The following is a 72,089-nucleotide window of genomic DNA, read 5'->3' as shown; positions in this document are numbered from 1 at the left end:
CCATGTGTTTGGTCGATGCCTCACTGCTAAACCTTTCTCCCACTTGAAAGAATATGCACTTGAGGGAAAGCACTATTACAAAAAGACTTTATAGGTTCTTTATTTCAGAATCCATCCTCTCTCAGAATGTCTAACTCAAATCATGAGTCAAATTCGGCGGTATTTTGTACCACTGCCCTATTTTACTTTGCATTGAAGCAAAATATGATAAGCCTCTGACCCCTTTTAAATTGAATAGTTCATGGTTAAAACAAGCATAATTTATAAACCTAGTGAAGGACTCTTGGACACATCTTTTAGATGATGAGAACACTCCCTATATGTTACAATTTTCAAACAACATAAATAATTTAAAAGCTAAGATAAATAGGTGGAGTAAATTCTTTAAATAAAAGATAAAGGCTTCTCTAATTCATATTGAATCACAAATTTCTAATATTTTTCAATCAAATGTTTCATGAGTTTTTTATGCGAAGGCCTTGGAGACATTGCAATCTCTTGAATCTTCTAAAATGGATTTGCTTTCACGAAAGGAGGAATTATGGAGACAAAAGAGTAGGGAAATATGGTTGAAGGAGGATGACAATAATATGAAGTTTTTCTGCCAATTCACAAACTTTTGAAGGAATACCAATTCAATTTGGGAAATCGAAGATGGAAATGGAAATAGTGTTAGATTATTTAAAGAAAAATCCGAAGTAGGGGTTCATTTCTTTAATTCCCTATTATCGAGTCATTTTGAATACCCAATCCTTGAAATGTTAGAATCTCTACACTTGCTCCCTAGAGCTATTTCTAAGTATATGAATGTTGATTTGGAATCAAAATTTACTAAATCAGAATTCTTAAGCACTCTCTCATCCATTCAAAAGGGGAAAATCTTTGGTCTAGAAAGTTTCACTTGCTGGAAAAGTAACTAGGTTCAGTATTCATAATTATTTATCTAATTGTATCAATTTTTATTTTATGTAAAAGAAGATTTTTTTTATTTAAGCATGGGTTCATGCTCAAGTCTAGGTCAGGCATGGTATTCATGCTTCTAGGTTTTTATTAAGTCAAAAGATTAATTTTGAGTCAAACTCCATTAGGACTCTTTGTAAGAAAAAGGAAAATAATAATTTTATTTAAAAAGAGTCAAATAGTCCTCCATAGTACCAAGTCAACCCTCTTGTTGGCCAAGTCGGCCTACTGAACAATCATGACCCTCCATAGTGATGAACAACTACATATTGGCATGAATCCTCCACAGAAAAAAGTTCTTTCAATTTTGTGATCATATGCAAGATTCTGAGGCAATGATATGTGAATTCCAAAGGAAAGGATATGTGAGTTTATGTGGGAGAATAAGGCAGAAGTTTGAAGGATGAGTTGCAGACCTATAGTTGTAGGATTGAAGGACGAGTTGCATACCTATAGTTGTAGGATTGAAGGACAAGATGCAGACCTGTAGTTGTAATATTGAAGGACAAGTTACAAACTTGTAGTTGTAGGATTGAAGGACGAGTTGTAGACCTATTGTTGCAGGATTGAAATCTTGACTTGAAGCAGATTGACCATCTTTGAATTGGTAAATGTTGACTTGATTGAAGAATTTTTTTGGAAGGGTTGGCTTGGTGCTTGGAATAGGTCTAGGTCTTTGGGTCTTGGAAGTCTCATTTTGATCTGATTCTATAAGAAGGAGATTGTCCAGGTCTTCCCCAAGTTGTGGGTTTTTTTCCTTAACGTGGAGCCTATATCTTGTGTCTATTGTCTCTTGTGATATTCATGTTTAGATTTTGATAATTACTTAATGAAAGAGAACACAAATAATTTAATAAGAAGCCAAAAAAGTTCAGAAATAATTGTCAATGAATAAAAACATTTTCAGAATAAATCGCATCAGAAGAATTAGGTCGACGCGTTTCGAACCAACCTATGTGGTTCATCATCAGGACAAGATGAAGAATTAGATCATAGTTGTAGGTTAAATAAGGAGATGGGCTTTCTAACAGCTAAAGGGAAACGGCTATAAAAACAACTATATTTGGTTGGGTGAGGAAAACCTAGAAAAAATGAAAAACCATTTTTAGTTAGTTAGACTGGAAATTTTTTATTACTATTTTTATTTATTTATTATTATTATTATTTTATTTATTTTTAATATAAGTAGACTAAGTTTCAAATAATAGATATTATTTTAATGGAATTTAAACTAATGGTCAAAGGGTAAAATAATAATTGCTAATAGGTATATTATCAATTAGATAGATTTTAACTAATCTAAAAACTAACATAGTGGTAAAATAAACATTTTTTATGATTTATATTTTATTATTATTTATTTATTTAATAAATCAACATTATTTAATATTTATATTTTATTATTATTTATTTATTTAATAAATAAACATCCTTTAATATTTATATTTTATTATTATTTATTTATTTAATTTATAAACATTCTTTAATAAATAAATGTATTAAAACCATAAAAATAATAAATATAAATATATTTAAATAAAACAAAAATTATATATATATATATATATATATATATATATATATACACGGAATACGAAAGAAATACCTTAGCCTAAGGAGAAGGAGACCAAAAAAGCAGAAAGGGGAACGAGAAGAGAGAGATAGAAAAGGAATCAGACAAGACAGGGAAATAATCTAGGAGGAAAGGTCAGGAACCCAACAACTACTAATCTTCCATCCATCATCCCTATTAAGATTACTAGGCCTCTTCTCACTTTCTATGGCTTCCCTAAATTTACGGTGATGGAAATGAGAAACCTTTGCAATGACCTTAGCCTTCTCAATGCAAATATGATGTTTTGTCTTCTTTGCGTGCTCTCTTAAGGCTGAAGAGTGAGTTCTATTGTGCTTAATATCAGTAGCATGCTCCTTAATCTTTTGATTAATGAACCTCCCCGTTTCACCAATGTAAGATGTTCCACAAGAACATGGGATGATATAAACACCTTTCATATCTTTCGGGTCCACTGGGTCTTTTACCGACTTTAAGGAACTCCTAATGGTGTTAAGGGGTCTAAAGGTTGAGGGAATATTATGCTTCTTAAGGATTCTTGCAATCCTGTCAGTCGTCCCTTGGATGAAGGGGAGGTGAACTCCAGCGATAAGATCGCCAGGGTATTTTTTAACTTTGGGACTCTTGTCAGCTTTGAGAAAAGCCTTAAGACCCTGTTGCCTACTATAACCATTATTGGCAAAAACCTTCAGGAGATGGGATTTCTCCGTGTGAAAATGGTCCCCATCAGAAACCTTCTTAGCATGAGTAGCTAAAGTGCAGAGAATGCCTAACTTCTGAGCAGGGAAATGATGGGAACTGGCATGAAGATACTGCTCAGTATGAGTCTTCTTCCGAAAAACATGATGGGAGAACGAGCCATCGTCTTTCTTAGAAATGAGGATGTCAACAAAAGGCAGGCATCCATTAACTTCCTTCTCCATGGTGAACTTTATGGATTTAGATTTATTATTAATATGCTCAAAGAAGAGATCTAACTTATCCTAACTGTGTTACCAAATGGAGTAGGTGTCGTCTACAAATCTTTTCCAAAGCTTAGGTTTAAAAATAGCTGAGGCTAAAGCTCTGGATTCAAAGTCTTCCATAAATAGGTTAGCAACAATGGGGGACAGGGGGGACCCCATGGCCACACCACATGTTTGTTCATAGAACTCACCTTCGAAACAGAAAAAAGTCGAAGTGAGGTAGATCTCAACTAATTTGGCAGTGTCGGGATCAGTGAGGCGAAAGATGACATCCATGGCTTCCTTGATAGGGATGTTGGTGTATAGGGAGACTACATCAAAGCTAACCAGACTATCTCCGGGTTCAAATTTCATATCCCTTAACTCCTTGACAAATGATGAGGAGTCTTTGAAAAAAGACTCTGTGTGGCCAACAAGGGGTTTAAGCTTCAAGGCTAAATATATAGCTAGAAGGTATGTTGGCCCACCTATGGTGTTGAAAATGGGTCTAAGGGGGACTCCCTCCTTATGGATTTTTGGAAGTCCATAGATCCTAGGAGAGATGGGGATACTCTCAATAAGCTTGTGGCTAAAAGAACCAACCGAGCTACTGGATTTTATGGCAAGAGCAACTGCTCTAGAAATCCTTTTCAAAGGATTTTTGCCAAGTTTTATGTAACAACCACTATTCTCTAGGTGATCCAACATCTTCATACAATAATCAACCTTGTCAAGGATAACGACAGCCCCACCTTTATCAGCCTTCAAGACAACAATGTCTTGGTTCTGGTTCAAAGACTTGAGGGCACAAACTCTTCCCTGCTGATGTTATTCTTAGGAGGTTTAGCTTTCCTAAGAATAACAACGCAGTCTTGCCTGATAATTTCTTTAGCATTATCTGGTAAGTCTCTTATCCCAAATCCAATATCGCACATAATATCATTTACCAGAATTATTATTATTATTATTATTATTATTATTATTACTATTACTATTACTATTATTACTATTACTATTACTATTACTATTACTATTATTACTATTACTATTACTATTATTATTATTATTATTATTATTATTATTATTATATTCTTCAAAATTATTATTAGTAAGACTAATCCTATTATTCTTATTCATATTCTCATTGTTATCTACTTTTGTATTATACTTATTACTCTTATCATTATTATTAATAAGAGGCATCTGGCAGGAGTGAGAGCCTGCTCCCGATTACGGACCACCAGCAGGGTTATGCCAGGTGGCGTGGTTTTCCTATTTAACAGTGATGAGTCAAACCTAGCATTTGCGGATAGCAGCCAGAGATGGCTGTCCTCACTGTTGGTTTGACACCTGAGTTGATAGGTTTTACCACCTTCGGAAAAAAATTATTAAAATTAACTACTACTATATTATTATTAGTATTCATTAATCTATTATTGTTATCATTAATAACTTCTATATTGTTATAATTATTAATGTTAACTACTTCAGTATTATTATTATTAATAACTATTCTATTATTTTTGTTATTTTTATCTACTGCTAAATTATTAATATTATTACTATTATCATTCTTATTATATTATTATTATTAACTACTATGTTATTATTAATGTTATGAGTATTAACTATATTATTATTGTTATTAACGTATTTAGTACTGTTATCAAAAGAAATCAAAGATCGATTAAGAGGATTAGGAGAGCCTATTAAGGCGGGAACGGTGATAGGCAGGGCTAGAGGTAAATCGCTATCCAGACAAGGGGAAATAGAAGAACCGATATCAAGTAAAGGGTTGACCGGATCAGGAGGAGCAGATTGGTAGGAACACTAGAAGGAGGGGTTTAAGAATTCAGATTCAAGATTCAGTGAAGATACTGTCAAGGTGAAGGGATCACTGAGGACAAAATTCAGTGAGGGGCCTCCATTGCGAGAAGAGAGATCTCGGGGATGGGAGTAAGTAACTGAGGCAACGCATGAGGGGAGGGGAATAACTGTTGCACAGGTCTGGGGAGCCGAATCATGATGAGACTGAAGAATAGGAGGGGAATGAGGGTCTGAATGTGAAAGGGATGAGCGGTCAAGCTTAATTTGTAAACTAAGAGCAGAATTAGATTGGACCAGATTATGAGGGGAACATCTTACATTGGTAAAATGGGGAGGTCCATTAATCAAAGGATTAAGGAGCACGCTACTGATATTAAGCACAATAGAACTTGCTCTTCGGCCTTAGTAGAGCACGCAGAGAAAACAAAACATCATATTTGCATTGAGGAGGCTAAGGTCATTGAGAAAGTTTCTCATTTCCATCACCGTAAATTTAGGGAAGCCATAGAAATTGAGAAGAGGCCTAGTAATCTTAATAGGGATGATGGATGGAAGATTATTAGTTGTTTGGTTCCTGTCCTTTCCTCCTAGATTCTTTCCTTGTCTTGTCTGATTCCTTGCCTATTTCTCTCTTCTCGTTCCCCTTTCTGCTTTTTTGGTCTCCTTCTCCTTAGGTTAAGGTATTTCTCTCGTAATCCGTATATATATATATATATAATTATAATTTTTGTTTTATTTAAATATATTTAATTTTATTATTTTTATTGTTTTAATACATTTATTTATTTATTAAAGAATGTTTATAAATTAAATAAATAATAAAATATTAATATTAAAGAATGTTTATTTATTAAATAAATAAATAATAATAAAATGTTTATTTTACCACTATGTTAGTTTTTAGATTAGTTAAAATCTATCTAATTGATAATATACCTATTAGCAATTATTATTTTACCCTTTGACCATTGTTGAAAAATGGCAACAAGAAATTGCAAAAAATAGCACTGCTAAAAATAACAGTTTGGGCATTAGTGCTGGATTGGGAAACAAGGAATAAAAAATGGAAGTGCTAAAAATAGAAGTTCTATTTTTAGCAGTTCAAGTTGGATTCCTATTTTTAGACAGTCCCTGGTCTAAAATAGGAAGTAAAATTCGAATTTGATCTTACAAGCAGTTTGAATATTAATTAATTAATTCTCCATGAGTTAATTAGATAAGGAAAATCAAACTTGAAGTCTTTGTGAGAACATGCAATAATTTCTCCACTGATGGGGGAATGTGTCCTTGATTTGCTCCACTGATTGAGGAATTAAGGATGAGTTCTATATTGAGAGGATCAGTTGACTTAGTTTAACTTAGTCAAGTTCAATTAGATTAATTTAACAAGTTGTTAAATTAATGAGATATAGTTTGTTGATGTTTGCATGCATGTGACAACTATTATTTTCAGATAACTGAGTATTCTCTCATGGATAACTGATGCATGGCAGTTCAGACAGAGACCCAGTTGAGATACGATGAGGGAAATTGTACTATCAGATGTTAGGATCTTCCTTGTGAATATTCCTTGCATGCAGAAGGAATATTATTCCTTATGGATTGCGTAGTTGGACCTTGAGGTTACAGCAGGTATGATGTGGCCAATTCACACATGTTATGACATTGGACCCCAATCAAAACTGCGCAAGGAAATAGGAGCTTGGAGGACTTGGGCAGCCTATATATACAGGCCTAGGTAGTCAATGAGCTACATCATCAGAGTACAGAGGGAGCAGGATAGCTTTTGAGCTGATTCTTTTTGTATGTTGTTGAGGATTTCCACTTGATTGATAATACAGAGTTGGGGTTTTAGGCTGGTGCTTTCCCCAGGTTATATCTTCTGTGTTATGGCTGATTACTTTTCATTCTCAGTTATATCTATGCATTGCTCATGTTCAATTAAGTTTCTGCAAATTTTATGGTAGATGTGGATCTATTATTATGCTTTAGTACATTGCATATATCAGTTGGATCTACAGGTGAAATTTCTACATGATATCAGTGAGCTAGCTGATTTGTAGAGAAAATTCTACAACCATTAGTTTAAATTCCATTAAAATAATATCTATTATTTGACTCTTATTTTACTTATATATATATATATATATATATATATATATATATATATATATATATATATATATATATATATATATATATATATATATATATATAGATATAGATATATATATAAATATATAGTAATAAAAAATTTCCAATCTAACTAACTAAAAATGGTTTCTCATTTTTTCTAGGTTTTCCTTGCTCAATCAAATATAGTCGTTTTTATAGTCGTTTTCGTTTAGTTGTTAGAAGGCCCATATCCCTATTTAACCTATAACTATGATCTGATTCTTCATCTTGTCCTGATGATGAACCACATATGTTGGTTCGAAATGCGTCAACCTAATTCTTCTGATGTGATTTCTTCCGAAAATGTTTTTATTCAGAATATGGATCACAAAAGCTTAAATAAGTAATTATCAAGTCAAGGAGAATCAACATTAATCTACATCCACTTTTATTTTCGAACATGGTATCAGAACTAAGGTTGGTGAAGGAGGTCAAAGATCATAGGTTGTTGGCATTCCAAGAAGGATATGAAGTTTAATACAAGTTTGAATGTGGGTTAACATAAAATTCTTTGTTCATAAAGTTCTAGGCATAACAAAAAATCTAGGTATCATTTGAAATGAAGATGAGTTTATTTGAGACACAATCTAAATTATCCTTTGCCTATCTGAGGCCTAGAAATCTAAGAATCCAAGTATGATACTTTACAAAATTTCTTCTTATGTGAATTGCATGACTGTGTTACAAGTCACCTCCTCTAAGTTACAACTGAAATATGAAGTACTAGACCAATATATTCCTCTGATCTATGTAGGTACCGCTCATTCCAAGGACATTCTGAAGCACATCTGAAACATCGTGACAATCTCAACACTTATTTCTGAAGTTGTCATTGATTGGAATCAAGTCTTCGAATAGTAACCAAGATCTAATCAATGAAGAGTCGAACCTTTGTATTAATATATATCTAAGAGCGAAGATTAACGATAATATTATAGTAACATATCTCCATGAGAAGGTTGAATTGGAGGCCAAGATGGGCTGCTAAGGAGTCATTCTCATGAAGGAATTAGTCTTACAATGAATCGTCCAAGTGCAATAAAAAACATAAGTAACATCTTTGATCTAGCCACAGTCCGTTAGTACTCTAGCCGAAATTGAGAAAGGTTTGTCTTTTGGGTTGAAGGCTAAGTTTGAAAAAGTTGCAGACCCTTGAAGACTAGCCGAGCTAGAGAGAATGTCAAGTTTTATGTCTTTTCTTATGTTTTGATCTAGGACGTGAAGGAGCTATTAAACAAATTTGGAAGAAGTATTTATGGCCACATTTGTATGACAAAATTCTCTGTACATAAGCCTTATGGAAGCCGAGTAGGCCTAGTAGGGCTATAAGAAGAAACTAATCATTCGAGCAACTTGACCAACTTGCATAAGGAATAATACTTTTGTTTTGGCCACATTAATTTGGGGCTTAGAAAAGAGAAGGAAGTGATATGTTTTAGGGCTCATTTCTCATGACAGTCTAGGCTAAGTAGAAGGGAGTATTTATGTGCATTATTTGTAAGGGTTTTCTTTAGGTCGAGAAGATTTGTAACCTAAGGAGAAAGGTTTGAGCCCCTGTAGTGTCATTTGGGAGGGATGAAAAGGACTAAACAAGTGGCTATAGTAGTCTATAAGGACAACATATGGTAGATACTTATAAAGGGAAGGATATTGCAGGTTTTTGAAGGATTTTTTTATCACAGTTGGAGGGATAACGTGGATTGTAGGTGTGCCCTAACCAATGAGAATTTTTTTTAGAGGAATGCACAAAAGTTTACAAGGTATGTTATTCTTCTATTATCGTTAGGTGTTGGGTCAAAAGCTTGGGACCTGTTTGGATTGTTTGGTTGCGTATATTAAGGTTGTTCATAAGGGTTTCAAATAACAAGTATAAAAACCCTAGAAATTGTGACTTGGTATGATAAAATCATTATTGTGGGATTCCAAGTGTGCCATAGTTATTTTTATTTTATGTAACAAGTAATTGTTGAGTGGGTTGTCCTAGTAAGCCCTATGTATTATCATCTTGGTGGATCAAGAAGAATGTTTTAAGGGCAATTTATGTAAGCCCTAGGTTTGACACTCTTGTAGAACCCAAGCAATAATACGAGGGTTGAGTGTGGAAACCCTAAAGATAGTGAAGCAAGAAACATTCAATATGGTCTTAATGATAGAAGTCTTGGAGCTATTGAAAATTCGTTTGATTGGTGCCCTAATGAATTACAACAATAAGACAGTTAGAGGGCTAAAGAGGACTGATAAGAAAGTTTTTTTGAAGACCCTATGAATAATGTATTTTAAGTAGCATAAGTATTGATGGAGGGAAGAATTGCAAGCCCTATCTTCTGTGATTTGGAGTAGCATATCAGAGATAAGAGGGAAGCTAGTTGAAGCCCTATGAGTTCAAAATCTTGGAGGAACAGGATAATAGCTAGAGGGTATAATTATTTATGACCATGGTGTTATTTTAACTGATAGAGGTTGATTGAAAAGGTCATCCAAGTTGTAATGAACAATGGATTGGCTTAAACTTGTGATAACCTTTGGAGGAACTGTGTGATCGATTATCTTCAAAGAAGGAAGCAGTGTAGGAAGTAGTGTTGCACATAGTTCAAGATGTTGTAGAAGAAGAACTCAAGTACATGATAATGATCTATCAAGAGGTAGAGTTGGAGCCCTTGATGTTGCAAGGTAAGCAATCTTAAGTGGTAAGAGGGAAGCGACAATTACAAGTAGTTGATGCAAGAGAAGTATGAGTACTTCTGACGCAAGCTAAGACTTGTTGATAAATTATCCCTAGATGTGAGCGAGTGAGCATGGATTTCTCCTCTCAGGTTGAGACAGAGTATGGTTGGACACTAGTTCTCCTTGTGTCATGTACTAGGCCAAGATTAACAGTCGTAAATCTAGTGAATGCATCACATATAGGGAGAATGATTATTTGAATTAGCATGATTCTCCTTGTTTCAGGTACTGTGACGATTAGGATTGATATCTTAAGTCAAGTACATGGACAAGGATAAGAAGAAACATGGATTGGATAATAATCTTGGACATACATTCTTGAGTCATGTAGTGTGTTGGATTAAGATCGACATCCTAAGTCACGTGGACTTGGATAAGAATGGTCTGATGGACAAACATTTCCTTGAGGAAATGGTCCGGTGGTAGATATACTTTGAGTATCCTAGGTGGAGTATGTATCATGATGAGGCAGTGTGGTGTCCAATGGAATGCCTCCCAACATTATGCTCAGATCTTGTGAGAGATAGAGTGTACCTGTCAAGTCCTTGGTAATGCGACAATGCTAACTATGATGATATTTTGATTCTTATCAATTTGGATCCCTTCTTATGAGAATATTTCAACTTGAGATGGACCTGTTGAGTCATTATGAATACCTCCCTAGTTAAGAGGGAGTGTTGGAAAAGTAACTAGGTTTAGTCTTCATAATTATTTATGTACTTGTATCAATTTGTATTTTATGTAAAAGAAGAAAAATAATTTTATTTAAGCATGGGTTTCATGCTCAAGTCTAGGTCAAGCATGTTCTTCATGCTTCTAGGTTTTTTTTAAGTCAAAAGATTAATTTTGAGTCAAATTCCATTGGGACTCTTTGTAAGAAAAAGGAAATTTTTTTTTTTTTATTTAAAAGACTCAAATAGTCCTCCATAAGACTAATTCGGCCCTCCTATTAGTCAAGTCGTTTTGTTGAACAATCGTGACCCTTCATAGTGACAAACAACTATATATAGCATGAATCCTCCACATAAAACGTTTGTTTGGTTTTGTGATCATATGTGAGTTTTTGAGGCAGTGATATGTGAGTTTCTATGGGAGAATAAGGTAGAAGTTTGAAGGATGAGTTGCAAACTTGTAGTTGTAGGATTGAAAGACGAGTTGCAAACCTGTAGTTGCCAGATTGAAGGACGAGTTACAAACCTATACATGCAGGATTGAAGAATGAGTTGCAGACCTATAGCTACAGGATTGAAGGACGATTTGCAGATCTATACTTGCAGGGTTGAAATCTTGACTTGAAAAAAATTGACCATATTTGACTTGGTAAATGTTGACTTGATTGAAAAAAGTTTTTGGAAGGGATGACTTGGTGCTTGGAAGAGTTCTAGGTATTTAAGTCTTAGAGGTCTCATTTTGATTTGATTCTATAAGAAGGAGATTGTTCAGGTTTTCCCCAAGTTGTGGGGTTTTCCCCTGGCGTGGAGCCTATATCTTGTGTCTATTGTCTCTTGTGATCTTCATGTTTAAATTTTAATAATTGCTTTATGAAAGAGAACACAAATAATTTAATAAGAAGCCAACAAAGTTCACAAGTAATTATCAAGTCAAGGAGAATCAACATTAATCTACATCCACTTTGATTTTCCAACATCACTATGGAATTTTATTTGGGGTTTTATGAATCTTTAGAGGATGGTATTCTTGAGGTGGCAAAAGAATCTCAACAGAGAGGGGTTGTGCATGGATCTCTAAGTTCCACCTTCACTTGTCTCATCCCAAAAAATATGTATGCTCACTCATTCAATGATTTCCACTTGATATCTAGTTGTAGTGTGATCTACAAATTGATCACAAAGAGCATCTGAATGAGATTAGAGCCCTTATTAAGTATTACTATATCTGACGAGAAATTCGACTTTCTCTATAACATGAAGATTCACGACATTATGGCATTGGTGAAAGAAACTCTACATTCGGTTAAGTCACATAATATCCTACCTTTAACCTTGAAGAAATATCTTTCCAAACCATATGATCAGGTAACATGAACTTTACTAAGGATATGCCTAATTCAGTTGGGCACGAGCTTAAAAATGTTAAATTGGATGATGCCTTGTATCTCTACAGTTAATATTTTAGCGTTGATTAACAGTCACCCATCGTGATTCTTCAAAGTCTCCCAAGGTTTGAGGTAGGGTTGTCCAATATTTCCTTTTCTTTTTGTTTTGGTGGCTGAAATTCTTAACAAACATATTTAGATTTTTTTTTTGTGAGGCGACCTTAATGGAGTAAAGATCTCTATTCAGACTAATATTTCTCATCTATTATTTGTTGATGATATCTTGTTATTTCTTATGGTATCTATCTCAAATCTTAATTCCATAAACTCCATCTTGGCAAGATTTAAAGTAGTTACAAGTATGAAAATTAATAACAATTAGTCCATTATTTCTCACTACAACATATCAGTTTTGGCTAAGGACTATCTAGATGTAGCTTTCCCCTTCCAATCCAAATACATTCAAAAAGGATTAAAATACATAGGCTTCTTTATTAAGCCAAATGCCTATAAGGTTTTGGATTGGTTATGGTTGGTGAAAAAGGTGGAAACTAGAATCTTAGATTGGGAGAAAAGACCCCTCTAGAGGAGGTTGAATAATTTTAGTAAAATTATTTTTGGAAAGAACTCCAGTCTATTGGTACTCCATTCCTATCATTCCCAAAGGTATCCTAAATAAAATTGAAAAAGTAAGATTTAGATTTCTATGGCAGGCAATAGATCTTCAAATGGAATTCCTCTAGTGCGATGGTCAACTATAGAAAATCCAAAGCTTCTAGGTGGATGGGGATTAAAATGTAACTATTTTTTTAGTCAATCTCTGGTAGCAGAGGTTTTATCAAGTATCCTTAATAATAAATCTTTTTGAGGGGAAAGGAATGAAAGAAAAGTATATTGTAGAGTTCTGAGTATGAGTTTTGGAGCACCACATAGAAGGGTCAATATGAAGGAAGGTCAACCAAGGGTCAATGCACAAGAAGGTCGATCAAGGGTCAACACATGGGAAGGTGGAAAATAAGGGAAGTCATTAGGCTTATTTTGTAGGGTTTTTTCTATAGTAATATTTACCACCCATAGTGAACTTGGGTTTTTGGGTCGGCTTGCGCCTAAATGTAAAAACTATAAATAGCCTAAGGTCGTGAAGGGAAAGTAGCACTTAGGAGATTTTGACTAGGACTTAATTGAGTAATTCATAGTATGCTTCTGAGATATGATCTCACATTATAATTTTGATCTTTTAGGCTAGTGAGCCGCGACAACTGGGATTGTAATGAAGACTTTGTAGTTCTAATAGAAGGATCTATTTTGGGTTATGTTTTGTTTTTACGCATTATGTGATTGTTTGTTTTATCTGTTATGATTTTGTTAAATGTTTGTCAATGATGGATTTATTGTGTAGAATAAGGGTATACCTCAATCTATTTTTATGAATAACATAAGTGACGATATGTTACAATATTGATAGTGTAGTATCCATGTCTCTATCACTGCAAAAATGTTATGAAACCAGCCCACAAAAAGATAGAAAAGATATATCAACGCCTTAGAATTCAGCCTCTTCGAGGGGGAAACCTCCTTTACATTACACAAATGAAAAATTCTTGGATGATACAAATGACTAAACCTCCATTCTATATATAGGAGTCTAAGGGGTCACAATATAATCAAGCCGACATAACAGTAATAACATGTTAAAATTGGCAACCACGGCAAAACTTCATGTGGGTCATCTTATTCATGGCTGATAATATTTTTATTAGATTCCTCTCGTCGAGAGGTGTAGGATTGATATAAAGATCATCCAATTCCGATAAGTATTCATGGAGATATGAATTTATTTTGATTATGGAATTATTATCAAGCCGACCTACAACTCATGTAGGCTGAGAAGCCCAACAGTCGCATCTATTCACCCACCAACGTTGTGTATAAATATAAGAGGACTTTTCATCATTTGGACTCACTCATCTCATCACATCTCTCTCTCTCTACTGCGCAGATATGAGTCTCTTCTCTACTGCGCTGAAATGGGTCTCTCTCTCTCACACATGTGAAGCCGGAAGCTGTTGAATTTGAAGCTACAACTGCAGAAGTAAAGATTGACTTGCGTGGCCTAAAAGATCTCCTCTTTGGAACTGCGCTGTAGGTTCATGTGAACCTCCTTTGAAAGCCGCAACTTTTGTTGGTGGAATGAAGTCAATCCGACGAACGGTTTGCAAGATATCGACTGCCCTAGTTTGAAGCCGGAAACTGCTGAAACTGAAGCTGCAACTGCAGAAGTAAAGATTGACTTGCGTGGCCTAGAAGATCTCCTCATCTGAACTGCGCTATAGGTTCATCTGAACCTCCTTTGGAAGCCGAAACTTTTGGTGGTGGAATGAAGTCAATCCGACTGTCGGTTTGTGAGATATGGTCTGCCCTAGTTTGATAATGAAGCTGCTAATGCTGATGCTACTGATCTAGGGTTTGCTACTGCTGATATGAATCAGATTTATTGTACTATTTCTCTCTACTGAATTATTGAAGATAAAAGAAGATTTGATCAAAGGGTTTCCCCACACATTGTGGGGTTTGTCCCTGGCTAGCCGCCACATCTTGTGTCTCTTGTCTTGGCTTGTTTTCTGTCGATCGTTTAATGTTCTATCTGCACTTTACTTTATGTATATGTGATTGCTAATCGGTGGAATATAATAAGAAAAAGAAGTAAACTGTTATAAGCATAGAACATACCATAACTTAACATGGTATCAGAGCTGAGGTGAAGACAAAGCCCGAGCAAGAGCAAGAGCAATCATTGAAGAGAAGATTGGCAAGGCTATCCTAAAAGAACTATGGGGTCCTCAACACTCTTTCCTGTCGAAGACAAGCTCCGTGAGAAAGTTGACTATCACAGATGGAAGATGTCTATCGATCTAACCCTTGAAGATCAAGGAGTGCTGGACCATGTAAGAGGCAATATTGTTGAGCCTTCATCAAATGCATCTGCTGCTGCCTGGAACAAATGGAAAAATGGAGAAGTCAAAACAAAGACGATCATCCGGGACTCTATCGACAAGCGCTTGGTGGCCTACATCTCTGATCTAGACACCTCCAAGGAAATCTACGATAGACTGGTGAGTTTATTTAAAGTTAATGATGCAAATCAAGTTTTGTTTCTTAGAAATAAGTTGAGGGAAATCAAGAAGGGTAAAGATGAAAGTATGCAAGCATACTTCTTAAGAATCACCGAGATCAAGAACGATCTCCTATCTATTAGGGAAACCATTATTGACAGAGAAATGGCACTCACAACTCTTGGAGGATTACCATCTGAATGGTATGTGTTCAGGACTACTCTTCTGAACAATAATGTAATTCCTAGTTTCGAGGAATTAATGGCTAGATGCATTCAAGAACAAACAAGGGTAGAAGAGCAGGAAATGCCCTTGCCTAAAGGTCCTCCTGCTACTTTTTCTTCTCATGCTAAGAAAAGAAATAATTCTGGGTCTAAATCAAAAGGAAAGGCTGGACCTAAGGGTGGAAGAAAAGGATGATGTTACATCTGCGATAAAGCAGGTCACTATGCAAGGGAGTGCCCTGATAGAAAGGACTCACACCGGGACAATGATCAAAATCCCTCTGATGGCAAATCAAAGGAATGACAAATTCAACAGCAAAGGTAAGAGGAGAGCTGGGGATCGAAGAAGAGAACAACCATTCAAGAAGGCTAGAAAGTCCAGGATGTATTAAATGCACCTGACCTCAAAAAGAACCTAGTGTCCATCTCGGCAATGGAAGACAAAGGCTACAAGGTAACCTTCAGCAATGGCAAGGTATGTATACGGAAAAATAATGTTAAAGATGCCTTTACTCTTGGGTTTAGTGTTGATTCATTATATCAGGTCGATGGATTTCCGCTAGTTGTCATGTCTTGTGACACAACTCTTCAGTCCGAACTTTGGCATCGGAGGTTTGCCCACCTTCATTATAAAGATCTACTTGATATAAGACAGATGGTAACAGGGATGCCCGAATTCCAAGTAGAGAAAGAAGGTGTATGTCCGGGATGTGCTGAAGGAAAGCTCAAAAGGGGACCATTCCCCTCAAGCCAAAGCAAGACCTCCGATATATTACAGTTGGTTCACTTAGGCACATCTGAGGCTAGCATTAAGAGGGAGACTACTACACCACGTACTCCTGAGCAGAATGGTGTGGCGGGAAGGAAGAACTGCACGATTATGGAATGATCAAAGACTTCTGAAGTTTGTATGGGCTGAAACTACAAACACTGTCATATATGTAAAAAATCGATGCCCTCATCAAGCATTGGGTTCCTAAACTCCTGAAGAAATGTTCACCACCGGTCAAAGGGAAGTCGTGATTAGTCATGATGTCACCTTTGACAAAGATATGGCTCTCAGCAAGGTGGACAATCTGCTGACTTTGAGTAGCTCTCAAGAAGCCAACACTAGGGAACCGAAAGAAAAGGATGATGAATCAATGCCTGATGTAGAAGAACCTATGGATCCGATTGATCCTCATCCACATGAGCCTTCCTCTTCTAGGAAGAGGCCTTCATGGCTTAGGGGGATACTTGATGATGCTGAAGGACATGCTGCACCCTGAGGGACCTTCCATCAAAGAAAGAAACTTAACAGGTATCAGGGATACCTGACCATCATGAGCACGATCATACAAAATGAACCTTCATCATTCTCAGATGTCATCAAGCATTAACTATGGAAGGATGCTATGACCATATAATATGAGTCTATTACAGAGAATGATGTCTGGGAAGTAGTTCCCAGACCCTGGACAAGAAAATTGTTACTTCAAAATGGCTTTACAAGATAAAGCATGCAGCAAATGGAAGTATGGAAAAGTATAAGGTTCATTTTGTTTCTCGTGGTTTATCCCAGAAGGGAGGTATAGACTATGATATTTGCACCTGTTGCCAGACATACGACCATCCGCTTGATCATAGCCCTTGTGGCTTCACAAGGATGGAACCTACATCAGATGGATGTTAAGACGCATTCTTGCATGGTTCTATCAAAGAAGAGGTCTATGTGGAGCAACCTGAAGGATTTGAGATTTATGATTGAAAATCTCATGTATGCAGGTTGAAGAAGGCTCTCTATGGGCTGAAGCAAGCACCCCGAGCATGGTATGAGAGGATCGATAGCTACTTGATGAAGCTGGGATTCACTAGGAGTGAAGCTGATCCTAACCTTTAATTTAAGCCTATGACTACCTCGAGGATCTTAACTTTTAGAAGTTATATGGTAGTGGTGTCGGACCAGACTTGGGAAATGCCTTTGAGTTTCAAAAACTCATTCGCATTGATGTTCTTGGTGAACCTCCGTCCGAACATATGTTTTGCAGTTAGCATTGTGAGCTCATATTTGGTTGAGCCTCACTGGATTGATGCCAAGAATCTTCTGAGATGTCTTCAGGACACAATCTCTCATGGATTAAGACACACTGCCGGAGATGTGAGACTACTTGGATATATTGATGTTGATTCGGCAGGCAGTGTGGTGGACCGTAAGAGCACTTTCGGGTACTGTTTCACCTTGGGATCTTCTTCGATATCCTGGATGAGCAGGAACCAGAAGTCGGTAGCTTTGAGCACCACCGAAGTAGGATATATTGTTGCTAGCATAACCTCGTGTGAGGCAGTCTGGTTGCGAAAGCTCTTCAGTGAGCTGTTTGGATTTACATTGGATACCACGGTGATTCTCTGTAACAACCAGAGGTGGGATTCGATTATTGAGGAATCTCGTATTTGTCAATTGCTCTAGCAGATAGACATCATCTGGGATATGGTAAGTTGATGAGCAAGGAAGCTCCATCACATTAAGATGATGTATAGGTTGATACACCTTGTCAAAGCCCCGAGGAAAGATCTAATCTATGATTTTCCAAAACGACTTGGAGTCGGTAAGAAACCTTTGTACAAGGGTCCTGCATGTTGCATACATTGAGCTCTGGGAGCTCTAAGGGCTTGTGGTTCCTACTGGAGCAACATATGACCATAGGGTGACTCACCCTCCCCTAGTGGTGCACACTGGAACAAGATGATTCGCTCTCTTGTGGGACAAGATGATTCGCTCTCTTGTGGAACAGGATGATTCGCTCTCCTGTGTAGCAGGATGATTAGTTCTCCTGTGAGGCCTGGATTGATGTGTTCTCCATGGCAGCCTGGATTGATGTGTTCTCCACGACGATTGTAGCAGGATTGATGTGTTCTCCTGTGAGGCCTGGATTGATGTGTTCTCCATGGCAACCTGGATTGATGTGTTCTCCACGGCGATTGTAGCAGGATTGATGTGTTCTCCTGTGAGGCCTGGATTGATGTGTTCTCCTGTGAGGCCTGGATTGATGTGTTCTCCATGGAAATTGTAGCAGGATTGATGTGTTCTCCTGTGAGGACAGGATTGATTAGTTCTCCTGTCGAGGCATCCTACCCATGCAGTCTGGGACTCATGGGAAGTACCTCTCATCTGATCAATGAGCAGGGAAATGAAGTTAGGGACCATAGTAGTACCGATGGACGCATCGTTGTAACTACCGTACTCCCTACGCTAGGATGACCTCCATTGATCTGGGATCAATGATACTGGTCTGGGACCAATGGTAGGAGTTGTACCATACTATGACGCTGACTTCGGGTCGGTTGAGACTGGTCTGGGATCAGTGGTACATACTCTGAGACTGACTTTGAGTCAGTGGAGGATGATATTGGTCTGGGACCATTGGAGTTGTACTCACTATGACGCTGACTTTGGGTTGGTTGAGACTGGTCTGGGACCAGTGGTACATACTCTAAGACTGACTTTGAGTCAGTATGATACATCCTCGATCATTTCTTCTTGTTCATAATTCGGACAAAAGCAGAGCAGAACAGAACAATGCAAGAGCAGAGCATAACAGAGCAAAACAACACAGATCAGTGCAGGCAGAACAAGAAAAAGCAGAACAGGCAGAATAGAGCAGAGCAGGGCAAGAGTCAGGTTGTATAGGGCAGTGCATTTTATGGATGAATAGTAACGACCGATAGACAGATTGCAGATGAAGTTCTCCATGGTTGAGAGGGAGTGTTAAAATTGGCAACCACGGCAAAACTTCATGTGGGTCATCTTATTCATGGCTGATAATATTTTTATTAGATTCCTCTCGTCGAGAGGTGTAGGATTGATATAAAGATCATCCAATTCCGATAAGTATTCTTGGAGATATGAATTTATTTTGATTATGGAATTATTATCAAGCCGACCTACAACTCATGTAGGCTCAGAAGCCCAACAGTCGCATCTATTCACCCACCAACGTTGTGTATAAATATAAGAGGACTTTTCCTCATTTGAACTCATTCATCTCATCACATCTCTCTCTCTCTACTGCGCAGATATGAGTCTCTTCTCTACTGCGCTGAAATGGGTCTCTCTCTCTCACACATGTGAAGCCGGAAGCTATTGAATTTGAAGCTGCAACTGCAGAAGTAAAGATTGACTTGCGTGGCCTAGAAGATCTCCTCTTTGGAACTACGATGTAGGTTCATCTGAACCTCCTTTGAAAGCCGCAACTTTTGGTGGTGGAATGAAGTCAATCCGACGAACGGTTTGCAAGATATCGACTGCCCTAGTTTGAAGCCGGAAACTGCTGAAACTGAAGCTGCAACTGCAGAAGTAAAGATTGACTTGCGTGGCCTAGAAGATCTCCTCATCTGAACTGCGCTATAGGTTCATCTGAACCCCTCTGGAAGCTGAAACTTTTGGTGGTGGAATGAAGTCAATCCGACTGTCGGTTTGTGAGATATGGTCTGCCCTAATTTGATAATGAAGTCGCTAATGCTGATGCTGCTGATCTAGGGTTTGCTACTGCTGATATGAATCAGATTTATTGTACTATTTCTCTCTGCTGAATTATTGAAGATAAAAGAAGATTTGATCAAAGGGTTTCCCCACACATTGTGGGGTTTGTCCCTGGCTAGCCGCCACATCTTGTGTCTCTTGTCTTGGCTTGTTTTCTGTCGATCGTTTAATGTTCTATCTGCACTTTACTTTATGTACATGTGATTACTAATCGGTGGAATATAATAAGAAAAAGAAGTAAACTGTTATAAGCATAGAACATACCATAACTTAACATAACATAAGGGCACAACAATAACAATAGTGGGTTTCTATGGGGCACACAAATAACAATATGGGGATAATAGGGGCACAATAATAGCAATAAGGGCTACAATGACAATAGTAATGGGGGAATCACTAGTATTATAGGGGCCTAACAAAAAATGTCCAGGTTCTTGCAGTCCCTCATAGATACCTCGAGTGAGATTTCACCTACTCGTAGGTGTTTCTAAAAGTGTCGGTGTATGAGGGGTTTGGTCAACTTAAAATTCATTATGAACCTAAGTCTACCCTATCTGCACGCCAAAAATCATTTCATTGTTGGGATCATGATCTGTGACAAAAGGGGATGTGGAGACCTTCTAAAGAAGAAATACAGTAGTGGGTATAGAAAAAGGAACAATAATTTTGTGGTGGAATAGGGCATAAATCAATGAATTAGTCCCGAGAAATGGCTACAAAGGTATTTCTTTACAAATTTTCATGATATTCTTCGTTGAGTTCCCAATTGTTTTTGTTGAGTGGTTGCAAAGACTATTAGAGGAAGTCAGAAACTGGCACCCTATGGTACCACAAAATTAGACTCCTAAATTGATCCAAAGGGTAAACTCTATAAACAATAAGGTTTCATCCACTGTAGAATTTTGGTTGAACAATGTATTGGAGGGTTATGTTGTTGAGTTTACAATATATGTCATTGAGTCACATAGCGCACTTTAGAGTGAAATTTTGAAAGGACCACGAGGAAAATACTTGAGCTCACTATTTACCAAGATAAAGATGTTGTTGTGTGACAAAGGAGTCATGTTGTTGGAATCAAATACCATGAGTGGCTAGAATCCTTTATGCATGATGGGGAGACTGGGGGTTGACCAGTGGATGGCCTAAGGGAATAAATGCAAGGAATATAGTAGAGCTATTGAAGACTAGATGAGTTGAGGATGTCTAAACATCAGAGGGATACAAGTGTTGAAGATATTAGAAGGTTAAGGGCATGCACATCACCACAAGGGGAGAATGTGACCAAAGAAGTTAGCGTAGTGCTTTGTAGTGGAGTAAGATTTTGACATAGTAGTGACGTAAGGGATAGATCTACATCGAATCCTATAGTAGACAAAAGGATATCAAAGAAAATCATAGAAGTAATAAGAAGGCAACAAAGTAGTGAAGATTGGGAAGTTAGATATTGAGAAGAAGGGATCAATATACATCGCTTGCTTGATGGAGTATTGTCCATAGAATATAGCAAAGAGTTGCATAGTGAAAGAAGAAAGAATAAGGAAGGAAGTCATCAATTCAGCTCATAACAAGAAGAACCAGTGTATCCCAGTGACCCTACTCAATCTATACCCTGTGTCGAACCCATGACCTCATGTGTGTCTCCATGCCAAGAGGTACGATCACCTAACAAATTGTTGGAGATGATTTCAATTAGTGAAGACGATAGAGATCATAGTAAAGATAATCAAGGAAGTGGAAGTAGTCAAACAAAGGGGGTACATATACTAGGAAGTAAGTTAGGAATGCCACAAGGTAATATCGTACATAACACAATGTCGGGAGTTGATTACACTTTATGCTTGTCTTTCATGAAATTGGGACAGAGGATCCCAAACAAAATATTTTTGTTTGTGAGTCTGTACGGAATTTCAAGTAGGTCCAAGATGAACAAATGAAGGTTGTGCAGCTGGAGACCATGTTCAAAGACCGTGCGCTTACATGGTACATGAAAAATAAGTCTATTGCACTAGGATGATAAGGTAGATCATTGATAGAAAGTAGGTAGGCATTTCTAAAAGAATTCCAAAAAACAAAATAAAAATCCTGGTGTATCACAGAGATTAACGAGATTAAAGAAAGTGAATGAATTAGTATGGGACTTTGATTAGAGGTTTAAGATTTTACTAGATCAACTAACATTTCAAATTTTGGATGTGCAACATGAGGAATGGTCAATTACATGCTTACAACCTCATATATGAATCTTGTTAACTCAACAAAAGTTTGTTTCATAGTCTGAAGCCTTAAAAATTTCCCTGAAGTTGGAAGCATCTCCCACAGGAAGCCAAAACAACACAATGATGACACAAGTTCAATTGCAGCTAGTAGCCTTGACAATACAGTTACATAATCTAGCAAAAGATAAGGAGAGGCACGAACTATTTTGGTATACTATATGCAAGAAAGAGGGACATCAAAGGAACAAATTCCCAACCATGATAGAATATATGGCTACAGGAGATGCAAATCATTTGGCTCAAGGCCAAGGGCTATAGTCTGTAGTGTGTAGAGTATAGGGACATATACCAACAACTTGTCCTATGATGTGGAAATACCAAAGCTCAGTTAAAATTTTGTTCTACGACTTTTGCAAGTTAGTAGGACATGACATTCATACATGTCACACATTGGGAATGCACCATCGATGCATATAGGGTGTAGGAAGGCAAAGGAAGTGAAGTTGCAATTTCGATTTATAACACGCCTAGAGCTTATAATTAAGGTAGAGGCGAAGGGATGCAAGGAAGATGAAAATGATTTCAAAGGTAGAGGTAGAGGAGGATTTGGAAGATAAAAGGGCCCAATAATTTGTTATAAGTATAGGTAGCCAAGATACATTGTACGAGATTTCCCCAACCCTTACACAACACGCACATACTGTAAATAATTGGATCATGCTACAAAATATTACCCCCATCTTATTGCGAAGTACATATGATAACTGCTGGAGTGTGCATAGATCATTCACAAGTAGGAGTTGTTACACATGGGTAAATGAGGAGTAGATCCAATTGGATAAGGAGGCCAACCATACCAATGGGTACGAAAATTCATTGAACCAACTCCATGATGTGATCTCGTAAAGGAGAAAGACACCTACAAGGAAGCCAAAAAAGAAATGGCTGCAGCAGAATGGGGTCCTTCAAATTCAATTGCACAACAAGGAAACCATGTCTTTGACATGCCACTGATCTATATAACAATTATGCAAATAGAGAAGCTACTGAAGAGGTAAACTCAATTATAAATTTATTGAAGAGTTTTATAGAATTAAAAAAGGATGAAGGGGCATTTCGTAAGCTACACAGGATGATTGAATAATGCACGCAGGAATGAGAATTGCTTACCACATAAACCCCTTAGTGCACAGTTAAGCCGATTATGTACAAGAAAAGGGTGAATAAAGAATTCAAAATTAACATGTAGATAGGAATTATGATATGGACAACATTATTTTGGATCTAGGGTTAGATGTGAATATCCTTTCTAAGCAAACTTGGGATATGATGGGGAGGTCGAAGTTAACCTGGTCACCTATCTAGCTAAGATTAGAAAACTAGTATAGAATTTTCCCTATTGATAGATTAACAAGGGTAGAGGTCAATACTGATGGAGTAAGAAGTATCATTGATTTTGAAGTCATAGAAATTGTGGATGATACCAACCCACATCGTTACTAGGAATTGACTCGACTTTTAGCAATCAAGACATAATCAATTTAAAGAAGAGGAAAATGATCTTTGAGTCTGGGGTTTTGAAGGTTAATTCACTATTAGATCCAAAAGAGGGAGACCAATATGTGGAACCTATGAGGGATGGATTTAACACAAAATATCTTGATAACCTCTATAATGTAATTGTGTGCAAGGATGACTACGTTAATCCGACTTCTAATTGTGTGTTAAGTTGGAAAAGTATCAATTCTTATGCATCAGATTCAGATGAAGCATTTGATAACTAGTAGCAGAGATTGCATAAGGTATCCAATAAAAGATGCACTTGCATTACCCACACAATACATTGTATTGGAATAGAGGTACGTTATCCCCCAAAGTTTGATGGAATGATAGATGTGTGCTCCTTTGTGAAATAATTTGAGTTGTGGGTACCATAATAGCTTAGGTTGTAAGCAACTCCTATGCATTGGAGGGCCACACATAAGAGACAAAATAACACAGAGTTAAACATATATGTCGAAGTGGCCGAAAACTGTCCAACAAGTACATTATGGAGAAAGTGGGAAGGGAAGAAAAGGGGAAAAGAACTGAAAAAACTTTAGTATCAGCCACATAGGATGGCATAAGTACCAAAAGGCCACTCCGTTAATAGAAGATATGATACAATTTAATGAAAAAATATTTGTGGATAGGCAGATCCAACAAGAGCAGTTTTTGATAGGACATTCACCAGTCATAGTTTGTGCACCAAGGTAGAATCTATCTGGAGGAGCAAATGTGAAAGGATATCAGATTACATCTAATAGATTTGGAGTTATGACAACTGGAAAATCACACAGTAAGGTAGGGGAATATAAATGGGTTAAACATACTCGGAGAAGCTCATTTTGTCTAAGGTAGTTGAAGAGTAGAGAGAGAGTTGAAGCTGTGAAACAAACCCTAGTTGCAGAGCTAAAAGAAACCACAATGAAAACTACCAAATGAGGAACCTTTGTACCCAGAAGAAAATCAAGGACTAAGCCACCAGGGGTGCCCCTGCCCCCCGTGTAGACAATAATATGAGAACTAGCATCGGAAACAGGATTGATTGGGCCGACAATAGTGCAGTTTCTAATAGCAGATATGTTGCTAAGAAAATCCATTGCACCACTGATCTATCTCAAGAAGGATCTAAAATATCAGATGGTGATGCCCTTCATTCCACCAACAATGATCACATAAGGGAACATGATTGGCATGGTAAAAATTAAAGGTTTTAGACCAAAATATTAGAGACATAAAGATATTTCTAGAGCTCATGCTATATAAATAGCTCCAGGTTGTCGAGATTATAAATGACCCAGTCATCACAGTGAAGTCACAAGAGTGGGAGCACGACCTAAAGAAATAAAATGTTTTAAACTTATCTGAATATTTGCATTTTGGAAGGTGTATAAGTCAACGTATGTGTAAAATATCTATTAATTCATGTTCATGGAGGGTTCCTATGGTTAGATCAGCAGATGTCCATAGACATCAGTATTATCTCTAAAATTATAGGACTGCCTATAGTGGGAGAAGACCTATAACCTTACTTCACAAATAAAAACAAAGAAAAATCCCTTGTAGAGGAAGTTAAGGAGAAGTATGGCACACATAGGGGTGTGCACATGTTTGACATCCCAAGCATAAATGGGGATGCTAGATTTGCGACACATGTGATGGAATGCATGTTATTGCGCAAGTGTTGCAAGGATCATGGGCCAACAAGAGTAATAGTGACGGCAACAAAATGCACAACATAGATCCTAATGAACCGGATCATATTTTTAGTGAACCAATTCTTGATTGACTATTAGGAAGCACAAAACATAAATGTGTATTTCAACTACATATGGCTCCTAATATTGATTATGCTCATTTCATGGAGAGATTCAGAGGAGACACAATTCCCAAATTTGTATGACAAACCTTGTTGGGTGCCCTGATATACCTCCTTATGACATACAATGAAAAAAATAGATAGCAAGACAATGATGTCATCTTTTATGTGTATAAGGAAGGGGTCTGGTAGGTAATAGAAAGAGCCTTACACGTACCAACCTAGATCCTTGCATATAATGAGATCATACACTTTAAAGTGACCCCACACTTCATTTATATACAACCACGAAGAGAGCAACGCAGCAATGGTTGCAAATTCATTATAGGTTGATAGAGGTTGAATTCAATAATATAATTAATGATTGAGACGCAAAAAGGAAGGTCCCAATGATGAAGGAACAAGAACTGAAAAAACATAGAAAGTAGCAAGGAATAGTTAGTTCATGAGTCTATGCATCAGAATGAGCAGGGGAATGGAACAAAAGATACTCATGAGGAAGATGTTGTGCAAGTTGAGGAGAATATGAAGTAGACACAAGTGGTAGAAGAAGGGGCCTCTTGTGCACGACCAAAGAACATGACAACAAAGTTGAGATTTAAGTCATTTTCAGATGACGACTTGGAATAAATCATGAACCAAGTGAAGGAAAACACTGAAGAATTATTGGAGAGAGTTGCCACGACACAAGGAAAACTAGAGTAACTATAACAATTATTAGAATTTAGCAGATTGTCCACAACACAACTCAAAGGGATAGAGCAGACCGAGGCACAAAGCACCCCCAGAATAATAGAACCAAGGTTGATGTAATCACAATTGTCAACATCGGGAAAGCATCACACACTTCAAATATTTCCAAGCGTGATGGGATTTCCTAGTCAAGAGATGTAGCAATAAGCATAAGGCTTAAGCCATGTAGAACTGCTCCTTTCATATTTATCGCAAGACAATCTACACCAATAATAGTTTAGTGTTACTTAGGAGATCCATTTTTTGCAGCAACAACCACAATAGAGTTGGAAAAATTTTAACAACACACGACTTATTACAAGCACAGAAAATGCAGCTATTGGCATAAAAGGAGCAAGCTAAACAAAGAGAAGAGAACACAAGGAAAGCAATAGAGGAGGCATACAATAAATTCTTGGAAGCACCAATGGAGATAAATACACTAGCATAAGGGAAAATAATAAATATTAATGAGGCCTTACAAGGTCATATGGAAAAGCTTGTGGAGTTAGAATCACAGACAGCCAACTACTCCACCTATAGAGAAGGAGCGCAAATAAAAGGAATAGACGACCACATTGACTATAGAAAAACCAAAAGAATTGGGTGCAAAATGTAGCTAGTTGTATTAGAAATGATTGCATATATTGAAAACATTGAGGGAAAGTAAAGAGCTCAAGGTAGTGGCACAGAAGATCCAGACCCTGTAGGAGAAGGCTTAGAATATCCAAGACATCCTGAGCACACTACAACCCGCTAAGCGTAGGGATGCCATGCTGAAGAGAGTGCAGTTGGAAAAACATATGAATAACATGAGAATTAAGTAGCAACAATTATCATAGAGGTTGAAGACCTTGCAAGAAGAGGTGTTCAAAGTCACAAATGAGATTGGAACTGTGCATCAATTGGTCAAACAAGTAGTTCAGGAAAACATGGAAAATTTGAAGAACGCCATGATAGTTGAGGTAGCAGATCAGATTCGGGGGCAAGCAGAGGAAATAAAGACAAATTAGGTCACCGTAATGAAACATATGTTGGAGAAATTCATTGCAACAACAAAAGAAACAATACCTTTAGTAGAGAAATAAAATGATTGAGTGGCTCGAGGACGAGCCATAGGTGAGTGTTGGGGGCGCTTTGGAGCAACGTTCTCAGTATGAGTTTTGTAACACTGCACTAAAAGGTTAGCGCACAATAAGGTCGACCAAGGGTTAATGAATAGGAAGGTAATCCAAGGGTCAACGCATGGGAAGGCAGAAAATAAGGGAAGTCATTAGGCTTATTTCGTATGGTTTTTCCCATGGTAATATTTACCACCCATAGTAAAATGGGATTTTTGGGTCGGCTTGTGCCTAAATGTAAAAACTATAAATAGCCTAAGGTTGTGAAAGTAAATTAGAACTTAAGGGATTTTGATTATGAGTTAATTGAGTGATTCATTGTATTCTTCTGAGATATGATCTCACATTGTAATGTCGATTTATTAGGTTGGTGAGCCATAATAGTTGGGATTGTAATGAAGACTTTGTAGGTATAATATAATGATATTTTTTGGGCTATGTTGTGTTTTTTCACATTATGTGATTGTTTGTTTTCTCTGTTATGATTATGTTGAATAATGATGGATTTACTGTGGAAAATAATGGTATACCTCAATTTCATTTTAAGAATAATAGAAGTGACAATACGTTACAATAGTGATAATGCAATATCCATGTCTCCTTCATCATTGCAAAATTTTCTAGGTTCTTTCAGTCCCTTACAGATGCCTTAGGTGAGACTTCGCATGCTCGTAGTTGTTGTTGAAAGGGTCGAGCTCTAAGGAGTTTTTTTTGCTAATTCATTTTGAATGTGTGTCTTCCCTCTACGTGCCAATAAGTTTCCACAACTAGAAATCAACTGAAGAGTAAAAAAATTTCAAGTAAAATTCCATTGAATGGCAAGGATACATTGTTTTGCTGGTATCTTCTATGATCATATTGTCATATGAGGATGATAATTGGTTGATATGGTCAAAGAATACTACTTCTAGAATTTTCCCTACAAAGTTGGGTTATAAGGTTCAATTGGATGCCTCTTTTAGAGGGGAAGCACGTTGGTGGTGGAGTTTCTTGTGGAAGCACTATGGTCCCCTCAAATGTAATTAACCTTATGGTTGGATCTTTCAAACAAAATTCTTACATGGGACGTTAGCAAAAAAAGGTGTTAGGTGGGACCGAGGAGGTGTCCTCTATGTCAAATAAAGGAGGAGTCAATCAACCACCTATTTACTTCACTCCCTTTCACATTGCAAGTCCATTCCTTGGAAAAAAATTCCTTTTCTCATACACATGCCACCTCTTAGGACAAGACATATTTGTCTGACTGTGTTCTCCAATAGGTAAAGGATAAATCTTTCAATGATCTTCAAGTCTTCTCAACATCTTTTGTTCATTCGATATGATGGGCTCATAATTTAGCAATATTCTAAGATAAATTGATCCCAACTGAGTTAGTGATGGGAACCATTGATTCCACTTGTAGTTATTTTAAATATAAACTAAAGAGGAAAAACCAGGGATTCCTATCTTGCCATCAATGTATGATTCAGTTCCTTGGGGATATTTTGATGGGGCTAGTCAATATTTTCCACCACCTTGTGGAGTTGGAGTTGTTTTATACTGTACAAATCACCATTTTATGCACATAAAGTATGCTCCTAGCCAAGGTTCAAATACCAAGGTTGCGCTTACTTATGTTGCAATTTTTTACAATGTTAAAAAATTATAGATCTTGGGAGATTCCAGGTTGGTCATGGATTGGGTGTATGATCATGTTGGAATAGTGGCTCCACATCTGGAACATATAGTTCAGGAGATCAAATTTGAAATAATAAGTTTGGAGTGATTCAACTACATACACATATATAGAGAACCTAATATGATGGCAAATTTTCTCTTTAAAGAAGTATTATTGGGTCAAGTGGGCTTTCTATGAATTTAAGGATAATCAAGCCCTAGAGGTTGTAGTTATCTGGATCTAGTTTATGGTATGTTACATAATTTCTATAGTTTTGTGGAGGAATTTAGATATTATGTTGTTAATATGCTTTTATGATCCATTTTTGGGACATGTTTTGTAAAAGGATCAGACCTTTATGGTCATCAATATCTATACTTTTTTTTTGAAATATAATTATTTTTTCTTACGAAAAAAAATTTAAAAAAAAAAAAAAAAATTGTAATACAATCTAAAAGAAGGACTAAATCCCTTAGACCAAAATAATATTTTATTGAAACCAAATAACTTTTTAAATATTTACCTTGATTACTAATTGTAAACACAAAAAGTATATTATGGAACAAACTAAAATCTGAAACAAATACAAATCAACAAAATATTACATAGTCAAGATATTAAAAAACAAGCCCATGTAAGGCATCTTCCATCTCTTGAACTTCATTTTTGAGATCGATGGAGCATGTGTCCTCTTCTTTCCATTCCTCCCAACAAATATCATATGCAACCATACTACCTTCAAACTTGGAGCAATTTTGCCCCAATTAATTGTCATTATAAGCTTCCACAAGTGCTAGATATTCTTATTTATAAAAGGATGTAAGTGTCACCCATGCTCAATTACCAACCTCAAAAAATTATGATGCCCAAGAGACAACTAATTCAAGCTTCAAATCCAAGCCTAGGAGTTTGCTTTTTTGCATTTACATGAAAGCTGGCATTTCTTCCTTCCATTCCTTTAGCAAATTCAATGAGATTTTGGCCTTCATGACATATCTATCTCTTTCCCAAATTTTCACTATCAATTTATCCTTTCAGTCATCATGTCATTTTTAGGGTTATGATTAGACTCAAGCACTTTGCCATTGGAGAATAAACAGGTATCTGTGGAAAGGAATGAGCTTGTCGTGGTCGAATGGTTTGGAAATTCAAGTGAGAGGCAAGCGATCAATTAAACATTGGGTCTAGTAGTGACCTAGAGGAAATATTTGGGGAGGGAGACAATTTAAAGCCTCATTTTCTTTTTCCCCAGCTTAACCTTCTCTTGATTTAATCAATTAATCAATTTTCTATTTTTACTCTTTGGTCTTTGATTTTATCTTTATTTTTTTCTTCTTAATTCACTTTCATATTCATTTCCTCCTTTTTCTTTTCTATTATTTTAACCTCTCGCCTCCCACAACCACAACCTTCCACTTTAACTTATTTTATTTCATTCAATAACTTTTATTACATTTAATAGCCTTTGATTGCACCTAATTATTCCCTTTCTACTTAATGGTCCACTATTATTGTTAATTATTTTTACATAATCTCTATTTTTACACAATTGTCTATTATTATTTTTACACAACACTTTTTTATTGTTTTAATCAATTTATAGAAAGAACATTGATATTTTTCCAATTCTCCTAATCGCTAGCAAATTTGACTCTACATAAACTTTAACCAAGTAATATTTTCTAATGTTCTTCCAATATATTCATGTCCTTCATGATGGGCAGAGTGTCCACTAGAAACGTCAAATGCTTCAAATTTAATACACAACTTACTTCCAAAAAAAGTATGCATCATTATGAACCATTGTGAAAACCTACACAATCATATTTTAAACCTCTATGGAGAGGATTGTCTCAAAGAACTTAGATCTTTGAAAAGCCTAGAGTTAAGTTTATGAAAATAGTTATTGATCTTATGTTCTTGAAGTGACGTCAAGATTCATTAATCCTTCCTCCTGTCACTCAAATTCATCAATATCCTTGGAGACTTAATCTCAACCACATTTTCACTAGAACCAACAATGCTATTCTTTGAGCATAAAATCACTTTACCAAATCTAATTTAATCCACTTATCTCATAAGATTTTTGTACTTCATCAAATACTTTCTTCAATTCTCTATAGTGATATTTTTTCTCTTATTGACCAAATATTGAATAATCATACTTCCATTTGTTTCAAATTAACATCTTCCAAACAAATTTAAAAAATCAATAACTTATTTCCTAAACTACATTCTACGCACCCTGAACACTCTCAGCGGCATGCCCATGAATTCTCTATCCTCCATATTTCCTCTACTTCCCAAAACAATTTCCATATTCCCTCATCCTCCCAATCAACATCTTTACAAACTCCACTCAGTTCCTGCTACCTTCCAAAATCCTTTAGTGATTTCTTCATCTCAACCAGTGATTTCTTAATCTCATCCAATGACCTCACTATCAGAATTATCAAACTCAATTTTCAATCCTTCACCTCTATTGTTCTCTTAAGCCACACTAACACCATTATGCTATGCATTCTCCCACTTCTAGTTCACATACTCTCAAGGTTAGTTAGTGTCCTCATCCGTGCTTGCATCATCTCACACCTAATCCACATCCTCCCTCTCTAGTCACATCCTCCTTTGTACCTATGCTCTCATGTTCCCTTTACACATGCTCTCATGCACTTGTGTCCTCACACTACATGTGTTGAAAATAGCAACAAGAAATGCTAAAAATAGAAGTGCTACAAATAGCACTGCTATAAATAACATTTCGGGATACCTTCCTATTTTAGTCAGTCCCTAAACTAAAATAGAGAAGTAAAATTCGAATTTGATCTTAGCAATTGTTTGTAAGATAATTGATTAATTCACCATGAGTTAATTAGTTATAGAAAATCAAACATGAAGTCTATGTCAAGACATGCAACAATTTCTTCATTGATTGAGGAATTTATCCATTAGTTAAGGAGATGAGGATGAGTTGTACTTTGAGTTGTAATTAGTTAGCTCAGTTATCTGAGTTAAGTCTAGTTAGATTAGTTCAAATAGTTTGTTGAACTAATTGTGAGTTCAGTTAGTTAATGCATGCATGCATGTAACTGCTACACTTCAGATAACTAAATACTCTCATAAATAAATCATGCATGTCAGTTCAGTAAGAGACCCAGTTGAGATCAGGTGATGGGACAATGTACTATTAGTTGCAGGAATATTCCTTGGAGGATATCTCTTGCATGTAGAAGGAATTCATTCCTTGAGGATTGCGCAGTTACTTCTTCAATTTAGTGAATGTGTGATGAGGCCAATTCACACAGGTGGCATCATTGGACCCCAAGGAAAACTGTGCAAGGAAATAGGAGGCTTGGAGGGCTGGAGGAAGACATATGTTGTGTCTATTCAGTCTGTGAGCTGTATTGTTCTATTGCAGAGAGAGCAGGATAGCTTGTGAGCTGATTCTTTTTGTAATCTGAACATATTTCCACTTGTATGATATTACAAAGATTGGGGTTTTAGGTTGAGGCTTTCCCCAGGATATTCTTCTGTGTTCATGTGTGATTGCTTTCTCATTCTCAGTTATATGTGTTCTTATTGATCTTGCTCATATTTGATTAAGCTTCCACAAAGTTTGTTGTAGAAGTAGATCTTGTATTTTGCTTTAGTATATTGCATAATCTGTTGATCTACAGTGGGAATTTCTACATGGTATCAGAGCAAAGGTGATCAAAGGAGAGAACTGTATACAAGAAGGGAGAAGTTTGAAGTTTGAGGTTCCTGAATATAGAAATCGAGTTCTTATCACATCTCATTTCCACCAATGGCGTTCAACGGTTTAAGACTCGAATATGCTCTTGATGGCAGTTTGATATAGAAATCGAGTTCTTATCACATCTCATTTTCACCAATGGCGTTCAACGGTTTAAGACTCGAATATGCTCTTGATGGCAGTTTGAATTATATAGCCTGGAAGGATCGCATGGAAGCAGTATTAGAGGATAACAGTCTAAAGGACTTCATTGATCAAGAAGTCCCCAAGCCCGCAGCAGCTAATGCTACTGAATTGGCGGAATGGAAGAAATGTGTGGCTAGAGCAAGGAGAATCCTTTTGGAGGGAGTTCGAGACCACATAGTCTCGAGTCTCCATGGGAAGGAGACACCATTTTCAATGTGGAAAACATTGAAAGATCTATATCAAAATAGCAACGACCAGAGGAAGCTCGCATTGAAAGAAAAGCTTTAGAAAATCAAGTGTGAAAAGGGCGACCCTCTATGTATCTGAACAAGCTCACCACCTGCAGGGATGAGCTTGGAAGCATAGGGATCATGACAGTTGATGATGACATGGTGAGTCTTGCACTCCTCGGTCTTCCTAAGAGCTGGCATAGCTACCAAGACTCGGTTAATGGAAGAGAAAAACTACCAGATTGGGAACGACTTTGGTCGGATCTGATGTAAGAGGAGATAAGAAGAAGCACCAGAGATGGATCCTCATCGAAGCAAGATGATGAGGAAAATCTAGCCTTAGCGAGTAAGGCGAGGAAGGGGAAAGGGAAGGTGTCCCAATCCAAATCTAGTTCTTCCCATGGTGGGAAGAAGTTTGACAAATCGAAAGTGCGATGCTTTCATTGTCATGAAGTGGGCTATTATGCTACGAATTGTCCACAGAAGAAATCCAAGAGAGGTTCCTCAAAGGGATCTGATGGTGAGGCACTGGCCTCATAGTTTGAGCTAGATTTCTCTCTCATCGCATGCATGGTTTCATCCATGGTGGGATGTGTTTGGTACATGGACAGTGGAGCTTCCTTCCACATGTCAGGTGACAAGAATATTTTCAGTACCTTGGAGGAGAAGGATCTCTAGATGCTGATCGAGATGGGTGATGATGGAAAGTACCATGTTTCAGGTGAAGGTACGGTTGTGTTTCAGAGGGAGCATGGAGCTCCTCTCACCTTGACTGATATAAAGTATGTACCAGGTCTGAAGAAGAATCTTGTGTCCGTTGCTATGCTAGAAGATAAAGGCTATGATGTAGTCTTTTTTAAAGGAAAGGTATTCCTGAGGCATATCGGCACTTGACAGACCAAGCGAATAGGGATTCAAGTTAAGAATCTCTGCAAGCTGGAGGTAGACAACTGTGATGCTTTGAGTTCCAAAGCTGAGATGGTGCAGAGCCAAGATGTTGGCGAGCTATGGCATAGAAGATTGGGCCACTTGCACCATGGAGCCCTGAAGATCATGCAGCAGATTTCTACCGGATTACCCAAGGGAAAACTGGAGCAAATGAATACATGCAAAGGTTGTACCTTAGGTAAGTATGCGAAATCTTCCTTTCCAGATCGAGACAGTAGAGCTGGAGCAATCCTGGAGTGAGTTCACTCAGATGTTTGTGGACCATTCTCTATAGCCTCCACCGCTAAACAAAGGTACTATGTTATTTTTATTGATGATTTTTCTCGTAGATGTTGGATCTACTTTATGCAAAAGAAGGATCAAACCTTCTTGAGGTTTTGTGAGTTTAAAGCCTTGGCAGAGAAAGAATCTGGAAAGAAAATAAAAGCCTTGCGTAGTGACAATGGTGGAGAGTATGTCTCCCAGCAGTTTAAGGACTTCTGCACTGCAGAAGGAATTAAACAGGAGTTGACGACACCCCATAACCCACAGTAGAATGGGGTGGCCGAAAGGAAGAACAAATCGATTGTGGGAGTAGCTCGAGCGATGTTGCATGACCAAAGATTACCACTGCATTTGTGGGCTGAGGCATGCAATACAACAATATACTTGCAAAACAGAAGCCCACACCGTATACTGGGAATGAAGACACCTATGGAGGCCTTTTCCAGGAAGCGACCAGATGTGAGTCACTTCCGAATCTTTGGATCATCAATTTACTGTCATGTGACCAAAGATGCCCAGAAGAAGCTAGATCCCACAACTGAGTTGGGAATACTTGTGGGGTACACAAATACACCCCACAATTATCGGGTGTTCCTGCCTACCAGTCAGAGGACAGTGGTATGCCGGGATATGAAGTTTGATGAGGAGAAAGCCATGCGAGTATCAATTGAGAGGGAGCTCAAGTTGCATGCAGATGAGGAACTTTCAGTTCCTAAGGAGGAGGAGCCTTTGTTATGAAACCAGCTCAAGAAAAGATAGAAAAGATAGATCAACGCCTTAGAATTCAGCCTCTTCGAGGGGGCAACCTCCTTTACATTACATAAATGAACAATTCTTTGATGATACAAATGACAAAACCTCCTTTCTATATATAGGAGTCTAAGGAGTCACAATATAATCCAGCCGACCTAACAATAATAATATAAAGCCACAAAAATAACAATAGAGGGATTCTATGGGGCACAGAAATAACAACATGGGGGTAATAGGGGCACAACAATATAAATAAGGGGTATAACTACAATAGTAATGGGGTAATCACTAGTATTATAGGGACCCAACATGCCCCTCTCCTTCAAAAAAGTGTTGTCCTCAACGCTTGAGTAGTTCTGGATACTTCTGCATAAAATTCTCATCCTCCCATGTGGAATCTTCAGCGGATAAGTTCTTCCACTTGATAAGATACTCTGAAATTGATCGATTTCGTAGCTGTCGAGTTCTTGTTTCTGTGACTGCTTCCGGTTCCAATATAATTTTTCCTTCCTCATCAAGTTCTGGCAATATTGTTTGAACTGGGAGCTTGTCACCTATAACCTTCTTTAAACATGAAACATGGAAAACTGGGTGCAATCGAGAAGCTGCAGGAAGCTCCAATTTGTATGCCATAGTACCAATCTTTTGCAACACCTTGTACGGACCATAATACTTTGGTGATAATTTATTATCCTTCTTAGCTTGCTTTAGGGACATTTGCTTATATGGTTGTAGCCGTAGGAATACCCAATCACCTACATCAAAACTTCTTTCACTGCGATGTTGATCTGCCTGTTGTTTCATTCTATTTTGTGCCAACACGAGGTTATCCTTTAAGAGTTGGAGGACTTGTTGTTGATGTTCGATGTGATGTTCCACTGCCTGAACCTTAGAATTTTCTCTTAAATATGATGTGATGGATGGTGGTTGATACCCATAAAGTGCCATAAATGGGGTCATTTTTGTTGCTGTATGGAAGGAAGTGTTATACCACCATTCAGCCAGAGGCAACCATTTGACCCATTGTGTCTGTTTATCAGATACAAAGCAACGAAGATATCCTTCCAAACATTTGTTTACTATCTCAGTTTGCCCATCAGATTGAGGATGATAAGATGAGCTATGAGCTAACTGAGTACCAAGACAAGAAAATAATTCTGTCCAAAAATTTCCAGTGAAAATGGGATCTCTGTCACTTACAATAATCTTTGGGTTTCCATGTAGCTTTTGAATTGTTTCCATAAATGCAGTAGAAACTGTACTGGCTTTAAATGGATGTGATAATGCACAAAAGTGTGCATACTTGGTAAGTCTGTCAACTACCACCATGATGACACTCTTTCCCTCAGACTTGGGTAAACCTGTGATAAAATCCATTGAAACCTCCTCCCAACGTTGGCTTGGAATGGATAAAGGTTGTAATAGACCCGGTGTCTTAATTGTTTCAACTTTATTTTGTTGGCAAACCAAACATTCCGCCACAAACTTTTGAATATCTGATTTAAGGCCATCCCAAAAAAATTCCTTCTTAACCCTGTGGTAAGTTTTTAAAAATCCTGAGTGCCCTCCTAAGGGAGAAGTGTGCAATTCCATAAGAATCTTTTGTTTTAGCTGGGAATTCTTACAGAGGTATAAGCGATCTTTGTACCATAACGAATCATTTTGCCAGCTAAATGTATCAGACGTACTGGAATCTTGTTGTAGCTTTCGAATAAGTGCCCACACTTCTTCATCATTCTTCCATTCCTCCCTTGCTTCGTTTATCCAATCTGGTTGGATAATAGAAATGGCGCACAACAATGCTTCCACATCCTCATCCTTTCTTGAGAGTGCATCTGCCACCACATTTTGCTTCCCTTTTTTGTAGATGATTTCAAAGTCATAACCCAACATCTTTGTGACCCACTTTTGTTGCTCTTCAGAGGATAATCTTTGTTCTAAAAAGTATTTAAGGCTATCATGATCCGTTTTTACCTTGAAGTGTCTTCCCATTAGGTAGGGTCGCCATTTCTTAAGTGCATGGAGTATTGCCAACATTTCCTTCTCATAAATAGCTTTGCTTAAAAACTTTCCCTTGATTGGACGACTTTCAAAAGCAATGGGTCTTTCATCTTGCATTAGAACAGCACCAATTCCATTTCCTGAAGCATCACATTCCACAATAAAGGTTTTTGTGAAGTCCGGTGTAGCTAAGACCGGTGCTTGGCACATTGCCTCTTTAAGATGTTCAAAGGCCTTTGTTGCTTCCGAGTCCATGAAAATGCATCTTTCTTCAATAATGTTGTTAGAGGTGCTGCTATTCTCCCATAATTCTTAACAAACTTGCGATAATACCCTGTCAACCCAAGAAATCCTCGCAGATGCTTTATGGATGTGGGGATTTTCCATTCCTTAATGGCTTTAATTTTGCTAGGGTCTACCTTAACTCCTTCATGAGATACAATATGACCCAAATATTCCACCTCCTGGACTCCAAAGAAACATTTGGATCTTTTTGCATATAATTGTTTCTCCTCCAATAGTTGTAGCACCCTGTCAACATGTTCAACATGATCCTTCCAAGACTTGCTGTAGATTAGTATATCATCAAAAAATACTAACACAAATTTTCTAAGGAATGGTTTGAAAATTGAATTCATCAAACCTTGAAATGTTGAAGGTGCATTGGTAAGGCCAAAAGGCATGACCAAAAATTCATAATGACCCTCATGAGTTCTAAATGCCGTTTTCGGAATGTCTTCAATCTTCATTCTGATTTGATGATATCCCGAACGAAGATCCAACTTGGTGAAGTAAATTGATCCATGCAATTCATCCAGTAATTCATCAATGACAGGAATGGGGAACTTATCTTTAATAGTGAGCTTGTTGAGCTCCCTATAATCCGGACACATGCGCCATGATCCATCCTTCTTGTGCACCAATACTACTGGAGCAGAGAAAGAACTTTGACTTGGTTGAATTATACCAGCCTCTAGCATTTCTGCAACCATACGTTCAATTTCACTTTTTTGGACATAGGGATATCTGTACGGCCTGATGTTTGGAGGAACACTTCCTGGAATCAGATGAATAGCATGATCATGATCACGCATAGGTGGGAGACCTTTGGGAGTCTCAAATACCTTGGAATGATTGTCCAGGACTTTTTGGAGATCTGGAGAAATAGATGATTCCGATGTGGAAACATCTAGCGAACATAATTGTGCAATTACACCTCTTTGCTCCTTTTTTAGAAGCTTTGTCATACCATTAGAGCTGATTATCTTTCCTGGTTTCCCTGCAATACCCCTTAATTCAACTTCCTTTCCTTCCGTAGAAAATTTGATGAAAAGTTCTTGAAAATTAAAAGCTATTGTACCCAAGGATTGTAGCCATTGGACTCCTAGTACAACATCAGCACCTCCCATTGGAATGGAAAGCATTGGGCTAGTCAATACATATTCTCCCATGGATAGCTTGATATTATGGCACTTTCCAGAGCAATTTATTGTTCCTCCATTTGCAATCATCACTTGACACTCTGGTGCTGGATATAGGAAGCAATTCAATTCTTTTGCTACCCTACAATGAATAAAATTGTGGGTGCTTCCTGAATCAATCAACACTATTACCTTTTTCTTCTTGATTTGTCCTTCTATCTTGATGGTTTGAGGAGTGGTAATTCCCGCCAATGCATTACAAGATATGGTCGGATTTATTTGTTCTTCATCTAGGCTTTGTTCCTGGAGTATATCTTCTTCTTTTGACCTTTCTTGCTCCTTTTCTTCTTCCTCTTCACAATCTATGTAGAATAATTTCTTCTCAGCACACTTATGACCTTTAGTGTATTTGCTATCACAACTGTAACAAAGCCCTTTTGCTCTTTTTTCTTCCAATTGTTGTGGTGTCAACCTTATAGGTTGTGGAAGACTAGGGGCAACAACACTTCCGTCTTTATAGTTGTGAGTGGTATGCTTCCTGGTTGCCATAATTTTGCTTTCCATTTTTCTTGCTAACCTGAATGCCTTCTCTAATGAATCAGGTTCCCAAAGGCGAACATCATGTTGGATATTATCCTTTAAAGACCCTATGAACACATCAATCCTATGCTCCTCTGGAATATCTTTTACCCTTATGTTCAATTTTTGGAACTCCTCAATGTGCTCCATTACTGAACCCTTTTGTTTGAGACTTATCAATTGGCTAAAAAAAGTGTTGCTTTTTGTATCTTCATAATGTGCTATCAATTCTTCCGTAAAAATTGCCCAAGTGATAAATTTTTTACGAGAGCAAAGCCATTGATACCATACAAACTGATTTGGTTCCAAATATACAGTTGCCATACGTACCTTTTGTGTGTTTTGCACATTATTGAGATCGAAGAACTGCTCCATCTGTAATATCCATGTGGCGGGATCCTTGCCATCAAACTTCCTCATATCGATTTTTGGAATATGGTGGGTCTTCGATCCAACATTAGCGTCTATGGAATCATGATTAACATTACTTTTGTTCACATCATGAGTTTCCTTTACAACCTTTTCACCATTAGTAAGTATTTCTTGTAGAAAATTTGTCAAATTGTCTTCAAATCTGCCATGTCTGTCTTCAAATCTGTCCTCAAATCTGTCTTCAAATCATCCATCTTAGCTTCCATGCCCTTTATCTTAGATTCCACACCATTTATCTTAGATTCCACGCCATTTATCTTAGATTCCACGCCACTTATCTTAGCTTCTGTTAGCTTTTGTGAGCGTGACATTTGTTGCACTTGTCTTGTAATTTTGATATATCATGTAGCATTTCTTCCTCTTCTTCATGAGTCATGCTAGAGCTTTCAGGTTCCTTACTAGGTGTTTGCATTTTCTTTCCTCGGGGCATCAGTTACCGATAATAATGCTTTACTATGCCCTTTGAATTCCGTTAAACCAAGCTTACACAAAAAAATAAAAAAAAACTACACACCTTTTTTCACTTTATAGAAGCTTGATATTGAATTTGATGTATCTCTGTAATTTCGGATCATCCAGTTCTGAAATTGCGACCTGTAGTAGCCTTCTGTGTCCTCTTTCCAATGCCACAAGTCTGAACCAAATTGGATTCTCCAAGGAAGAGTTATGTGAAATCTCCCACAGTGACTTGCTTTTAGACTAGTTCAGTAGAGCGAACTTGTACGACGTGCCACGAGTCACTGTTTCAACCTTTGAATCTGAAACACACATACAAGAAACTACAGTCCGTCCTCTTTCTGTACCTTCTTACGAAATTTCAATCTGATCCCCAGAGAGAAAGTTATGACGATTTTCCCCAGGTCACCTGTTTTGAATGTAATTCAGGAGTCTGCAAAAATACCAACTTCCTCAGATCATATCTCCGCAAATATCGCGCAAAAAGCTCTGAAATTCGGACCCAAGGTTCAGCGCGATTTCTTCTCAAATGGGTTTTTTTTTGCGACTTCTGAAACGTCACAGAAAAAAGTTATAGCGAAAATGCCACGATGACCTGTTTGGAGCAGCGAAACCCTAGAATCCAAAGCTCTGATACCAAATGTTATGAAACCAGCTCAAGAAAAGATAGAAAAGATAGATCAACGCCTTAGAATTCAGCCTCTTCGAGGGGGCAACCTCCTTTACATTACATAAATGAACAATTCTTTGATGATACAAATGACAAAACCTCCTTTCTATATATAGGAGTCTAAGGAGTCACAATATAATCCAGCCGACCTAACAATAATAATATAAAGCCACAAAAATAACAATAGAGGGATTCTATGGGGCACAGAAATAACAACATGGGGGTAATAGGGGCACAACAATATAAATAAGGGGTATAACTACAATAGTAATGGGGTAATCACTAGTATTATAGGGACCCAACAGCCTTAGATTGATGCGAAGCAGTCGCATGCAGAGGATCCGAGAGTTGAGACATCCACTCATTTTGATAATTCCAGAGATGGGTGAAAATGCTCAAGGGAAGCTGACAGGTTGATGCTGGATGCACGGGAGAATGTGGGAGAGCCATCTTCTCAGCGCAGACAGAGGAGGTCGCCCGAGCGGTACACTGGTTACATGGCCCTAGTTGGGGAGTGTGTAGATTTTGAGCCTTCTTCATTCGAGGAGGCAATGCAACAACCAGTCTGGGTTGATGAAATGGTGGAGGAGTACGACTCCATTGTGCAGAACTGTGTTTGGGATGTTGTCCCAAGACCTCAGGGCAAGTCAGTGGTGAGTTCCAAATGGCTTTACAAGGTAAAGAAGGTAGTTGATGGCAGTGTTGAGAAACATAAGGCAAGGTTTGTTGCCCGTGGTTTCTCACAGGTCGAGGGGATCGACTACGATGAGACCTTTACTCCTATAGCAAGGTATTCATCTATCAGATCGATGTTGGCACTATCAGCTCAGATGGGGTGGAAGATCCACCAGTGGACGTGAAGACATCATTCCTCAATGGAAGATTGAGGAGGAGGTGTACATTGAGCAGCCAGAAGGTTTCGAGACCTTCGATCGCGAGTCGCATGTGTGCAGACTCAAGAGGGCTCTGTATGGGCTATAGCAAGCACCCCATGCTTGATACACCAGGATCGACAACTATTTCATTGGGTTGGGCTTCACCAAGAGTGAAGCAGATGCGAACCATTACCACATCATGGTAGAAGGTAAGCGATTGATCATTGTTCTTTATGTTAATTATCTGATTTTGACAGGTGATGATCAGCTGATCCAGTCTTGCAAGGAGGACCTTGCAAGAGAGTTCGAAATGAAAGACACGGGTCTTATGCACTACTTTCTAGGCATGGAAGTGTGCTAGAGAGATGGAGAAGTTTTTGTGTCCCAAGACAAGTATGCCAATGAGATCCTCAGGTGGTTCCATATGGAGAAGTGCAAACCCATGCAGACTCCTCTAGCTGGGAACTGGAGGAAGGAGGATGCTACTTCAGGTGAGGTAGTAGCTGCTACTGTTTATCGGCAGCTGGTGGGTTCACTTACGTATCTGGTGAACACACTACCCGACTTATGCTTTGCGGTGAACCAGCTGAGTCAAGCTATGGTTCAGCCTACCAAGCTGTTTTGGAAGGCAGCGAAGCATGTGTTGAGATACCTCTGAGGCACATCTCAGTTTGGATTGTGGTACAAACGGACAGAGGGAGTGAAGCTTCAGGGCTTCACAAATGTGGATTGGGCAGGGAGTCCATCAAACCGGAAGAGCACTTATGGAGGAATCTTCAACCTTGGTTCAACTGCAGTTTCCTGGTACAGCAGGAAACAGAGATCAGTTGCACTTAGCTCAGCAAAGCCTGAATACATGGCTGCTAGTTAGGCTACATGTGAGGCCATTTAGATAAGAAAGATTCTAGTGGGATTGTTTGGTCAGAGGATGGATCCTACAATGATTTATTGCGATAACCAGAGTTGTATCAAACTCTTTGAGAATCCAGTTTTTCATGACAGGTCCAAGCACATTGATATCTGGTATCACCATCTTCGAGACTGTGTGGTCAAGAGGATCATGTTGTTGCTATATGTTTCGACCGAGGAACAGGATGCAAATATTTTGACAAAGGCATTGTCAAAATGCAAGTTCGAGTTCCATAGAGAGAGGATTGGGGTTACTGATAATCCCTTTCTTGTTGAGAGGGAGTGTTGAAAATAGAAACAAGAAATGCTAAAAATAGCACTGATATAAATAGCATTTCGGGATACCTTCCTATTTTAGTCAGTCCCTAAACTAAAATAGAGAAGTAAAATTCGAATTTGATCTTAGCAGTTGTTTGTAAAATAATTAATTAATTCACCATGAGTTAATTAGTTGTAGAAAATCAAACATGAAGTCTATGTGAAGACATGCAACAATTTCTCCATTGATTGAGGAATTTATCCCTTAGTTAAGGAGATGAGGATGAGTTGTACTTTGAGTTGTAATTAGTTAGCTCAGTTATCTAAGTTAAGTCTAGTTAGATTAGTTCAAATAGTTTGTTGAACTAATTGTGAGTTCAGTTAGTTAATGCATGCATGCATGTAACTGTTGCACTTCAAATCACTGAATATTCTCTCATAAATAACTCATGCATGTCAGTTCAATCAGAGACCCAGTTGAGATCAGGTGATGGGACAATGTACTATCAATTGCAGGAATATTCCTTGGAGGATACTCTTGCATGCAAAAGGAATTCATTCCTTGAGGATTGCGCAGTTACTTCTTCAATTTAGTGAGTGTGTGATGAGGCCAATTCACACAGGTGGCATCACTGGACCCCAAGGAAAACCGCACAAGGAAATAGGAGGCTTGGAGGGCTGGAGGAAGACATATGCTGTGTCTATTCAGTCTGTGAGTTGTATTGTTCTATTGCAGAGAGAGCAAGATAGCTTGTGAGTTGATTCTTTTTGTAATCTAAACATATTTCCACTTGTATGATATTACAAAGATTGGGGTTTTAGGCTCAAGTTTTCCCTAGGATATTCTTCTGTGTTCTTGTGTGATTTTTTTCTCATTCTCAGTTATATGTGTTCTTATTGATCTTGCTCATATTCGATTAAGCTTCCGCAAATTTTGTTGTAGAAGTAGATCTTGTATTTTGCTTTAGTATATTGCATAATCTGTTGATCTACAGTGGGGATTTCTACAACATGTCCACATCCTTGCATGCTCTAGCTCTAAACATTATGCTTGTATCTATCCATTCGCCTTCTCTCGAGCTAACTTCTCCAACTTATAAATCAACACCTTCCCTAAATATTTCCTCTAGGCTACTACTAGGCGCAATATTCAACCAATAGCTCACCTCTCCCTCAAATTTATAAACCCTGCAAATACAACAAGTTCATTCATATCCACAAACACCAAACAATTTCCCTAACGACAAACCACTTGACTCTAAGCATAACCATAATTCTTGTTTAACATTAAAGATAACTCTATTTCAATAATTTCTCCCTTGATAACTCTATTTGTCCATTTGTAATAATAACCTCTTTTTTCTTAGACTAGTGGAATAAACAACTAGGGAGGTATCGTACTCCCATGATGTAAGGTTGATTCCATCCACTCTCACTATAACCACTAGGTGAAATCACACCTGCACTTAATGCGCACATGAGAATCGAGAGATAAAACCAAGAACTTCATAACATTTTACGTAATATGTTTACATGCTTTTCCAAGTGAGCTACCCTCAAGGGGCTAACCTTGATTTGCCTCTTATCCCTAAGGAATACACTAATTAAATCTTTATTTCTAATCATAATTCTTCAATTGACAACTTTGACCCCACCTATATCAATGTATCTCTCCCTCCCTCTCTCAAAATCTTCCACTCCAACTTCCATTTCTTATCCACCAACCACTATAAATTTTTCCTCAGGATCTAGACCCACCCTCCTTCTGACTTTTAGAAAAAAAGATTTAATTTTTCTCTTGTTCACCAACACATTGCCATGGAAGATATTCTTTGCTCTATTGAATCCATAACACACAACCTTCCAACAAATGAAGAAAAACAAATTCAATAAGAGTGTGGAAAATTCTTTGCATTGTCAAACCTCTTAATCCCAACCTAACAAAAGATAAATTTCATTCCATTTGTTGTCTTAATTACAACCCAAATATCATTATTTTAAAACTTGATAAAGGCAATGCTATAGTCATCAAGTAAACTATAAATTTAAAGTTCAATACCTTATTTCATCTTCTTCGTACAAAAATCTCTCCGAGAACCCAATCAATGCCATTACTAAATAAATCACCAAGGCCATTAAATCCTCCTCCCTTGATCCTATTATTCAAAATGGTCATCTAATTCCTCACAACCCTCAAAACCATAAGATCTATGAGAAACCTAAAATTCATAAAAAAAACATCCCTCGTAGACTTATGGTAAGCACTACAGGGGATCCCACCCGTGCCCCTTCTCATTTTCCGGCAAATAAACTCTAATCATTTGTTGGAAAAAATCCATGGTATATTAAAGGTTCCTCTGATTTCATCCTAAACTCGACATCTTCACCTTGATGAAAATGGAATCGTGCTCAATTCTGATGTTATTTTCTTATTCACCAAAATTCTAGTTCTAGATGCTCTTGACCTTATCTCGAGATCAGTTTACCATGAAACCTTTAACCTCATCGAAATATATCTCACTTTGAATTTCTTTACCTTTTAAAGGAGCTTGTTTAGGAATTGTCCCTAAACAACTTTCATCTCAAACCCAAACGCTCGTTTTGATTTGTTGACAATACATTTGTTGTTTAGACTAATGGTTCCACCTCCTCGAACTCTTCATTCAACCATCCTAATTGCATTTCACCCTAGATCCAATTTACCATGGAAAACTAAAGGGACAACTCTCTCCCCAGTTAATTTTTCTTAGGCCCATATTGTTCTTTGCTTTGATAATTGCATTTCATTATTTCCATATTAAATTCATCCCATAACATGATAACATTATTCATATTTACATCATTATTCAGCAACATATGAAACTATGTAGAAAAAACAATATCATCATCAATGTAGTGGAGCATAAAGGAACAGTAGAAGAAAATCATTCACACATAGAGACACTAGGATTGGTCGAAGACCAAGGAAAAACCCACTACGGGGAAAACCCTTTCAAATTCTTCTTCTTATTAGATTGTCATTAAATGCTTCAACAAAAGAGAGTACAATGATCCATATCTTCATCCATATAACTATCCAACAACATCAACTACACAATATCCATGAAATGAACCCAATAATTCTAATACTCAAAACCCTGATTCATAAGCCTGTGATCAACTATCACTATCTGCGGTAAACTGCCAAACATTATGGTCAACGAGCGAAAACTTCGGTCAGCTGAAAAACCAAAGCCTAGGTCCCAACCACATGTAGAGAGTGTCGTGCGTGCGGTTGAAACCCTTCAACTACATGCATAGGCTTGCATTCCTATTGTCATAGCTAGAAACTACCTGAGTCATGCATGTGGCTAAGAACCAAAACCTTAGAACACACGTGTGAGCTTTGAACCCTGCAATTTCGGACCTGTGCAAACTAATCTCCATGAACCTACCTTAGACTATTGCAAGCCAAAACCAAGAAAGAGAATAGAAGAATGATCCAAGATGATGTCCAAATGAAGTTGAGGTCACTTGTATTTGTATCCTTTCAAGGGTATCCAATTTTCTTTAGGGTCGACCTAATCAAATATGCACATGTGGACTTTAATTCAAAAATACACTTTCCCTTATCCAAATTGAACGTTTCAATAGTTAAAATTGGTCCTCTTGAAAAGAGGAATCTAGTCCCATGGTTGGAATTTGTCATTGAGCTTCCAAATTAACACTCCCTCTTAGCTAGGGAGAAATTCCAACTGCATCATGTAATCATTGTAAGAATCTTGCCATCAAATCATATCCAATCTCAAATATCTCATCAAATGACATCACTACTCATCTCTTGATTATCTCTGCTCATATGCTAAACATTCTCGAATTTAAAAGAAGATTTTGATAGCAGAGGGGAGCCTAAGTTACCACCCTCTATCACATCAAAGAGCACATCTCAATCCGAAACAATATCAGGGAGCACATCTCAATCCGAAACAATATTAGGGAGCACATCTCAACCTACAACTACATCAGGGAGCACATCTCAACCCAGAATCATTGCTAGCCGGGAGCCCAATGCTACCACCCAAGAAACATCAAAGAGTTGATCATCAGGGAAAACATCTCAACCTACAACCACATCGAGGAGCTTAGTCTCAACCCAAAATATCATGGGGGAGAAAAATATCTTCAACCCCATATCGAGCAATAGGTGATATAAGAGAGCACATCTCAACCGATCATATTTCCTATCGAGCTTCCCAAGAATGACCCTCAATAGTCATGTGGTAGAACACCTAGGTCATAATCAACTTGAGTTGTACACTCCCAAGTACACTCTCAACCCATTGGCCAAATGGGTAGCGGTAATCCCAACAAGGCCAACTTGCGGGTATGATGTCAATTGGGGTATACTCTACAAATACCAAGATAGGGAAGCAACATCTCCAACCTTATGGGTAACAAATAGGGGAGTAACATCTATGACTCTATTGTCCAGAGATCCCTTAACTCCAAGAGCCCTTCATCTCAATTCCTCACCCTCGGAGCTCAGACAGGGGGGGAAGAGCGAACTCAATGTTCTCGATCAGTCCTACTCTCTGTAGATTAGAAACATATCATTATGCTCATATCTGGTATTAACTTAATCATCATGTTTTAATAGCAATAGTCTCATGTTCATGCAGGACATAAAATCAAATACTATATTAGAACAAAAATATATATATCACAAAAAGGATACCTTATTCATCCTCCCTCTCGCGGAGGTAGCAACCACAAGCCTAAGCTTGTCTTGTACAACAACATTGTCTCAATATATGAAGACATCTTAGTCCAAACTATATACGAGATTAATCATATCCCACTCAATATTATCACAATGTATCCCTGTCATATCTAGAATATTCTCAAACAAAAATCAAATAGTTTCTTCAACCTTCCTCTTATCTATTCATTCTAGCAACATCGTACTCAACCTCGGTCGTGCTTAAAGCTACATACTTCTCATCCGAAAATATCATGGCATATCTCATACTAAAACAACATCCAGATTGCTCATCTCGTATATAACGATCCCAAACAACATCAGTACATCCATGTAGTCACATATCATAGGAAGAATATCTCAGACTAGAAATTGATCGTCCCATGCAAATATCTCAAAGGGTGCTCGACGGAAACTCAATGTGTATGAAGTGGCTCAATCATGAATTGACTCGATTGTTCTATGCAAAACACACACACACACACACACACACACATGTGGTCAGAACATTAATGCGTCAATCAACTATCGGTTACCAAGTCAGGTTTAACAATATCTCTTCATAACTTCTTGAAATTCAATCAGAGTGTCCAAGGATTTCCACTTTCCAAAAGCTCTTCAATTGCTTCATGATATAGATTTTCATTTCCAAACTTCAAAAAGTAATTCTTCATGCTATGATTCGTCATTTCAAACTTCAGAGGCCAACTCTCTCTTACTTTGATAATCAGAGACTCATTACCTATTAAGAATAGACCATCAATATATAAAACCAAAATCAAAGTCATATCTTGGACCACTTTTGAAGAAGAGGTTTGGATTGGCACGTATTCCTGGCTTCACCATATAACTGTCAATGCGAACATATCAGGCTCGGGGAGCTTGCATCATATAATTCTTTATGCAAACATAACACTTGACCAAACCAATATGCTTAGCCTTACATAAATAAATGACATGCAATCATCAACTAAGTCAGCATATCAAGCCTGAGATGCCAGATCAAAACTAATATCAAAATCATAAAAGTTTTGCCAATATCCCAGTGATAAACTTTTCGAACCAAATGTCAGGTGGAGCTCACATCCAAATACCAAGTTACAACAACCTTTTATTTACCAAGCATTATCCAATCTAACTTTATCAAGCCATCCTTATGATCATAGCATGAATCATTTCTGCCACTAAATATGAATGGATACATTAGGGATAAGTCATATAAGTTTCATGCATATACCAAGAATGAGTCATACAAGTTCCATCCATTCATTGTGAGATTACTTCATACTGAATCACAATTGTTTATACTTCAACCATTGTGCCAAAGACAATGAGACTAATAAAAAATCATTATTGAATACCAATATTAGTCACTGAAAGTTACTATGCTCACATAGCACTGTCATCAAGGAAAATCATCAGATATCAAGTCAAATCATTAGTCATCAAGTCAAAACCCTAATTTTTCATCTCTATGAATTCAGTTAATCCATAAGACAAAAACATATGAAGCATCATGTCAATGTTTTAAAACATATTTATGAATTTCTCATTTATACTAATCAGCCAAATCTTGTCAAACCCTTGCAACTGTTATCAAATATTGTCATACAATAGTTTCATTGATCAAATCAAAATAACATATTGATATGCATATTCTGGTCACTTGCAAAGACAAGTTTAGTCAGCACATTCACATTCTCTAAATAAAGTCAAACATTCAAACTTCCCTACTCATAGAACTTTTTGTTGTCTGCTCGATATCTATAGGATTGTCATACTACTAATGAATTCCTAATTTTATGCATAAAGCTTCAATTTTGTGACCTACAGGCATAACCACACCCATAGGATTTCTTCCATGTGGTTGAGAAGCTACAATTGCACTCTTAAGCTTTCTTTCATGCAGTTGCAGCTTAGACTAAGGGAGACCCTCTCTTTTTAGACCAGAACTTGTTGCAAACTAACAACATTAGATATTAATCTATTCATGTCCAAAAATCTTAATTCTACAATAAATAATCTTCTATACATATAATGCAAATGATAATAGGTGTAGGGATCTTATGAATATTTTCTCCCTCTTAATGAGCAACCACTTCATTCATCATCATTCAAGTCATCAACATGTCTATCATAATAGTGTCAAGCATCAACAAAACTGTAGATCATGAAATCCAACTATATCAGGTTCTAAAACATATATCCATTATGGTCATAACATTTTAGCATCAACTACTCCATCATCACATCATGATATCAATCTTTTATCAAAGGTTAGTGTTAAATAGCTAATAGGAGTATACTTCAAGAATCATGATTACAACATCACTTATTTATCACATAACTCAATCCATCAAGTTAGGGCATTCAATTTTACCATATGTCATAATTACTAAGCTCATCAAAACCTAACAACAGACAATAATGCGATCCTAAATATCAATCTTATTGTTATACTTCTATCATCATGTTTACCATGCTTGTTACAAACACTATCAATAACATCAAGCTACCATATATAAGAATCAATGTGCTAGTCTTCTTTATAAGATAAATAAATCCATTATGTCTAAAATGAGAGATGCTTGCCAAATACCAAGTATACCCATATATCAAAAATCAATTTTTCCATGACTTAATAGAATGTAAGATACTTATCCAATACTAAGTGCATCATCTCATCATAAGTATCATGAATCAAATCTACTTTCATACATATGACTTATTCTTGAAGGTGGAATCCCCATCATACCTTAGGGCTTACCTTTCCATCCAATATTGTGACTGAAACATAACACTGAAACAATACGCCATACATCCCTTGTAGTATTCAGATACCTATGTACCTTCTTATTTGACATTGGTAGTGGGAGCACCTTTTCAACTTCCTTGTCACGGGCAACTATAGCTCTTCTCTTCCTTCACTAGCCATATTTTCCTGCATCTCAAATGATCCTAAGGCATGATTCACTTATCACATCTCATCAAGAGGTTAGAAGTATCAAATACTCAAACATACATGCAGGAAGCATAATCAATGATCAAATCAATAAATATAAACAAAAGTAAAGATATAAACAAGTAACATAAAGCGAAAAACACTTATCTTCAATGAGAGGTGATCATTCCCCTCTTGAACTAACCTTCAAGAGTTATTACCATCCATTATCCATATGACAATGTTGCCTTCAATATTTCAACCAACTTCATCAACAACTAGGCCTAATAGAGACTATCCCATCTAGGGCTTCATCAAATATGTCACAAGTGCTTGAACATCTTCACATTAGTCATGCTAGGGTTTCTAAATTGCATATCTCAAATCTTTGCCATAAACCAGGGTTTCTCCCAAACCCTAACCTCATAATATCCATCAAACCCTAATAACCAAATTGCCTAGAGTTTCCTTCAAACCCTAGAATTCTTTTAGGTCTCCTCCATCTTCTCTTGCTTCCATTAATGGTGTCTTCATAGGGGTGATATTCAATGACTTTTCTTCAGCCCAACTCTGATACCATGTTAATTTTTCTTAGGGCTATATTGTTCTTTGCTTTGATAATTGCATTTCATTATTTCCATATTAAATTCACCCCATAACATCATAACATTATTCAGATTTACATCATTATTCAACAACATATGCAACTATGTAGAAAGAAAAATATCATCATCAATGCCATAGAACATAAAAGGAACAATAAAAGAACAACATTCACACATAGAGACACCGATATTGGTAGGAGACCAGGGAAAAACCCACTATGGGGAAAACCCTTTCAAATTCTTCTTCTTATTAGATTGCCATTGAATGATTCAACAAAAAAGAGTATAATGATCCATATCTTCATCCACACAACTATCCAGCAAAATCAACTAAACAATATTCATGAAATTAACCCAAGAATGCTAACACTCAAAACCCTGATTCAAAAGGCTATGATCAACTGTCACTATCTGTAGTCAACTGCCGAACATTGTGGCCAACAAGTGAAAACTTCGGTCAATTAAAAAACAAAACCCTAGGTCCCAACTACATGCATAAAGTGTTATGTGTGCCGCTGAAACCCTTCAACTGCACACATAGGCTTGCATGCCTGCAGTCATAGCCGAAAACTACCTGTGTCATGCTTGCAACTGAGGACCAAAACCCAAGAACACATGTGCGAGCTTCAAACCATGCAATTTCAAACCTGTGTGAGCTAATCTCTGCGAACCTGCCTCAAACCTGTGCAAGCCAAAACCAATAAAGAGAATAGAAGAATGATCCAAGATGATGTCCAAATGAGGTTGATTTCACTTGTATTTATAACATTCCAAGGGTGTCCAATTTGATTTAGGGATGACCTGATCAAATATGCACATATGGTTTTTAATTCAAAAATACACTTTCCCTTGTCCAAATTGAGCGCTTCAATAGTCAAAATTGGTCCTCTTGAAAAGAGGAATCTAGTCCCAAGGTTAAAATTTGTTACCGAGCTTCAAAATTAACATCCCCTTCTTGAATGTTCTCATCGCTCATTAATCTAATGACACCCTTATCCACCAAGTCTATAGAAAAAAGACTCAAACAAATAGATACCTTCATGCCAATTCCAACCATCACCCATTCCAAAAAACTATCATTTTAAAAACTCCGATTACTTAAGCCTTTTGAATCTTTTGTTCATAGTTTCTCGAAAAAGAAAAATGCCACCTAACATAGGCGTTATTGGCTAATTGTCACTCCCTATCTCAAATCAATAAATCTTTTCAATTGATTAGTCACTTTAAATTAAAAATTCATTTTGAGAACTACCAAAGACAAATTAAACCCAATGCTTAGACATGGAGTTTACCAAGTTCTCTACCCTTGTGGAAAATCATACATTGGTCAAATTGGTAGATCTTTCAAAGCTAACCGAGGTGTACATACTATACCCCCTCTCAGTTTGATTATTAAAGCCTACAATGGTGCACATACTATACCCCTCTCTATTTGAACATGTGACTTATTAAGAGGAAACACATTGTTAACCATTACACGAAGGCTAAAGGTTCAAAATTGAAGTCATCATTACCCTTCAAGGGCTCTCTAGCCTGTCATAGAAGGGCATAACATTATTTCCCATGTAAATTAGAATTAAAATGAAAAATTACCTGTTAAATTTGAAATGAAAATTATTTTGGATTTTTTCAATTAAAAGAGAGTGAAATTTTTAATAATATATTCTACTTTTCATTATTTTAATCATTGTTTTTTTTAATTATTCATTTTTATATATACCATGACAAAAAAATGTTAACAATTTTTCCATATTATGATAGTTAAAAAAAAGAGATGTTATCATTTTTATACAAAGTCCTATTGTTATGGAACTCATGCATACATGTATCACCTATATATTGAAATTACATCTTAATAATGGGATGTGAAGATCAAAATCTTTGGTTGTGGTGAATCTTGTTGCTTCTCACATAAGAGAAACAATTCCAATTCAAATAAACTCATCAACTTGTTGCATGGATTTACTAAGGCTTCTTACCAATATTTCATGGCTCCACAATGGATCTTCACTCCACCTATTCCACTTGCTTGTATTTACTACCTACTTTACTTGCTCCACTTGCTTGGATTTATGAATAGTACATTTGTGTGTTTTTTAGGCATACTTAATATGAGGACACTACCCTAGGTACCATGCATCAAAATTGATTCAATGCATGTTTGATTCCTTATTATGATAAATTCAATGTTGAATTAATATTCAAGTCAATCATTCATTTTTATTGACACAAATTAATGTTATTTCTTTTTCCTTTTGCAAATGGCTTTTTGCATCATAATGCAGATGTGCACCAATCATGAGACCTAAAATTTTTATGGCAAAATATTTTAGTAAGTTATATATATATATATCTTTTATGAAATATTGTGTTCCGGGAGGTTTTAAATAGTTGTTTTTTTTCATGCAATGATATTTGTAAAATAATACTATATTTTTATTATGTGTAAGGAATGAGATCCAAAAAATGAAAGAGTAAATAACCTTATTGAAATCTCTCTATATAAGTAAATGGTCTAATTGAATTCCCTCTATATGACTTTTATAGAGTAAACAAATAATTGTATTAAATTCCATATGATTTCTATATAAAGTGTAATATTGATTATGGTGTATGCATATTTGTTAAAAGTACATAAAATTCCTAATTCGAAGTAAACATATTTATCTCAAGTCTCCATAACTTAACATAATAAAAAGTGTGATGTTGTAAGATATACATGAAATTTTTAATTATTTTTAATTTTCATATGGAAAGAATAATTTATTTGAACTTATCAACATTAAAAACTAAAATTAAATTAATCTTTCAAATAAAAATATAATCCTAGTATAATCTTTTTCTTCAAATTTAAGTCTCATCATGCCTGCTCAAACTATACACAATCAAATTCATTATTATAAAAAACCATTCTATTGTTTTTAGACATTTTTATATTTATTTTATTATTATTTTTTTAAGTAGGAAAATTTATCATCAAACCAATAGCCCGGAGAACTTGGCCGATATTTACTTAACCACCATTTACAAATGAACTCATGCAAACTGACTCATCCCCTGTAAAAAAGAAAAAAAGCCACACCCGCTTTCATATCCACCCATATTTAAAACAAATAACAATAAATTACTAAAAATTTACCACAGTCAAATTTAATTCGCGACGTGTTCCTTGCGTCTTCATCGTAATACTCCAAAGCCACACGTTTTAAAGAGGAATCTAACCCAACTCCGATTTTCTAAAATATATGTGTATATTGTTAGCAAATAGAATTACCAATCATTAGGAAGGGGTATCGAACCAGATTTTCGTTAGATACTTTTCCATTCATTTCAGAAAGCACGCTAATCGTGGCTGTCGTGTCCTAAACTCTGGCACTTACTGGTTGAAATTCTCCTGTATTTGGAGGTGTTTGATAAAAGACAGCCACCAGGTTACTCGCATAGAAAAAATTGTTTGATGGGCACTACTTTTGGCGTCTCGCAAGCGTCTGAGATTCGATCCCATCTCTTTTTGGAACCCGGGTAACTCTAAATGCTCTGAATTTTGTTTATTATTTCGTCTACTAATTTGGGTTTTCTTTAAGTTTTCAGAAAAGGGAGGGTTCCATTAAAATTGGGTTTTGGTTCCTTCCGATGTCTTGGTTGCCCTTTTGATTTCTGAAGCCAAGTTCTGGTTTGAAGGACGGTTTTCTAGGTTTCAATGGTTTATAGAGAGATTGTGTGGGTAGATTTTAATTGAGTTTTATTGATGGATTTAATTTATTTATTTTCTGGGTTAATCGAGATCTGTAGCTTGTGATGGAGGGAGGTGGCTTGTATCCACATATTGAGATAGAGCCGGATATTGCAATGGAAGATAAATTTTATGATTTTGATCCAGTCCAGTCCGACAAAGAACAGTTAACTACGTGCTGTAATTCGGAGGTATTGTTATCCTTTTAATATTTTCTTTCTGCTTTTCGTGGATCCTGTTATTACTTAAATCTTTTCTGCAAGGGAACTTTTTCGGCTCGGGTTTCATCACAAAGTTTGTTGCTGTTATCCCTGCTGACAACCTCTCAACAGAACACGGCACACGCCCAAGAAATTTTATAATCAAGCTTTTCTAATTCAATCGCGGAAACACGATTTTATTCAAAAACGGAAGCAAGATCTTAAAACGCACTATCCTTTATCAAATCTGTAATTAAATTTCTGATTAAATTTAATTTTGGATTTATTCTAAGGGAGAGACCCTAAAGACGACGTAGGTGTATGGAAGAATGTTAAAAAGTATCTGTTTGTGGGTGTATTGTGTTAGTCATGATATTTACAATTTCATTATGTACATCACATAGACAAACTAAACTATGCCCTAAAATTATTTAAAGTGTAGTTTTGTCCTTGAATTTTTTTAGCTTTTTTCTAAAATAGCAAAAAAAATTCTGAGGAAGTAGAAACTGATGAAGTCATGATCTTGGGCCTAAAATTATAAAACCAAAATAACATGGATCTCAATAGAATGGTTCCACCAAACAGAAACTAAAATTCATTCCTTTGGATGTCGTTTGAACAAAAAGTCAAAAGTCCTATGCTGGATGAAATACAAACCCAAATGAGATTGTGGAATGGCTATAATTACCAGTTTCCTATGCTGGATGAAATACAAACCCAAATGAGATTGTGGAATGGGTATACTTACCAGTTTTGGCCATACCTGGCTCAGGTTCATCAAGACCCTGAACTTTTTCAGAATGGACTAACTAGTCCAGATAGCCTTCAAAACTTTCCTTAAAAGACACAAGAAAAAAACCCTACAAAATGTTTATGTATTTCCCTACGATTATTTTAAATTCTGAGTAATATGTATAATTTTATGTGTTTCACATTCCCGAATCTTTTGTTTTACCTCTCCAAAGTCTTGAATTTTTTTTAACCTTCCCTCCTCCAAAACTTATCAAACGTTTCAAGCATGGTAACTATGGGAATGGTATATGCTTATAAAAAACAGTGAGCACTCTTTTTGTTTCTAACCATATTAGAGGGGAGTGGTTGAAACTTTAAACTATCCTCATGAGGATGAATGAAATATATATTTGAATTCTGGAATAAGACTCCTTTATAGAAAGCACTGTGTTTGCTGAACATACCACAGGGGGTTCAATTTAACACACCACAGGGGGTTGGAAATTGAACCCATGAGGATGAATGAAATATATATTTGAATCCTGGAATAAGACTCCTTAATAGAAATCACTGTGTTTGCTGAACATACCAGAGGGGGTTGGAAATTGAACTATCGTTCAGAGAAATATCTGCCATTTTGGTGTGACTAAAATTGAAATGCTTCAACTGCTGTTTCGTCTCAATGCTATGATAGTCATCGACTCATCATACCATCTGTCTGTTTTCTAATAGATGCCAAGAGTTGGTCCTTTACTTGGTTTCTCTCTCTCAGGAGTCAGAATCCCTCATTTCAGTTAACCATAAGTGAAAGAACCAATATGTTCTTCAGCCACCTCAATCATTCTTACTGGTACAAAATCTGAATTGGTTGCCCTGAAAGTTAAACCTGTTATTCCAGCGATGACTGCTAGTCATGCTTGATGGACTAGTTGCAACAGGGATTTGATCTCCTTAATATGAGTATCCTCCTTTATCGGTCTATATTCGACATCTTCTGATAAAATAGCATTTCTTATGATGACTTATTATAATAATAATAATCTAATCCAAGCCAGACACCAAATTGGTCTATGAGATCCCCTTGTTGTAGGACAAGGGACCCGTGGATTTTCCCTCTTGCTTTGCTTCTGTATGTACTATGTATAGCTGCTATGGTTCTTACTTGTCTTCCTGGGCCTCTCATCTAGTCACAGAAAATATCCTGCAATTCTCTTGGCATCAGAAATTCAAAGACTTCCATATCCTAGCAAAGCCTTAGCCCACTCTGTTGACATACTTAGGGTTAGTCAAATGATGCAGAAATCATCAGAGCAATTCTAGATATGTTCACGAGAGTTCTATAATATACTTGTTTGATATTAAAATATTTTATATCTAATGCATTAGAACATCACAAGTAACCACATAAAAACTATCGTGTTTTGACGTTTCAAACCTCAAGATAGTACATCATCAGGAGGAAAATAAGTTTTATCTCTTTTCAAATTAAAGACCCTTACATTTTACTTCTTGTCAAACATTTCCCTCATTACTCTTCTTTCTCTTGAGTAACAAGACTTCATCACACATTTAGGCAGACTGGCAATATAGACATTACAGTATCCTCCTGCATAAGAGCAGTAACTCCATCTTTAGTCAACAGGGGTTTGAAAGGAGAATGAAAATGCTTTAAAACTGTTTTTGTATATTTTTTATGCCAATCTATCTTTAAAAGATTGAAGTGCTTTTGATAAATAAATTGCTTTCTTTGAGCGATCTTTCATACTCGACTTTCAGTTTTGTCTCTATCAGAATTCTTTAGGTTGTATGTCTGATTTATCATTTTCTTTTATGTGGTCATAAATTGTAAGAAATGTCCCAAAGTCACAATTATTTTGAAGATTCATAAGGCAAGAATTTACACGCCTTCATATTGAGGCTTTTAATTCTAATCTCCATTGCCAAAAGCAAGGGCCTAGTTACTAACGGAGAGTTCCTTTTTAAATTTTTTTTTGTGCCTGAACATTTTGTGTCGATACATTGCTTCATTTTTCCTTGATTTTACCGGGGTTCCAACTTCCAATGTATTCTCAAGCAATCGTCATGCAATATTTTGGAATGTGAGTTGAATTTAAAACACCTTTTGCCAATCATTTTTTAATGGTACTTAAATCAATTTAATACAATTTTTACCTCCAGATGAAGCAGGGAAGATTGCATGGCATCTAGACTTGACAGCTTTCGGTTGTAAGATTTTAATTATATTCTCCCTTGTCCATGTTGCCCTCTGTTATCACTCGAAATTTTACTTGGCTGTGAAAGGAAAATCCCGAGGTAATATTGAACCAGACTTGGAGATTGGAAGCTGGCCCTTCCAACCCAGAGAGGGCTCTCTCTACAACTCAGCTGTCCATTGTCACTTCAACAGCTGGTTGTATGCTCAGATCATTGGCCAGATATTTGGTAGGGTAAGGGTTTTACAGAGTGGTTGGACAGAGAGAAAATCCATTGGGCATGAAGTCAACAAGATGTATTAATCAAAGCTCTCAAGACTGGTTTATAGGAAAGTTACTCTCAAAGGCAGAAAATACAATATTGCATTAGACATAAAATTTGTTGCATTATGGTGGGAAGCAAGTAGAACAAATCAATTAAAAGAGCATCAAATAAGTGATAAATTCTATAATAATCAGTTTGATGAAAGAAATATTCAAATATGGAAGAGAAACCCATTCAGGGCAATGGAAACAAAGAAAATAACATATACTTAAAGACTGACTGTGGAATATCATAACCAGAATCTTTGTGGGAAACAATCCAGTACTTCTGCTTGGATCTTCTTTGATTAATATCAGAAAATGTTTTTACAAAAAAAGAAGTCTCTCGTTCTCCAGGAACCAACCGTTTATCATTACAAATGATGAAATATATAACAAATACTAGCCTCAGTTATCTCTAGCTTTTCAGAAAGTAAAATAATAAAAAAACAAAATCTAGGAAAGGCTGCAAGTTTCTCTTCGAACTGTCGGAACTGCTGGAATTAAAGCTGGAATTAGTCTTCTGTTTGTTTATCTTTCTGCCTTAGGAAACTCAAACATCCCTCTAAATCTGGATTTTATCTTCAATCCGCTGATTTTAAAGACTGTTTCAAATAATCGAGGAGATCAGATCTCATCCCTAAGTCAAAATGATGAGGTGGCTCATCAATTGATGACTAGGCATTTTTAAGAAAATAAATCTGGCGAATTCCTGAAAAATAGGGTCCAACAATCCCTTCGTATCTCTAAAACCGTGATAGCTGTGTAAAGACAGATGTTTCTTTAAATCGGTGTTTTAAGAAACGGCCGTTCTGAAACGGAAACGGCCGAGTTGGTCCGATTCGATGCCCTCAGGACTGACTCGGTGGAGGAAACGGTTCGTTTGGCCGAGTCAGCCATGACTCGGCCGAGTCATTGAATGACTACCGAGTCAGTCCTGAGGGCATAGAATCATGAGTTCATGCCATTTTTTCAAAATATGAATGATATACATAAGTTGGCTGCGGATTTTCAGACCCTGTTCCAATGACAATGTATATGTCCACAGATTGATGAATTACAGATCCAATGCTGAACTTTAGGCTGAAAATATTAGCCTCTATGGCCTTCTCATAGACTTCAGTTTTTGTTTCTTGCTTATATATGTTCGGGTCATCAGCCAGCAGGAATGCCCATGGCATATATAAATGAAGTTTTGTTCCTATCTCAGAAATAAAATTACTGGATCTTTTCCTTGAAAAGAAAATGACTTGGGTTTCTTTTCTTTATATTAGTGCACTGCTATCTTGTATTGTAATTCTAAATTAGTACATACTTAGGAAATAGTCGGTGCAGTTAATTGTCCCTGTTATCATCTTCATTTATATTTATAACAATTAATCTTGTGTGTGCCATAGATAAAGTTATAAACCAGGTAAGTGCATCTCTACTGTAGATGATCTGATGCTTGCAACCATGCATTCTCCTAGAGATCTGTCCTCTCAATTGGATTGCATACATCTTACCTAACTCAACTTAGACTGAACTCTGAAGTCAAAATTAGAAAGCTGCTAGAATAAAACTGAACTAATACATGTAAACTTCTAAGGATACCATGCAAACAGTTGAGGACAATTTGTGGAAATAGAACAGTAATCAATCCTACGTATATAATGCATTATAGTGCTCAGTCAACAAGAGAGGAAGTGCATCGTTGCAACTTGCAGTGCACAGCTCGAATTACTGTAACTGAAGTATCGACATCTGTTCATAAGTGTGTGCTGGACTGCCACATATGTGTCTGGGCTGTAGAAGACTATCTAAGGTACAATTTAACAAGTTGCAATTCCTATGCCAACTGTGTTAGGACTCAGGAGAGTATTAATGTAGAGTGAATCCCATCAATGGATATGCTGTCATAGCATGATAGCTGCAGATATCACATAGATAGGAATCGGACATCACATAGATAGGATATCACATAGATAGGAATGGTTTTCTTTAAAATTATGTTTAAAATCTTTAAAATTATGTTTTTTTATAAAAAAAATAAATATTTAATGTATTTTTTACAACGACCGAGTCATTGAAATCGAGCCGGCCGAGTCATTACCGTTTCGGAGTCGGAGTCGGAGTCGATCCTCGGCCGAGTTGGAGTTGGAGTCGGAGTTTTAAAACATTGCTTTAAATGAGTCTGTTCCTAACAAAAACCTCTTTTGGTTTTCAAAAATTCATATTGCCAGTTGTTCGAAAGCTCTGTTTGAAGATAGTAACTAAAACAGGGAAAAACATAGTGCCATAGAAAATTTTGGCAGCACCTTTGCTCTGTCACTTCACATTTGTTGGCCACTTCTTGGATTAATTATGTATAGATGCCCAACTTGGATCATAATAACCATTAGCCTCAATCTCCATCGATCCATGTTGGCAAATGTTAAAATCCTCATTGACCGGATGCGCAACTACAGTGTGCTGTATTTTATTTTGGCAGCGTTTTTTTTAAAATTTGAGTTATGACTTTAAGCTTAGGAGTTCAGCCCGAACTTTTAACATAACAAAGGCTAATCTTAAAAAAGATTTATATGTGTTAACACCTTCGAAGAAACAAATCTCAGTAACAAAACTAAGTGGAATTTTTCTTATCTTCAAGAAGCTCCGCATACCAATATCAAATTTATCTTCAAGTTTAGAATTACCTTTTCCTTTCTCCATAACTCTTTCCTGTTTTGCTTAGGTTTAAAAATTCAAAATTTATATGTAAGATATAAGTCTTATAGAGTAGATTTCAGTTGGTAGGGATATTTGATCTTCCTTTTGTCTTTAAAGCTCAAAATTACTGTTGGCCTGTCTTTCTTCAAGTCCTTTCTGCTTCCATGGTCCACGGTGTAGCAGAAGACTCCTTAATACATATTTCAATATCTGGGATATTTGATCTTCCTTTTGTCATTAAATCCCAAAATTACCGTCAACTTATGCAATATAATAAGAAAATGTACACGGATTTTGTCCTCTCTTTCTTCATAGCATAAAACTGGAATATAAGCTGAAACATTTCTAGCATTAGTCTCAACTGTTGGTAGAACAGTAGCACTACCCTCACATAACTGGAATCATAATATAGCTGTTCTTTCCAGTAGAGGGGAATACAAATAGAAAACATCTACTGGATGAGCTTCTGGGCCAGGTGGTACCAGGGAAGAGATATTTATTGAGAAGCGCGTGCCTCTTTGGAAAGATCATCATAAATGGTTGAAGCATATTATTTTTTATACATGAAGTATTCAGCCAAAGTTTCCCTTGTATAAGGAGTGAGATATTGTAATATAGTGGGAGAATCCACAGTTTCTTCTACCACAATGGTATATTCCATTGCGCCATGGTCTTGGAATGTATAACTAACTGAACGATGGAAGAAATTTTTGGCCAATTCCTACATAGACACAGATTACGATTTGACTCGTTTGATTAAGACTAGTATCTGTATCTGTAGCTACTGCTGTCTTGCCAGCTTGTATGTCTTCAAAAATCAATTTACTTCTGGCCTCCTTTTATATATCTATGTAAAGTTATGGAAATTCATCTCATTTTTTTTTTTTGCATTTTTTAATGATTTACCTATTTTTGGTCTTCTACGTACCTGCGTAATGTGATGGTGTTTCTGTTGAATATTAATTGCCTCAGGCCAACCCACAGGTAAATGAGGAGGCATTTTCACTTCCCAGGTCTCTGAATCAAACCTCCAAACATGTTGGGAAAGTACTTGGACAGAGCTTGGCTCCGAAGGAAATTGTAGATAACTCTCAGTCAGTATCTTCTGTTGACACAAAAACTGATCGTGAGACATGTATGGATACAGATGTTGCAAGGAAAGATTTTATCACAGCACGAAATGCTAACCTATGTGAACAAAAAGAAACCGGTTCACAGATAGATCAGAATTCAGGACAAAAGTACTTTTACTATGATTTGCCACTCTTGGAGGAAACTGGCCCCTGGATACCTGTCTCTGTTCCTCCAATGTCAGCAAGTGATCATGAAGAATGGAACAGAGGTCTGTGTGTTGCTGGGGGGTATTTTCCTGAGGAAGACTTTGGATGGCAACATGAAGATCAGGAATTGACTATGTGGACTGTTGTGAGTGAGATGCTGGCAGTGATTCCCAGAAAGGTTGGTAGTTCTTTTGCAGGAGCCAAACCTTCTGTTCCAAATCGTCTTATGGCAAGAGGTTCATTAGAGCATGCTTGGAAAGAGATGGCTGAAACCCTTTCAGATACAACTTTTAGTACTGCAATGGATATTTTGGATGCTGAACCTACAAAATGGATAGCTGACAGCGCAGCTTCTGCTTGCATGCTGTGTAATTCACGATTTCACCCAATCATGTGTCCAAGGCATCACTGTAGATTCTGTGGTGGAATTTTCTGCGGCGTCTGTTCCAGGGGAAGGAGCTTGCTACCTGAGAGATTTCGTACCAGTGAACCTCAACGAGTATGTGATGTATGCTGGGTGAGGTTGGAATCAGTACAAGGTCTTTTGATTAAAAAGGTGAGCCGTGCAGCACAACCAGCAACGCATGACGTGACGGATTTAAGCACCCTCAGATCTTGGTTGAATTTTCCTTGGGGACAGTCCATGGAGTATGAAATTTATAAGGCCACTAACACTCTACGGAGCTTTGTCAAGGTGAGACTTGACTTATTATCTGAGTTTCCAAGAAATTCATTAACTGTTGCTTTTGGTGTTGACTGTGGAAGACATGCATCCTATACTTAATCACTTTTTTTGCATAATATATTCTCTTTGTTATCTGGAGTTATAAGGTAATATTAGTGACTGGTATGTTGTCAATTGAAGTCCTCTCTTAGTCTGCATTTTCGTCCTAGTAAGTATTTCAAAGAGTGATACTTTTCTTGGCAATGCAGGTCGGTTCTCTCAGACCAGAAAGATCCATCCCAGATGCTGTTTTACGACGAGCAAAAGGTTTGTGTATTCTCACAGTTGTCAAAGTTGGTATGATGGTCACTTATAAGGCTGGAACAGGATTGGTTATTGCTCGAAAGGAAGATGGGTCATGGTCTTCACCATCTGCTGTCTCTTCCTTTGGTGTTGGTTGGGGAGCACAGGTATCCATATATTTTCAGCAGGACAATGCCTGTGCTTGTTGCAATGCACAGAAATGTTTTATTATTAGGTTTAATTTTGTGGTTATTATATATATATATTGGTTCATTGGTTTGTTTCAATTTAAATTGCGATATAGATTTCACAATTGTTGCATAAGTGTGATATTTGAATTTCAGGCTGGAGGAGAGCTGACAGATTTTATAATCGTGCTTCGAACGGATGAGGCAGTAAAGACTTTTAGTGGAAACATTCACTTCTCAATAGGTGCTGGGCTCAGCGCAGCTGCCGGGCCTGTTGGAAGAGCAGTTGAAGCAGATATACGTGCTGGAGATGGCGGCTCCGCAGCTTGTTACACCTACAGTTGTAGCAAAGGTAAGGTTCTGCAGGTTAAATAAACAATGCTTGTGAATAATATGGTGAAGAGGTTTATGCCTGCTAATGAATTTGGTTTTACTGGGTTTTTCATTATACAGGTGCATTTGTTGGTTGCTCGCTTGAAGGGAATATGGTTACTACTCGAAACTCAACAAATGCAGGGTTTTACGGGAATTCATCCATCAAGGCATCTGATATTCTTCTTGGTCCACTTCCAAGGCCACAAGCGGCTGTTCCATTGTACAATGCTTTGTCAGAATTGTTTGAAAAGTTCGCACGCTATAAGGCATTACAGTGAAACTAATAAGATTCTGCTCATGATGATTTTATTGTGTATATATAATTCAGTCATACTTGCCAGAAGCTGTTTGATTGGTTGACACTCCTGAACTACGAATGTTAAATATGATTGTAGCCATTTATTCATTATTTTTGTATTACTATTCGTTGTCACCTATGTTCAGCGATTTGTATAAGTTGCTAAACATGTGATTTACTTCATTATATATCATCATTCTATACAGTTCATTGTAATGAGTAGAGTTGTGGAACTCATTGGGACTAATACCATATACATTTGTATATAGAAAACCATTTCTTTATAGGGTATTTTTAAATAAAACACATTTTTTTTCCATATGGAGCAACCTATATATCATCATTCTATACAGTTCATTGTAATGAGTGGAGTTGTGGAACTCATTGGGACTAATACCATATACATTTGTATATAGAAAACCATTTCTTTAGAGGGTATTTTTAAATAAAACACATTTTTTTTTCCATATGGAGCAACCTACGAACTTAACTATAAAAATTTGAAGACGAACTTAACTATAAAAATTTGAAGTTTGCAGCTCACTTGGAAACATGAATTTGACTATCGAATCATGGGATCATCCCCAATTCACATGTAAATACCATACCATCATTGGATGTTGTGCTCTCCTATATGTGAAAATTAAATTATCTTATTTGAATAAGATAATTTTATTTTATTACTGCTAATTTTATCTGGGGTGGAATCAAAGAGAAAAAAATTCCACCTATCAAAACTCTCTATGCTGACTCGTCAAGTTTGCAGCTCACTTGGAAACATGAATTTGACTATCGAATCATGGGATCATCCCCAATTCACATGTAAATACCATACCATAATTGGATGTTGTGCTCTCCTATATGTGAAAATTAAATTATCAAAGAGAAAAAAATTCCACATATCAAAACTCTCTATGCTGACTCGTCCAAAAAAGAGTCCAAAAAAGATGGGGGTTGGGGTATCATGGACCTAAATCTGTTTCGCAAAGCCCTTCTTTGTAAATCTTTATGGAAAGCAGTTTTGGGAGATTCTCTATGGAGCAAGGCCATCAAATCTAAGTATATGGATAACAGAGACATAACTTTCTGGTATAGGCAAGGCACTATCAGAACCTCTCAGGGTTCTGCAATTTGGAGAAGTTTTCGAAAAATCGAGCAATTCTTCCTCCAAAATCTGATATGGAGTTTCCAGTCAGGGGAAAAGATCATTATTGGATTTGATGCCATTGCTGGGGGTGATGAGGTAATATCCATTTCACAACAATTACTTTGGGCCTTGCAGCATAGAGGGATCCTTTTTTGGGACAAGGCTATTCTCAGATGGGAGGGATCCATCCCTATATGGAAGTCGGCGTTGGAGTTGGGCCTCAATGATGAGATGGCTCTCCAATGGAACCAGATCATTTCGGCTATGAGGAACAGAGGTATTTTCCGATCAGAAGCTGAGGACAAGCTAATTTGGAAGGGGTTTGGAGGAAGATCGACTGTATATGTAAAGCATATCTATCTCCAGCTCCATCTCGCGGACCACGATCAACTGAATAACATCTTCCCATCCTCCTTCTGGAAAACAGGTTGCTCCCTCAAGATCATCATTTTTGCTTGGCTTGTTTTCCACAACAAGAACCTAACATGGGATAATCTCCAAAAAAGGAACTGGAGTGGGCCTGCCATTTGTCCCTTGTGCAAGTCAAACGTAGAAAGCAACCTTCATATCTTCCTACTCTGTCCTCAATCACAAAAGATATGGCAAAATTTGGCTGTCCATTTCGGCTTCAGCAGGATCTCTTTCCCCTCCATCATGGAAGCTTTTGAATGGTGGGGTAATATGAAAATTGACTGGAGACCTATTCCCTTGCTGTCCTTATGGGCCATATGGAAATGGCGGAATAGGGCCCTCTTTCATTCAAAGATGGAAAATTATGTTTCCGTCTATGAATCCATTCTCTCTCAGTTCAATGCTCGTCTTTTCTCCAAAAATATTCTGAGAATGGGTGGAAGGCAATCTCTCTGGATCTCTCCGATGTCCCTCAAGTCTATTTTGATGGGGCGGCCCAAAATGGTTGTTGTGCATGTGGAGTCTATATTATCCCTATGGAGGGTCAGCATATTGAAATTTTTTGGAACGGTGGTAAAGGGTCGAATAACAAAGCTGAGGTTATGGCGCTGGCAGGTCTTCTCACCATCTGTGACTTTCTCAACATTCAAGATCTGCAAATTTTCGGGGATTCAAAGGTTATAATCGATCATGTTCGGTCTATACACGTCATAAAAAACCTCAACCTTTTGGGATGGTTGAACATAATAGAATCAATAAGGAATTACAGAAAGGACTATTCTATCGACCATATTGATAGAGGAAAAAACAAAGTTGCTGATTCGCTATCAAAAAAAGGCCTTGCTTCTCAATTCGAAGTCTGGATGATGAATATAACTGTGGGGGACAAAATTCACCATATTCAGGAATTCACTATGCCGGGTACATAACTCTCTCACTCCTCTCCTCCTATCTGGTATGTATCATGCCCCCTATTCTATGATTTCTCTATTCTGCTTGGTTCTCCAAATTTTCTGGCCCTGTTTATCTGCTGATGACTCATATATTGCCTTCTTTTGATTCTGAACATTTTGATGGGGATTTGTAGTCTTGGGCTATGATTTTGCCTACCTCTATTAAGTTTTGGTTAGTCAAGGTTCGGCATAACTATGTGATTATCATAATAGTTTTATGATGCACTGTTTTTTCTCATAATGAATTAATAGCAATCTGGCTTTTTTCGTGCTGAAAAAGAAAATTAAATTATCTTTTACATATATATGAGTTGTGTGCATGTGGATAAATAATAATAAATAATAATAGTAATTCAATTTAACGTTACAGCCAAACCCAATATCAAATTGGTGTATGATACACTTTTGTTATGGGATAAAGGATCTATTTCTGTGCAATGATTTGACTGCTAAAGTCTACAAAAACACACTACCCTTTTAGTTTTGAACCTATAACTTAAAAAAAAACACATACTTTTAATGGTTAAATATTCAAGAAAAAAACACACTACCCTTTTAGTTTTGAACCTATAACTTCAAAAAAAAACACATGGTTAAATATTCAAGAAAAAAGCACTTATTTGTTCTCGTTATTTTGCATACCCTTTACATTTTTATAATGTTATTTTGCATCCTTAACATGTTTTCGAAATTCTTAACATCTTTATTTATGAAATATTGTTTCCTTCAGTAACTTTTGCTTAAATCATTAGACTCATAATGATGGTTTATAGATGATTCTCCTCAATATTTGTAGGTCAACTTTTTTTCCCTTCTTCAATAATATTAATATTTTTTCCTCCCTGTGGGTGTTTCGAGTCAGCAATTATGAGGAAATGGCTCGTCAAACAGAGAGGTGAGGGAGGCGATGACACTCATCCTTAGCATGTGATCAGCCTCGACGTACGTAAATGTGAAGCCACCATAACCCACGCCCCTACCTTCAGCAAATGAAGATTGGCCACATCAATTTTATGGAGGACAGGGAAATTTGTAGAAGCAGAGCACTCATTCATCATGGCTGCAGTTGGGGTTGGTTCGAAGCTGGTTAATGGCAACGGAGACTGGGCGAGGATTCCAAAGACCACGTTGGGAAATGAGAGGAAAGAACTCCAAGATTATGAGCCACTATCAATCTATGAACTTTTAAACCAGGTGTTATCACAGTCTCCACTGCGTTTCCTTTTGCTCTGTATGCCCTAATTTTAGCAATGACTCCGCTCTGAGTGTTTACTATCTCTGCCCATTCTCTCATGGACTCATCCATGCATGGGGAGGGTTGTTCATAGGGCAAGTTTGGTTTTCAAGGTTTGATATTGAGCCTGTCTTTCGATGTTTGTATTTGCTTTCATAGCTCTGTTCTTGCTCATTGTATCCTTTTGGTTTGACGCCCCTAGGCCAGTCTCTCTATGTTTGTATTTGTTTTCATAGTTCTGTTCTTCTTATCCTCTGTCATCCTTTTGGTTTGACGCCCCGAGGCTTTGGTTTTTTTTATAAATTCAGGGTGCCACCTTGCTCTCTCACATCTCTTTGTTGATTAAGGGACTCCTAGTCTCTTGTAATTGGCTCTATATTACTTGGGTTTTCTTATGTGGAAGAGAGTAAATTGTTAAACGTCACAGGCTTTTCCTAACCAATCATGTTGTTAGTAAGGGATTGCAGTTTAACATTTAGCGTGCAATCTAGTGGGAATCTCCCAACGGTCATTTTCCCTCTCAACAACCCCTCTATATAGTCTTTTTGTTGGTTGCTTCTTTCTTCCTTCTTTCTCTTTTTTTTTTCTTTCTTTCTTTTTTATTTTTCTTTTTTAAGTACCCGATCATGTTTTTTCCCAGGAAAAAAATATCGTAATTTCATTAATTGTTGAAATTACATGTTGTAGATGCCCGTAAGCATATGCAAACACTGTGACCTAAGTCAGCGGATAGTAGTTCTAAAAACAGATACTAGGTAGGCCCAGTAGGGTGTGCTGTACAAACTGTGCTATTACAAAACCAAAATGTCACCAAAGGGTGATAACTGTTTAGCAGTTCAAAAGTGCTAATAATAACATTTACATAACTGTGTTAAGTAACAAAAAGCGCTGTAAATATTAGGGGCTGTCTGCCCGCCGAAGTTCCTGGTCTATGTATGGCTTGTGAAAGTACTGATAGACTCTTTCCGGTGTATGTTCAGTGATCAACCATTCTCCTCGAGGACGATGCGTTGCCTCTTTCGAAAGCTTGTCTGCATTTTCATTACGCTCCCTGTAGATGTGAGAGCATGAAATATGATCAAAATGTGTTTAAAAAAACAATTTCATCCATAATAGTTCTTAGAGAAAATGCATGGCATGTAGTTATATTGTTAAACCAATTTATGACATTTTTGGAGTCCCCATATATTTGGATATGTCTGCATTGTTTGAGGATGGCAAAATAAATCAAATGTTGAAGGGAGATCAACGCTGCGAAATTGTTAGTGCCTTCGCCCAAGCCCATGCAAATCTGAAAGAAATGTGTCTCATAGAAGGAAAATTGTGCCACCTTTGCAGCCCTGGGCTTGTGCAGCCCCATCAAAATAGGCCAAGGGCCGAGTTTCATCAATCTGCTCCTGGGTAATAATCCTGGTTCTGCTGTTGATCTCTTCAGCTGGGAGTTCCTCATATCCCGCGCAAATTTTAGGTGGAATCAGGGCCCAGTTTATAAGCTTGTCTCGGAATATGATATTGTTGCATCCCAACCAAATGTGCCAAGAGACCAGGAGCGACAGGTTTCTTATCTTTTGATCATTTGCTTCACCCCACCAGTTGTCCCAAGCACTAGGGATATCTTCGCCGTGCCAGCTTTGGTTGATGTTGAGAGACAACAGTACTTGCATCCATAGCATCTTTGATGTAGAACAAGTGAGGAATAAGTGTTGATTCGATTCCTCCTCCTGATGTCAGAGTACACACCATGAAGGTCCTGTGTAAGCCCTTTTCCTAAGATTGGTTCCTGTAGGTGTTTTATCCTCGAGGATATTCCACATCAATAGTCTAGTGCGCGGGGGAGCTTTCAACTTCCAAAGGTGAGTCCACCAGCTCTTCAGTCTGTCCGGTTTTGCCTCTGCTTGAATGATGTCATATCCTTGTTTGGAAGAGTAATGACCCTTTTTGGAATAACCCCAAATTAGCTCATCCTCTTCATCATTTAGTCGGACGTGGGATTCTATTAGAGCTTGTATATAGATTTTCCACGATCGATCCCATTGAATCGGGATATTCCACTCCACCCCAGAGTGCCAGGCTTGTGACAGAAAGGAAGTGTTTCGGTGGTCGCCAAGTTGCAAAATGTACAGGATGCCTATATTGTTGAGGAACGTGATCAACTCTGGTGGTAGTTGATAGACATTCCCACTGCCTGTCCAGGGGTCAATCCCAATGCGTACTGATGCACCATTTCCAATTTTCCAGATAAGACCTCTTTTGATGATGGGCATGGTGTTTAATATGGCCCTCCAAATGACGTGATACCTTTTCTGCTCCAAGAGGGATGCCTTATCCAATCAATAATGGAGCTAGGCCAGATATATTTGTGGGAAATCACCTCTGACCAGAGACTCTTGTGTTTTAGGAGTAACCACCCCTGTTTAGCAGCCAGTGCTTGTGCAAAGGCTGGAAGCTGTTTTAATCCCCATCCTCCCCATTTTTTGGGGATTGCAATTTTGCTCCATTTAACCCAGGCAAACGGCTTCCCATCCTTCCGACCCTTCCATAGGAAATGATTGCAAACTTTTTGTATTCTGCTAAGAATCCCCATGGGGATCCATGCCAACGACATCCAAAAAACAGGGGTAGCTTCTAATACTGCTTTGATAAGTATCAATCTTCCCGTCTTGGAAAGGAAGTGATGACACCAGATATTAATTCTTTTCTCCACCTTTGTAATCAGCCAGATCTAATCGCTAGTTTGTATCCATCTGCTTTGAGTCTAAAACCCAGGTACTTCAGACTAGCCTGAAGATCTAACACCTGATAGGGAAAATTTTGTAGTGAGAGTTGTATTTCCTGTTGGGAGAATTCTGAGAAGGATATAGTGGACTTTTCCCTATTGATTTCCATCCCTGTAGCAATACTGAAAAGCTTTAATGTCTCTTTTAGTGTAATGATATCTTGAACACTCCCACTGAGGAAAATGAGAATGTCGTCCACGAAGAGAATATGGGTCAATGTAAAATGATTAGTGATCTTCAATCCCCTGAGTCTCCCAGATCGCTTCTCCAAATGTATCAGTTTGCTCAGGGCTTCCATGACAAGGAGGAATAATAGAGGGGATAGTGGACAACCTTGTCTTATTCTCCTTTCCGCCTGAAAGGGATGAGAGGCTGACCCATTGATGAGAATTGCAAAAGATATAGAAGTAATACAGCCCATGATCCAACTAATGAACTCCAAAGGGAAGCCCAGATGAGTGAGAATCATTCTGAGGTACAACCAACTTACTTTATCAAAGGCTTTTGATAAGTCTATTTTAAGAGCCATCCCTTTGAGCTTTTTCAATTTGATAGAGTGGAGGGCTTCCTGGGCCGTGCCAATGGCTTCATGGATATGTCTGTTGTGAAGGAAAGCAAATTGTTCTTGAGAGATATGGTCAGATAGAATAGGCTTGATGCGGTTGGCTATGATCTTGGCTATGATTTTGTAAAGGCAATTGCAGAGTGAAATAGGACGAAAGTCATGGAAGGAGGAGGGGGAGTCGGTTTTTGGAATGAGGGCAATGAAGGTGGAGTTAAGGGGGGCATATATATGACCAAGAGTCCGACTTTCTTCAATTACTTCAAGCAAGGCTGGACCAACAATGTCTAGTGTTGGGTAGCAAAAGCCCCGTGCAACGGTAAAGGGGCGCGAAGCCTGACATTTTGGGTAAAGTTAGGGTAAAGTCTCCACTGAAAGCGCGGAGCGCAAATTGTAATAGGTTGAGTCAAAGGGTAGTCTGCCCGAGAATAATGGAAAGTAATGTAAATAGAGTCGGCCCACGCAGGGAGCGCGAGCTAGGGAAGGGTATAAATAGAGCGCGAATCTATGAGGGAAAGACATTTGTTTTGGGAGAAGATGAATGGTAATGGGTACTTGAAGTAGAAAAATTGAAAGCGTCTGTAAGTCCGAGTCGAGGGATAAGGGTTGTAGGTAGAGGCTCTGCATTTGTGTGCACAGAGGCCTGGAAAGTCCATAGCTGTGTGCGCGGACCCCTGCAGCTGAGTGCGCAGGGTGGATGTGGATGTGTTGGTGAAGATTGTTAATAAAGATAAGTTTACTCTAAATTCTGTGTTAAATGCGACTTTACTCTTTTATGGTAAATGAATTGTTATGATCTATGC

General features: G+C 37.3%; 1 protein-coding gene across 3 annotated transcripts; it reads left to right on the top strand.

The window, feature by feature from the left end:
• The first annotated feature begins 54,469 nt into the window (after positions 1-54,469).
• Positions 54,470-64,418, top strand: LOC149139288 (uncharacterized). Of its 3 annotated transcripts, none has more exons than XM_089450188.1 (6): positions 54,470-54,747; positions 55,018-55,149; positions 62,079-63,068; positions 63,308-63,508; positions 63,686-63,881; positions 63,983-64,418. In XM_089450188.1, the coding sequence occupies exons 2-6, from the start codon at positions 55,024-55,026 to the stop codon at positions 64,180-64,182; spliced, it is 1,713 nt and encodes a 570-aa protein (XP_089306314.1). In that variant the 5' UTR covers positions 54,470-54,747; positions 55,018-55,023; the 3' UTR covers positions 64,183-64,418. The 3 variants fall into 3 exon arrangements, with proteins under 3 accessions (XP_089306314.1, XP_089306313.1, XP_089306312.1); XM_089450187.1 differs by having other exon boundaries at positions 55,010-55,149; positions 62,067-63,068; XM_089450186.1 differs by having other exon boundaries at positions 54,471-54,747; positions 62,067-63,068.
• Positions 64,419-72,089: the final 7,671 nt, after the last annotated feature.

The sequence above is a fragment of the Pinus tabuliformis genome, chromosome X (assembly GCF_031772625.1).
Source record: "Pinus tabuliformis cultivar Carrire ecotype Pingquan chromosome X, CPIR1, whole genome shotgun sequence".
Classification (NCBI taxonomy): Eukaryota; Viridiplantae; Streptophyta; class Pinopsida; order Pinales; family Pinaceae; genus Pinus; species Pinus tabuliformis.
This window is presented reverse-complemented; position numbering and strand designations above follow the sequence as displayed.

What these genes read in the sequence shown, in the direction of transcription:
- LOC149139288 (XM_089450187.1), top strand. Translation starts at nt 55,024, where the DNA reads ATGGAGGGAGGTGGCTTGTATCCACATATTGAGATAGAGCCGGATATT. An exon ending in GTGTTGGTTGGGGAGCACAG is followed by an intron (nt 63,509 to 63,685) that starts GTATCCATATAT and finishes TTTGAATTTCAG; the next exon opens with GCTGGAGGAGAGCTGACAGA. An exon ending in CACCTACAGTTGTAGCAAAG is followed by an intron (nt 63,882 to 63,982) that starts GTAAGGTTCTGC and finishes TTCATTATACAG; the next exon opens with GTGCATTTGTTGGTTGCTCG.